The sequence below is a fragment of the Budorcas taxicolor genome, chromosome 3, assembly GCF_023091745.1.
Source record: "Budorcas taxicolor isolate Tak-1 chromosome 3, Takin1.1, whole genome shotgun sequence".
NCBI classification, from domain to species: Eukaryota; Metazoa; Chordata; class Mammalia; order Artiodactyla; family Bovidae; genus Budorcas; species Budorcas taxicolor.
The window spans coordinates 54342179-54403102 of NC_068912.1; the positions used below are offsets into that span (position 1 = coordinate 54342179).

Below are 60924 nucleotides of genomic sequence, written 5' to 3' on the forward strand. Positions count from 1 at the left end.
TTTGCATTTAAATATCTTAATATCCTGAAGTGTCTCTCCTTGGCACTTTTTATCACTTGTTTTTTTTGTCTCCACCCTGAAAAGGTAAAATTCCATTTCTCCTCTCAAAATTACTGTTCACTTCTGGTCACTAGATGTTCAGTTCAGTTCAGTTCAGTTGCTCAGTTGTGTCGACTCTTTGCAACCCCATTAATCGCATCACTCCAGGCCTCCCTGTCCATCACCAACTCCCGGAGTTCACTCAGACTCGTCCATCGAGTCCGTTATGCCATCCAGCCATCTCATCCTCTGTCGTCCCCTTCTCCTCCTGCCCCCAATCCTTCCCAGCATCAGGGTCTTTTCCAATGAGTAACTGTTTGCATGAGGTGGCCAAAATATTGCAGTTTCAGCTTCAGCATCAGTCATTCCGATGAACACCCAGGACTAATCTCCTTTAAGATGGACTAGTTGGATTTCCTTGCAGTCCAAGAGATTTTCAAGAGTCTTCTCCAACACCACAATTCAAAAGCATCAATTCTTCAGTGCTCAGCCTTCTTCACAGTCCAACTCTCACATCCATACATGGCCACTGGAAAAACCATAGCCTTGACTAGAAGGACCTTTGTTGAAAAGTAATGCCTCTGCTTTTGAATATGCTATCTAGGTTGGTCATAACTTTCCTTCCAAGGAGTAAGCGTCTTTTAATTTCATGGCTGTAATCATCACCTGCAGTGATTTTGGAGCCCCCCAAAATAAAGTCTGACACTGTTTCTACTGTTTCCCCATCTATTTCCCATGAAGTGATGGGACCAGATGCCATGACCTTCATTTTCCGAATGTTGAGCTTTAAGCCAACTTTTTCACTCTCCTCTTTCACTTTCATCCAGAGGCTTTTTAGTTCCTCTTCACTTTCTGCCATAAGGGTGGTGTCATCTGCATATCTGAGGTTATTGATATTTCTCCCGGCAATCTTGATTCCAGCTTGTGTTCTTCCAGTTCAGCATTTCTCATGATGTACTCTGCATAGAAGTTAAATAAGCAGGGTGACAATATGCAGCCTTGATGTACTCCTTTTCCTATTTGGAACCAGTCTGTTGTTCCATGTCCAGTTCTAACTGTTGCTTCCTGACCTGCATACAGATTTCTCAAGAGGCAGGTCAGGTGTTCTGGTATTCCTATCTCTTTCAGAATTTTCCACCGTTTATTGTGATCCACACAGTCAAAGGCTTTGGCATAGTCAATAAAGCAGAAAGAGATGTTTTTCTGGAACTCTCTTGCTTTTCCCATGATCCAACGGATGTTGGCAATTTGATCTCTGGTTCCTCTGCCTTTTCTAAAACCAGCTTGAACATCTGGAAGTTCATGGTTCACGTATTGCTGAAGCCTGGCTTGGAGAACTTTAAGCATTACTTTACTAGTGTGTGAGATGAGTGCAATTGTGCGGTAGTTTGAGCATTCTTTGGCATTGCCTTTCTTTGGGATTGGAATGAAAACTGACCTTTTCCAGTCCTGTGGCCACTGCTGAGTTTTCCAAATGTGCTGGCATATTGAGTGCAGCACTTTCACAGTATCATCTTTAAGGATTTGAAATAGCTCAATTGGAATTCCATCACCTCCACTTGCTTTGTTTGGGTAGCATAGTTTAAGGGTAAAAAAGAGTTTCAGATTCACATCCCACCTCTGCGACTGCTTAGTGAACTTGACCAGGCATATTATCTTACCCTTCCTGAAGCCTCCTTGTTTTCATGGAGATAGCACACCACTCATTTTGCATGGTTTTACTCAGAAATGAATTAGACAACTGTAACATATGTGCTTCTTAGAAAGAAATTAAGCAATAAAGCTGTTACTTCTACTACTATTCACCGAGCAAACATGAAAAGACAGTATAGTGAAGTGGCTTAACAAGAAGGTTTGGAATGAAGAATGATTTGGTACAGGTTATTTATAGTTTTGTGATTTGGGATAATACATTTAATTTTTCTTTGCCTCAGTTTGTATAAATGGTGGAGAAATGTCTGTTATGAAATATCAGTTATTTAACCTATGTAGAGTGATCAGCACTGAGCATGGAACACATGCTGTGTGTGCACTGGGTATTAAATTCCAGGTCCTTCATGTTCATGAATCTGTAAGATGAGTCATTTTCTTCACTTACAGCATGCATAAAAGAGGAGCCACGTCCTATGTGTCTGTCCACTATTTACAGAAATTAAACCTAAAAATTAATATGCTTCCTATTCTGCTGCTGCTAAGTCACTTCAGTCGTGTCCGACTCTGTGTGACCCCATAGATGGCAGCCCACCAGGCTCCACTGTCCCTGGGATTCTCCAGGCAAGAACACCGGAATGGGTTGCCATTTCCTTCTCCAATACATGAAAGTGAAAAGTGAAAGTTAAGTCGCTCAGTCATGTTCGACTCTTCGCGACCCCATGGACTGCAGCCCACTAGGCTCCTCCATCCATGGGATTTTCCAGGCAAGAGCACTGGAGTGGGGTGCCTTCCTATTCTAGGTTTCCCAAACTGACACCCAATCCTGAGATACATTCCATTATATTTAAGGATCTAATAGACACCTTTTTCAACACTAAATGGTCTCTAAGATGTCTTTCAAAGCTATTAATGTGAAGGTTCTAGAGAAATTGTGTCAAACCCATCTTCCCCCCTACTAGGATAGCTTCCATAAGTTCTTTTTATGGCTGTTGAGTCATTGCTTTGCTCTCAGTGCTTCAGTTTCATATTATTGTAAACCTATTAGAGAAGTTGCTTTACTTCTATCTGTTTGCTAAAGGAAAGCAGGCAAGACCCAGGATATTGAGCTGGTAAAATAGAAGTCTAACCATCTAGTGAGAGAAAGAGAAATTTGTTACAGAACCATTCCATCTGAGCACAGGAGAAGAAAACAGGTAAGAACTCTAGCTTTTCCTCAAAGCAGATTCTTCTTCAGTGCTAAAGGAGCCCTGCTCTGGGAGCAGAAGCCCATGGTAAGATTAGTGCAGGGGTGGGAAGGGATCTGTAACGGTTAGTTTTCTAATAAATGATCAGCATCAAAACTGTAGGTCATCCTGATTTGGGACATTGGTCCAGGTGTTAGCATGGGCCATCCCATCTCTGGGTCATGACTATGCTTGTGTGGAGTTAAGCACCAAGGACACAGGGCAAAACTGAGTTTGGAATGAATTAGGATTGTCCTTCTCTTTGCTGATGTTGAGTGGGGATAATGATTGTATTATCATTTTCTTTGATACAACTTGCTCAATACTGATTTGACTGCAGCTAAGAAAGTGAAAGGGCGACAGTTATGTTATTGATTTATTCTTTCTCATGAGAAGGAAAGAACAGTAAATGAGGTGCAGTGGACCTGTTAAAGGGAAAAAGCTGAAATCCAGAGAAAGATGTAGATTTATGAAGACATCATACTCTTCAGTCCTACCTTTGCACTTTGTTTTAAAGTCAACATCTTCCTTTAGAAACAGCCCAGGTTCACTAGGTTCAATGTGTTGGTGCCAACTCGAGGATGCCTTACACCTTAGGACAGAATTCAGTCCCACCACTTTATTAAAAGCTTTGTCTTTAAAGAATCTACTCTGGAGCAGTGCTAAAGTCACCACTGTTGTTCACTTTGCCCTCTCTGGGTTCTCAAGCAGTTCTGATCTTGCCTCCTGGAGACTCTTCTCCTGACTTCCTTGGCTTGGAACTAGCCCTATTCATCACCAACTGTCTGACACCTGTCTCTCTCTCTTCAGTTTCCTGCCCTTGGTTCCCTTCCCACTCCTCTCTCCTCACCCCTACCTTTCTTCATCTTCTTCCTGCTTCTACTTCTCCTCTACAAGATGGGAGAAAAGAACAAAACAGAAAACTTAGATTGTATGGCTGGAAATATAGCTATTTTCTTTCAATAACTTTCTTCTCTAGCTCTGTTACTCTCTTCCTGATCTTTTAATCTTTATTTCACTTTTTTCTCCCCTCATATACACACCTGAGTTTTAGCAAAATACAGTCTTCGCAATTGTGTAGTTTATCCCCACTTAGTTGGAGGCTAATTTATTGTGATTTAGGTCATACCTGAATGGACTAGTGGTTTTCCCTACTTTCTTCAATTTAAGTCTGAATTTGGCAATACAGAGTTCATGATCTGAGCCACAGTCAGCTCCTGGTCTTGTTTTTGCTGACTGTATAGAGCTTCTTCAACTTTGGCTGCAAAGAATATAATAATCTGATTTTGGTGTTGACCATGTGGTGATGTCCATGTGTAGAGTCTTCTCTTGTATTGTTGGAAGAGGGTGTTTGCCATGACCAGTATGTTCTCTTGGCAAAATGCTACTAGCCTTTGCCCTGCTTCATTTCGTAATTCAAGGCTAAATATGCCTGTTATTTCAAGTGTTTCTTGACTTCCTACTTTGGCATTCCAGTCCCCTATAATGAAAAGGACATCTTTTTTGGGTGTTAGTTCTAAAAGGTCTTGTAGGTCTTCATAGAACAATTCACCTTAACTTCTTCAGCGTTACTGGTTGGGGCATAGATTTGGATTACCACGATATTGAATGATTAGCCTTGGAGACAAACAGAGATCATTGTATCGTTTTTGAGATTGCATCCAAGTACTGCATTTTGGACTCTTTTGTTTACTATGATGGCTACTTCATTTCTTCTAAGGGACTCTTGCCCACAGTAGTAGATATAATGGTCATCTCATCCCCTGTTTGACCACTTCCAATTTGCCTTGATTCATGGACCTAACATTCCAGGTTCCCATGCAATATTGCTCTATACAGCATCGGACCTTGGCTTCCATCACCAGTTACATCCACAGCTGGGTGTTGTTTTTGCTTGGCTAGTAAGAAAAGACAAAATGATAGGATACTGAAAGAGGAACTCCCCAGGTCAGTAGGTACCCAATATGCTACGGGAGATCAGTGGAGAAATAACTCCAGAAAGAATGAAGGGATGGAGCCAAAGCAAAAACAATACCCAGTTGTCGATGTGACTGGTGATAGAAGCAAGGTCCGATGCTGTAAAGAGCAATATTGCATAGGAACCTGGAATGTCAGGTCCATGAATCAAGGCAAATTGTAAGTGGTCAACTAGGAGATGGCGAGAGTGAATGTCGACATTCTAGGAATCAGCGAACTGAAATGGACTGGAATGGGTGAAATTAACTCAGATGACCTTATATCTACTACTGCGGGCAGTAATCCCTTAAAAGAAATGAAGTAGCCATCATGGTCAACAAAAGAGTCCAAAACGCAGTACTTGGATGCAATCTCAAAAATGACAGAATGATCTCTGTTCGTTTCCAAGGCAAACCATTCAATATCACAGTAATCCAAGTCTATGCCCCAACCAGTAATGCTGAAAAAGTTGAAGTTGAATGGTTCTATGAAGGTCTACAAGACCTTTTAGAACTAACACCCAAAATTGATGTCCTTTTCATTATAGGAGACTGGAATGCAAAAATAGGAAGTCAAGAAACACCTGGAGTAACAGCCAAATTTGGCCTTGGAGTACGGAATGAAGCAGGGTAAAGGCTAATAGAGTTTTGCCAAGAGAACATACTGGTCATGGCAAACACCCTCTTCCAACAACACAAGAGAAGACTCTACACATGGACATCACCAGATGGTCAACATCAAAATCAGATTGATTATATTCTTTGCAGCCAAAGATAGAGAACCTCTATACAGTCAACAAAAAAATGACCAGGAGCTGACTGTGGCTCAGATCATGAACACCTTATTGCCAAATTCAGACTTAAATTGAAGAAAGTAGGGAAAACCACTAGTCCGTTCAGGTATGACCTAAATCAAATCCCTTATGATTATACAGTGGAAGTGAGAAATAGATTTAAGGGTCTAGATCTGATAGATACAGTACCTGATGAACTATGGGTGGAGGTTTGTGACATTGTACAGGAGACAGGGATCAAGACCATCCCCATGGAAAAGAAATGCAAAAAAGAAAAATGGCTGTCTGAGGAGGCCTTACAAATAGCTCTGAAAAGAAGAGAAGCGAAAAGCAAAGGAGAAGAGGAAAGATATAAGCATCTGAATGCAGAGTTCCAAAGAATAGCAAGAAGAGATAAAAAAGCCTTCCTCAGCGATCAATGCAAGAAATAGAGGAAAAACAACAGAATGGGAAAGACTAGAGATCTCTTCAAGAAAATTAGAGATACCAAGAGAACATTTCATGCAAAGATGAGCTCGATAAACGACAGAAATGGTATGGACCTAACAGAAGCAGGAGATATTAATAAGAGGTGGCAAGAATACACAGAAGAACTGTACAAAAAAAAAGATCTTCATGACCTGGATAATCATGAAGGTGTGATCACTCATCTAGAGCCAGATATCCTGGAATGTGAAGTCAAGTGGGCCTTAGAAAACATCGCTACAAACAAAGCTAATGGATGTGATGGAATTCCAGTTGAGCTATTTCAAATCCTTAAAGATGATGCTGTGAAAGTGCTGCACTCAATATGCCAGCAAGTTTGGAAAACTCAGCAGTGGCCACAGGACTGGAAAAGGTCAGTTTTCATTGCAATCCCAAAGAAAGGCAATGCCAAAGAATGCTCAAACTACCACACAATTACACTCATCTCACACGCTAGTAAAGTAATGCTTAAAGTTCTCCAAGCCAGGCTTCAGCAATACGTGCACCATGAACTTCCAGATGTTCAAGCTGGTTTTAGAAAAGGCAGAGGAACCAGAGATCAAATTGCCAACATCCGTTGGATCATGGGAAAAGCAAGAGAGTTCCAGAAAAACATCTCTTTCTGCTTTATTGACTATACCAAAGCCTTTGACTGTGTGGATCACAATAAACGGTGGAAAATTCTGAAAGAGATAGGAATACCAGAACACCTGACCTGCCTCTTGAGAAACCTATATGCAGATCAGGAAGCAACAGTTAGAACTGGACATGGAACAACAGACTGGTTCCAAATAGGAAAAGGAGTACATCAAGGCTGCATATTGTCACCCTGCTTATTTAACTTCTATGCAGAGTACATCATGAGAAATGCTGGGCTGGATGAACACAAGCTGGAATCAAGATTGCGGGGAGAAATATCAATAACCTCAGATATGCAGATGACACCACCCTTATGGCAGAAAGTGAAGAGGAACTAAAAAGCCTCTGGAAGAAAGTGAAAGAGGAGAGTGAAAAAGTTGGCTTAAAGCTCAACATTCAGAAAACTAAGATCATGGTATCTGGTCCCATCACTTCATGGGAAATAGATGGGGAAACAGTGGAAACAGTGTCAGACTTTATTTTTTTGGGCTCCAAAATCACCGCAGAGGGTGACTGAAGCCATGAAATTAAAAGACGCTTACTCTTTGGAAGAAAAGTTATGACCAACCTAGATAGCATATTGAAAAGCAGAGACATTACATTGCCAACAAAGGTCTGTCTAGTCAAGGCTGTGGTTTTTCCTGTGGTCCTCTATGGATGTGAGAGTTGGACTGTGAAGAAAGCAGAGCACTGAAGGATTGATGCTTTTGAAGTGTGGAGTTGGGGAAGACTCTTGAGAGTCCCTTGGACTGCAAGGAGATCCAACCAGTCCATTCTGAAGGAGATCAGCCCTGAGATTTCTTTGGAGGGAATGATGCTGAAGCTGAAACTCCAGTACTTTGCCCACCTCATGCGAAGAGCTGACTCATTGCAAAAGACTTTGATGCTGGGAGGGATTGGGGGCAGGAGAAGAAGGGGACGACAGAGGATGAGATGGCTGGATGGCATCACGGACTCGATGGACGAGAGTCTGAGTGAACTCCGGGAGTTGGTGATGGACAGGGAGGCCTGGCGTGCTGTGATTCATGGGGTCACAAAGAGTCAGACCCGACCTAGTGACTGAACTGAACTGATCAGTCTCTTCATTCTTCCTGGAGTTATTTGTCCACCAATCTTCAGTAGCATATTGGGCACCTGCTGACCTGGAGAGTTCATCTTTCAGTGTCCTATCTTTTTGCCTTTTCATAGTGTTCATGGGGTTTTCAAGGCAAGGATACTGAAGTGATTTGCCATTCCCTTTTCCAGTGGGCCACATTTTGTCAGAACTCTCACCCTGACCCATCCATCTTGGGTGGCCATACACGGCAGGGCTCATAGTTTCATTGAGTTAGACAAGGCTGTGGTCCATGCGATTAGACTGGTTAGTTTTCTGTGACTGTGGTTTTCATTCTGTCTGCCCTCTGATAGAGAAGGATAAGAGGCTTATGAAAGCTTCTTGATGGGAGAGACTGACTCAGGGGGAAACTGGGTCTGGTTCTGATGGGCGGGGCCATGCTCAGTAAATCTTTAATCTAATTTTCTGTTGATGAGTGGACCTGTGTTCCCTCCTTACTATTTACCTGGAGCCAAACTATGGTGGACATAATGAAGATAATGGTGGCCTCCTTCAAAAGGTCCCATGCATGTACTGCTAACTCAGTGCCCCCAACCCTGCAGCAGACCACCACCAACCCACTCCTCCACCGGAGACTCCTGGACACTCACAGGTAAGTCTGGGTCAGTTTCCTGTTTGGTCACTGCTCCCTTCCCCCAGGTCCTGGTGCACGCAAGGTTCTGTCTGTGCCCTAAAAGAGTCTATTTCCCAGAATAGAGTTCCAAAGAATAGCAAGGAGAGATAAGAAAGCCTTCCTCAGTGATCAGTCCAAAGAAATAGAGGAAAACAATACAATGAGAAAGACTAGAGATCTCTTCAAGAAAATTAGAGACACCAAGGGAACATTTCATGCAAAGACAGGCTCAATAAAGGACAGAAATGGTATGGACCTAACAGAAGCAGAAGATATTAAGCAGAGGTAGCAAGAATACACAGAAGAACCATACAAAAAATCTTCACAACCCAGATGATCACAATGGTGTGATCACTCACCTAAAGCCAGACAGCCTGGAATGCAAAGTCAACTGGGCCTTAGGAAGCATCACTATGAACAAAGCTAGTGGAGGTGATGGAATTCCAGCTGAGCTGTTTCAAATCCTAAGAGGTAATGCTGTGAAAGTGCTGCTCTCAATATGCCAGCAAATTTGGAAAACTCAGCAGTTGTCATGGGGCTGGAAAAGGTCAGTTTTCTTTCCAATCCCCAAAAAAGACAATGCCAAAGAAAGCTCAAACGACCGCACAATTGCACTCATCTCACATGCTAGTAAAGTGATGCTCAAAATTCTCCAAGCCAGGCTTCAGTAATACATGAACTGTGAATTTCCAGATGTTCAAGCTGGTTTTAGAAAAAGCAGAGGAACAAGAGATCAAAATGTCAACATTGCTCGATCATTGAAAAAGCAAGAGAGTTCCAGAAAAACATCTATTTCTGCTTTATTGACTATGCCAAAGCCTTTGACTGTGTGGATCACCAAAAACTGTGGGAAATTCTTAAAGAAATGGGAATATCAGACCACCTAACCTGCCTCTTGAGAAATCTGTATGCAGGTCAAGAAGCAACAGTTGGACCTGGACATGGAACAACAGACTGGTTCCAACAGGAAAAGGAGTATGTCAAGGCTGCATATTGTCACCCTGTTTATTTAACTTCTATGCAGAGTACATCATGAGAAATGCTGGGCTGGATGAAGCACAAGCTGGAATCAAGATTGCCGGGAGAAATATCAATAACCTCAGATATATAGATGACACCTCCTTATGGCAGAAAGTTAAGAAGAACTAAAGAGCCTCTTGATGAAAGTGAAAGAGGAGAGTGAAAAATTTGGCTTGAAGCTCAGCATTCGGAAAACTAAGATCATGGCATCTGGTCCTATCACTGTATGGCAAATTGATGGGAAAAGAGTAGAAACAATGGCAGACTTTATTTTCTGGGAGCTCCAAAATCACTGCAGATGGTGATGGCAGCCATGAAATTAAATGATGCTTACTTCTTGGAAGGAAAGTTATGACCAACCTAAATAACGTTAAAAAGCAGAGACATTACTCTGCCAGCAAAGGTTCATCTAGTCAAGGCTATGGTTTCTCCTGTAGTCATGTATGGATGTGAGAGTTGGACTCTAAAGAAAGCTGAATGCCAAAGAATTGATGCTTTTGAACTGTGGTGTTGGAGAAGACCAGTCCATCTTAAAGGAAATCAGTCCTGAATATTCATTGGAAGGACTGATGTTGAGGCTGAAACTCCAATACTTGGCCACCTGATGTGAAGAACTGACTCATTTGAAAAGACCCTGATGCTGGGAAAGATTGAGGGCAGGAGGAGAAGGGGATGACAGAGGATGAGATGGTTGGGTGACATCACCGATTCGATGGACATAAGTTTGAGTAAATAAACTCCGGGAGTTGGTAATGGACAGGGAGGCCTGGCGCATTGCAGTCCATGGGTTACAAAGAGTTGGACGTGACTAAGTGACTGAACTGAACTGAATTTATTGTGAAGCTAATGAATTTTAAGTTTTAGAGCCCCTTGTTTCTACAAGCCCACAGCAAGCTTTTGGAAGAGCTTTAAGCCATGTATTTCACAAGGTTACAGACTTATAAAATTTGCTAAAGTCAGTTCCACTTCTAGGAAAGAAGTTTGAGAAAATCTGTGGACTATTATTTCAGTAGAAATAAGGATAGCTAATGAGAAAATGCATTTTAAATCATTAAAAATTGTTCAGAGACATATATCAATTGATGAACCTTTATTCATGAAATTCTTTATTCATAGTAAGAATTAATGAATAAAAAATAAATAGTCACTCTTCACACAAAGTTAGGAAATGCAACAAATCTCTCTGAATCCTATTCTGTTTTACATTTAATGTCTAGTATAAATTGCACCTCAGTGCAGGAGACCACAGTTTGATTCCTGGGTCAGGAAGATCCACTGGAGAAGGGATAGGCTACCCACTCCAGTATTCTTGGGTTTACCTGGTGGCTCAGCTGGTGAAGAATCTACCTGCTATGTAGGAGACCTGGGTTCGATCCCTGGGTTAGGAAGATTCCCTGGAGAAGGGGAAAGCTATGCACTCCAGCAGTCTGGCCTGGAGAATTCCATGGATTTTATAGTCCATGGGGTCACAAAGAGTCGGACTCAACTGAGCAATTTTCACTTTCATAAATTTTTAAACGCGAATCCAAACAGAAGATTTCAATGGTAAATTAAATGAAAGATTTTGTTCATGAGGGTTATTGTATGTTGACAAGTCACTGTCATATCAATATTTTTAATGAGCTACTTTGATAACACTTCTCCAATTTTCAAAAGGAAACAAATTTTATCTCATATATCTCACTGTTGACATAAATGGCCAGGGTTTTTTGTGACTGGCCAAAAAATCACCAGATGCATTAGGATCATCTTTCTCTTTGCTGATGTTAACTGTGTTAACTAGGCACACAGTTACATTGTGGGGATTTTGACATTCCTCCTTCTGAATGCAAAATAACCTGATGAAAACTCTTCATCTGTTTAGACTGGAAATTCTAATTCATCCCATCTCTTTCCTTGCAGACAAGGCGACATGGCCTCAGAGGCCCACATGCCAGGCCCAGAGTGCCTCATTGAGAACACTAATGGGCAACTGCTGGTTAATCCAGAAGCTCTGAAGATCCTGTCTGCCATCAGGCAGCCTGTTGTGGTGGTGGCTATCGTGGGCCCCTACCGCACAGGCAAGTCCTACCTGATGAACAAGCTGGCCGGGAAGAACAAGGGTGAGTGGCCCCAGCAGAGCCCAGCCAAGTCCCTTCTGTCCACCCACACTCCCAACATGCAGCACAGTGATGTAAGGAGAGAAAGTTAGAGACCTGGGAGGGACATTGAAAGCTAGCTTTCAGTCCACAGCTATGTTCTTATTGTCACTACGACCTGTATCAGATCACAGCTCTTTGCATTTTGTCTTAGTTTCTTTCTCCAAAGCACAATTTTTTCCTTTCCTAGAAAGACAGATGTGGTAATAAAAAATAAGTAATGTATGTAATAATAAACCACAAGACATTTACAGAAATATTCATGTAGTGGGAGCATTTCTATTGATCTTTAAGATGTAAAATGTTTAAATCTGTACCGGTGATTCTTATTTCTTTTCCTGTTTTTAACTGTTGTTAAGTTACACATGGGCTTCCCCAGTGGCTCAGCAGGTAAAGAATCCGGCTGCAATACAGAGATGCCGGAGACCCGGGTCTGATCCTTGGGTAGGGAAGACACCTGGAGGAGGGCCGGGCAAGAATACATGCCAGTATTCTTGCTGGGAAAATCTCATGGTCAGGGGAACCTGGTGGGTTACGGTCCATGGAGTTGCAAAGAGTCAGACACAGCTGAAACGACTGCGCATGCCCTCATGCAGGATACACATACATGAAATTTACCACAAAATTTACCATTGTAACATTTTTAAAAATTCTGTGGTATTAAGTAAATTCACACTGTTGTGTAAACATCACTAACATCCATCTCTGTAAATTTCCCCCAACAGGAATTCTATACCCCAATAAACAAAAATGCCCCAGCCTTTGACAACCACAATTCTATATTATCTATAAATTTGACCAGTCTTGGAATCTCATGTAAAGAATCATATATTATTTGTCCTTTAGTGATAGGTTTATTTCGCTGAGTGTGATGTCTTCAAGGTCCAACAATGTTGTAACATGTATCAAATTCTCTTCAATTTTAAGACTGAGTAATTGTATGTGATACCCATTTGCTTATCCAGTCATCCAATTTATGGACATTTGGACCGTTTCCTCATTTTGGCTACTGTGAATAATGTTACTAAGAACATGGGCGTTCAAATATCTGTTTTGTCCCTGCTTTCACTTCTTTTGGGTATACACCAAGAAGTGGAATTGCTGGATCATATGATCTTCTATGCTAAGCTTTTTAAAGAAATCACCATATTATTTTCCACAGAAACTCTACCATTTTACATTCCCACCAGAAACACACAATGGTTCTAATTTCTCCACATTTCCCCCAACATTTGTTATAGTCTTTTGATAATGGCCATCCTAATGGTTATGAAGCAGTATCTCATTGTGGTTTTTTACAGTAAAAAATTTTTTAATATTATCAAATTCATTCAGTGTCAAATTTTCCAACTTCATTATAAATATCAATTAATTTTCAGGATTCACATAAGCTGTATGCTATGTTTTGTTGCCTTTTTTGAAGTACAGTTGATTTACAATATTGTGTTAGTTTTAAGTGTACAGCAAAGTGATTCAGCTATATAGACATATATATTTTTTCAGGTTATTTTCCATTATAGGTTGTTTTAATACATTGTGGTTTTGCTTAGTACTTCCCTAATGACTAGTAATGTTGAGGATCTTTTCATGTGTTCATTGGTCTTTTGAATAATTTCTCAGGAGAAATGTCTATCAAGTCATTTGCTCATTTTTGAATTGGGTTGATCTTAAATTTATTTGTGTTAAATTGTAAGACATTTATATATTCTGCATATCAATCCTTTATCAGATTTATGACTAGCAAATATTTTCTCCCAATTTGTGTGTTATCTATTGAACTCTCAATAGTGTCCTTTGATTGGAGAAGGCAATGGCACCCCACTCCAGTACTCTTGCCTGGAAAATCCCATGGGTCGAGGAGCCTGGTAGGCTGCAGTCCATGAGGTCGCTAAGAGTCGGACACGACTGAGCTACTTCACTTTCACTTTTCACTTTCATGCATTGGAGAAGGACATGGCAACCCACTCCAGTGCTCTTGCCTGGAGAATCCCAGGGACGGGGGAGCCTGGTGGGCTGCCGTCTATGGGGTTGCAGAGTAGAACACGACTGAAGCGACTTGGCAGCAGCAGCAATGTCCTTTGATACATAAGTGTTTTAATTTGGATGAAGTCCAACTTATATATTTTTATTGCTATTTATATTTTTGGTATTTTTCCAAGAAATCTTTGCTAAATGCAATATTGTGAAGTTTTCTCCTGTATTTTCTTCTATGACCTTCATAGTTTTATTAATAGCTCTTAAGGTCTTTGATCCATTTGGATTAAATCTTGTAGAAGGAAAGCTTTCTCTCTTTCATTGTTGAATATTATGTTGGCTGTGGTTTTTTTTTTTTTATATGACTCCTATTATGTTGAGATTTTCCTTAAATTTCTAGCTAGTTGATTGTTTTCCTCATGAAAAGGTTTTGCATCTTTTTAAGTATTTGATATTCTAATTTCCCTGTTTCTCTGATTGTAAGTAAGATTAATACTTGTTGTGGTTTCAGTTCTCCTAAACTTGATTTTGTTAACTTGCATCCCAACTTCCAGAACCACCTGATATTAGAATTCCACCCTCTCTTTTCCCCATGCCCCCTTGCAGGCTTCTCTCTGGGCTCCACAGTGCAGTCTCACACGAAGGGCATCTGGATGTGGTGTGTGCCTCATCCTAAGAAGCCAGACCGTACTCTAGTTCTGCTTGATACTGAGGGCCTGGGGGATGTGGAGAAGGTAAGGAATGAGGTTCCAGTTTGGACTAAGCCCTCATGTCTGAATGTCCTCTACACTTTTAATTTTCCTTTAAATAAGACCTTTGTTTAACCATGTTTTTTCATTTCTGTTTATATGCTATGAAACCAAGTTAGGAACCAGGGGTTAGGAAAATATTCATAAGGCAGAATCCTAGAAGAAGAGCATAGTGGTCAGTAGACAGTATCCTAATTAACAAAAAGCTATAAGCTAAGCCTGGAGAAGGCAATGGCACCCCATTCCAGTACTCTTGCCTGGAAAATCCCATGGATGGAGGAGCCTGGTAGGCTGCAGTCCATGGGGTCACTAAGAGTCGGACACAACTGAGTGACTTCACTTTCACTTTTCACTTTCATGCATTGGAGAAGGCAATGGCAACCTACGCCAATGTTCTTGCCTGGAGAATCCCAGGGACGGGGGAGCCTGATGGGCTGCCATCTATGGGGTCACACAGAGTCTGACACGACTGAAGTGACTTAGCAGTAGCAGCAGTATAAGCTAAGCCAGATAACACAGGTGCATAAAGGGAGTACAGATAAACTCAAAGTGATAAATTTTATCCTGCAAAGAACTTTAGTTAGGGATTTAGGTTTCAAAGCCCCATACCCTTGGCTTTAACTTTAAAGTCTGTCAGTAACTCAGTGACTTTTTAAAATTATTTGACCTTTTAATCTCAGCTTTCTGATCTGTAAAACACGTGTATTAGATCTACATTTGCCTCATAGTATTGTCTGGAATGTTTATAAGAAATGGGAAGTGTTAGGTGAACAACAATATCCAACTGAGATAGAAACAAGTATTAGTACCCTAATATTAAGACAATTTTTCTGTAAAAATAAAGAGAAAAATTAAATTTAAATTACGTTTAAGACCTTTGACTGCCCACCCACAATGACTATTTGCTTTGCAGTTATCTATCAATTATCATAAGAGGGTCTAATGAGAATCAGGGTAAAACAAAACACATCAGAAAACTATTCAAAGCCATTTTTGCTTGGATTTGGTTTTCTTTGTCATCAGTCTTGAAAGAAAAAAAAAAAAAACTCTAGTTAAATGAGCATCCTTTTACTACTGCTGATCAGGAAAGTGCCATTAAGAATGAAACACAGTTCTGGTAAAATGTGTTCTGATTTCCAGGGTGACAACCAGAATGACTCCTGGATCTTCGCCCTAGCAATACTCTTGAGCAGCACTTTCGTGTACAATAGTATGGGAACTATCAACCAGCAGGCCATGGACCAACTGCAGTATCCTTTTGGGATCCAAAGCACATCAACGTCAGAGGGGAGACCAGAATTTAAAAAACAGCTGACTACCTATGAATCCTGGTGAAACAAACACGAGAAATATAAAAAAGAATTCAATGGCAAGGGGAAAATCCTATAACCTACTGAAGAATTGATACTTGGGATATTTGGGTTAAGAACAAAGGAGAAACAAAGGTTTTGTATGTGGAACTAATATAGGATGGGGGGGGGGTACTCTTCATTCATGCCAGTTTTCCTTATTTTGCTACTCAGCTATGTGACAGAGCTGACAGATAGGATCAGGGTAAGATCCTCACCTGATGTGGATGAGGTTGAGGCTGAGGATTCAGCTGACTTTGTGAGCTTCTTTCCAGACTTCGTATGGACACTGAGGGATTTCTCCTTAGACTTGAAAGCAGATGGAGAGTCCATCACAGCAGATGAGTACCTGGAGAATTCCCTCAAGCTTAAGAAAGGTAAAGGGGACTTAGAATTGGTAAACAGATGACAAAACACTAAAAACTATTGTTCCTTAGTTTTCTGTCAACAGTTGTCTTCTGCTTATAGTTTCTATTTCTTCTCAAGGGGTGATTACTAAGAAGTAATGCTTGTTTACTATCTGAATAATAGATTTGGCTTTAGATTATTTTTCTCCCTGTTCTAAGAATAAACTTCTTTTTCTTTCACCTTGCCCTATGCTGTGATTAGATTGATATAATCCATGCTTAGGGCTTGTGGTGCTGTAATTAGCCAAAGAGTAGGAGTAGAATGGTCATTTATTTGAAGAAAAGAAATACAAGCATGAACCCTGCACCGTTCGGGGCTGGTAAAGGATTGCCACAGGCAAATGTTGTTCAATCTAGCCTGCCAGTTGGTTTTGTAAGTAAGATTTTATTGGAATAATGTCATGCCCATTTATTTATAGTTTCTCTATGACAGATTTTAGGCTACAATAGGAGATTTGAGTACTTAGAAAAGAGACCATCTGGCTGGCAAAGTCTAAAATATTTACTGTTTGACCTTTTATGGGAAATATTTGCAAGATCCTACATTAGGCAAATTCCTTTTTTCTTCCTCCAGGTACCAGCCCGAAAGATAAAACTTTTAATCTGCCTCGACTCTGTATCCGAAAGTTCTTCCCAAAGAAGAAATGCTTCATCTTTGATCGGCCCACTGATAGGAAGAAATTGGGCCAGCTTGAGGAACTGTGTGACGATGAGCTGGATTCCGAATTTGTGCAACAAGCTGCAGCCTTCTGTTCCTACATCTTTAGCAATTCCAAAACTAAAACTCTCTCAGGAGGCATCAAGGTGGTGGCACCAACACTTCTGTTGGGTTTTATTAGTCAGACTTCATAGTTGAGAAAAGACACAAAAGGCAAAGAATAAAAGCTCTGAAAGCGGGCAGTTGTCCTAGTAAACTGGACCTGCCCTGTCCAACATGGCTGTCCATGGACAGGTATGTCTATCTAAATTTAAATGTAGCTAATAAAAAATATAGAAATTTAACATTCTCATCACACAGCTATGTCTCAAGGGCTCACACCTATGTGAGGCTAGTGGCTCCCACCCTGGACAGCACGCACAGAATACTTCCAACATCACAGAAAGGTCTCCTATAACACTCTGCTAGAATAAGCAAAATGGAGGACTCATTTTGATTTGCTCCACAAATATTAATCAAATGTTTCCCATGGACTTACCAGGGTTGATAATACAGACATAAATGAGAGAGAGATGATTTCTGGCCTAACAGTACCTGCAGATGAAGTAAATGTACTCAATAAACACAAAGGGTTCTCAACCGTTGAGGTATGTATACCACCGAGGATCTTGCCAAAGAGAAGGGTCTAAGTCAGTCAAACTGGGGCAGAGGCTGAGAGTCTGCATTTTTAGCAAGTTTTCAGCTGATGCTGTAAAATAAATGGTTGGTAATAAACAATATTAGAATTAGAATAGAGAGTTCCTCACTCTGCCTACAGTAAACATCATCATTGTTCTCTATTGTAGGTCTAGGGACCCTGGTGCAGACCTATGTCAATGCCATCAGCAATGGGAATCTGCCCTGCATGGAGAATGCAGTCCTGGCCTTGGCTGAGATAGAGAACTCGGCCGCAGTACAAAAGGCCATTGCCCACTATGACCAGCAGATGAGCCAGAAGCTCCAGCTGCCCACAGAAACCCTCAAGGAACTGCTGGACCTGCACAGGGCCAGTGAGAAAGAGGCCACTGAAGTCTTCATGAAGAGTTCCTTCAAAGACATAGACCAATTATTTCAAAAAGAATTAGTGGTAATTTTTTTCTCTGGTTTATACATATTAGGCTCTTGTAAAGTATTACTAGAAAATGAAATATGTGTTTATTTTGTAAAAAGCAATTTTGCTAGACAAACATTATTTGTTATCATAAGAGGAACCAGTTTTATATATGATATACTTTATTACAAGGCATTGAAACTTTTTTCTTTCATGAATAAACTAATAATCTTCCCTATAATTTCATTACATGCATACAAGTAATAATCAGAACTTCTAATCAAATCACAGACTCATTTTTATCAGACTGATTGGATATTTTGGCCAAAAGCAAAGAATATTTTATTCTTAGTTATCCATGAGCAGGTTTATATTGAGTTACATTTATTCCACATGTAATCATTTGTCCAGTTGGAAAATTAGGAGTTTTCTCCAAAGGTGAAGGATGTAGCTAGTAATCTCTGCTCCGAAGGTTACCCTCATGGAGAAAGGGGCTTCTGTAGAAAGTCAGGATTAGGAGGAAGGATATGATTTTGTTGCATTTCTGTGAGTTCTTCTAGTGGTCACAGACATTTTTTACTTTTATGTTTTTGAGAAGCTTTTCCAGAAATTTGGAGGTCAAGCTAACCTCTTTTAATTCTTCTGTTTATTAATACTTATATTTTACATTAAAGGCCCAGCTAGATAAAAAGCGAGATGACTTTTGTAACCAGAATCTTAAAGCATCAGAAGATCATTGCTCTGCTTTACTGAAGGATATTTTCAGTCCTCTAGAAGAAGATGTGAAACAGGGGATTTATTTGAAACCAGGGGGCTATCGCCTCTTCATTGAGAAGATGCAAGAGCTGAAGAAGAAGTATGTTCAGGAGCCCAGAAAGGGCATACAGGTAACCAAGTTTGATTCTGGGAAGCTACTGATGCCTCCTTGAGGTGACAGTGCGATGACGTGTGTTGTACACAGGTGCGCAATTACAGGACCAACGTCATTCAGGCTCTCATTCTATAAATACATACAGGGAGCCTGTTACACCAGGTATAACCAATGTGCTCACCCAAGAGCATACACTAAGTTAACAATTCAGTTATCAACTGGGTTACCAGATGTATCCAAAATTTCAAATATGTCATCATGTATCTCTCTGCCTGTGGCTCCCCCAAGCCCTACACTTCCCTCCCTCCCATTCTCCCTCTACCCACTTTATTCAGATCCACTTTCTCCATGATGCTTTCATTCTCCAACAAGCTCACCCCATAAGGGACCACAGCACCAACAGCTCCAAAATCAGAGCCCTCAGTTTACAAGCACAGAGAACCACTATTTACATGTATATCAACCTCTTAAAAAGGATTCTGCTCAGGAGGGCGCCTTGCTTGGCCAGTCTGGAGCATGTGCTCAGTCCAGTGACAGGGAGTCTGATCACCAGGCACACCAGGGCCAAGAGGAGCAGTTCCTAGAGGGAAAGGTGGAAAACATGAATAAGTGTTTATAGTCATTTCCTGCTACTGACCCCATTATGTCCGGGTCCCAGGCTGAGGAGATTCTTCAGGAATACTTGAAGTCCAAGGAGTCTGTGACTGATGTAATTCTACAGACAGACCAGACGCTCTCAGAGAAGGAAAAGTCGATTGAAGGTGAGGAGCAAGTCAAGAGACTAGACAGCCTCGAAAGCTCTTTAAAGCTCTAACTAATTCAGCTAGGTGAACCGAGGAGCCTTAAACTATAGCAACATGAGAAAAGATGTCTCTTATTTGCTGATATCTTTTCTGAGTATGGCGTATGCAGCAGGTAGCAACAGTGATAGGGAATTGTAGATGGAAGAAAGAAGCAACTTGGTCTCCACATACATTTTTATTTTCCCCCTTCCTCCTGACAGTGGAACGTGTGAAAGCTGAATCTGCACGGGCTGCAGCAAAAATGCTGGAGGAAATGCAAATAAAGAACCAGCAGATGATGGAAGAGAAAGAAAAGAGCCATCAGGAACATGTGAAACAACTGACTGAGAAGATGGAGAGGGAGAGGGCCCAGTTACTGGAAGAGCAGGAGAGAACTCTTGCTCTCAAACTGCAGGTATTTAAGTGCAACACCGTGAGGTTCCTGTTATTCTGTTTTCCCTCCACATTCCCTGGTCACAAATGTGGCCCCACAGTGAGAACCTGAAGGCCAGAAGAAGGACCTTGCATGCTTACTTGTCCTTTTCAATCCCTGTTTGTCTGCCTGAACTGGCCCCTGCAGTGTCTTGTTACTAAAAATTTTACTTGCAGTTATGCCGCACCTAGTCTTCTATCACTGTATCTGTCAATCATGGTAGCTGTTACCTGCTAGGCACACACAAAAAAAGGTCTTATCCATATCAAAGCAAGACCTGTCATGTCCCTAATACTTAGGAGATGAAAGAGAGGTTCAGACAAGACTAAATAACTTTTATAGGGTCACAGTGCTTGGGAAGATTTCTGAACTGTCTTCACCACTTAGAGGGATCCATGATTTTTTTTTTTTTCTGTCACAACTGGTATGACCTTTAGCTTTAAGAAATCCTTCATAAGCAGAAGGACTCCTTAACTCACACTGCTGTGTCTATCTGTCACTCCTACTGGTTTCCTATGCCCTGCTCCTAGTATGTGTTGAGCTGTGCAGAAATCCAGTATGATCAAGTCTGCGACCCTGATTCCCTCACCTATATTTTGGTCCTTCTGCCACCAAGTTGTGGAAGCTTAGGCCAAATTTCCTGTTCTAAGATTCAGGCAATGTATCAGATTTTGGAAATCCTTCTATTTCTGTGTTATGTGTGCATGCGTGTGTATTAAAAAATAAGAATGCATAGATAAGACTCAAAGCCAAACATTTCACTAGGTTGTCCACAAAGACTGTATACAAACAATGGGAGAAAAAATTAAGACTGCTAATTGAGATATATCAACATATCAGGATGAGCTTATGTCAGGAGATACAAGTCAAAAATCTTTCTTAACTCAGGGAGACTCAGGAAAAGCAATCACAGAAATAGAAGACTTAAGAGAAAGTATAATGAAAATTAATGACAGAGAAAATTTCAAGAAGAAATTAAATATTTTTGAGTAACATCGAAACTTACATTATCATATGTAAAATAGATAGCCAACGGGAATTTGCTGTATGGCTCAGGAAACTCAAACAGGGGCTCTGTATCAACCTAGAGGGGTGAGACAGGGAGGGAGATGGAAGGGAGTTTCAAAAGGGAAGGGATATATGTATACCTATGGCTGATTCATGTTGAGATTTGACAGAAAACAGCAAAATTCTGTAAAACAATTATCCTTTGATAAAAAATAAATAAATGAAAAATTTAAAAAAAATCCTTAAATGTGGAAACTAGATAGTAGTTAGAGATTTACTTAATGATATACACTATTCAATTTCCATTTGTATTTTTTTAGGAACAGTCCCGACTACTACAGGAAGGATTCCAAGAAGAGACCAGACGACTTTATAATGAAATACAGAATCTCCAGAAGAAGATGAATAAACCAAAGAAGGGGTGTTTCCTAGGCTAAAGAATTAAAGAATAGAGCTTTCCTGGTCACTCTTATCCAAGGCATTACTCAAGAAGTTTAAAACTAAGAAAAGCATCACCATAGTTGATAATATTTAAGTTTCACATTTTCACTACACTAAAATTTGCAAAGACATGCAGTTCTATAATTGAAGTCATGTGCTTCTTCCTCACGATATTGTAAACTGTGTAGCAAGACGCACTTTACCACTCTGCCAGCACAGGAAGTATCGTAAGCTGGTACCACCCAGGAACTTCTTCTTCCAGATGACCACTAGTTAGACAAGTGGATACTGAGCAAAGTCTTAGGTCAAGGTCTTGGGACATAGTTGGTCATGAGTTTGACCAAATGCACAAGAGGTTGGGAAGAACCATTCTAGCTTCTAGTAAAGGCAGTATATGGTGTCCCATTGTTTCAAGACTGCACCGTCTGTCAGTAGTGATGTGACTCCTGGATACCTGGAATGGGCGGTGCTTACTGGTGAATCCCAAGCTGAGGCAAATCACCTTGTATAGTGATCTAGAAGGTCTACAGGATTTCCACAGGAAGATGGAAGGAACCATTAGCATGATTATAACCTGGATCATGAATAAAGGGGCTAAAAAAGGAAACTTCCCTTCTTGTTCATTTCGCCCAGATTTTAATTTTAATTACTTTAATTAATAACTTTAATGGGACACTTTAGAACTTCAAGTGACACTAGACTAAACATAGTGACAGGATGACAATTATACATTGTCTTTGTAGCCGTTTATAACTTGCAAAAATGAGCTTGAAATGATGGCAGATAATGTGTTAGAAAACTGAGCTAAATTAATTATTAAATTGTTCATTACCCTGAAGTTTAGGCTACTGTTTCCCAATTCTTGAGTCACATCCTCCAAGAGAATATGGGTTGTTTTTGACTTTTTTTGATCAGTAAAATAATACTCTTGGTATTACTTAGGACTTTATCACAACTGTCAAAAGCCCTAGGTAAGTGCTTAAAACTTCTTAGAGCAATGAAGAATTATTTCAGTTTGGAAGTAAAAATGTAAAATGTTGAACTTTACATTTCTGATTTTTTATAGTTTTTCACCAAAAAAGTATAATATTTTCGTTTATATAGCCATGATTGGCTAATGTTTTTGGAAAATCTGGGATAGTAACTATTCATGAGTATGTCCTCAACTCTGCCATAAAGCAGCCACAGATGATACACAAATGGATGGTGTGCCTGTTTTCCAAGAAACCATTGTTTTAAAATTCCGCTGGCAACCAGAAGCCATAATTTGCAGACTCTTGCTTTATATAATAGAAACATTCATCAAAGCTTTTCACATCTGCTTTATGTTCCTTGCATTTGTAAGGAATATAGGGATTACATCGCATATGTTAGCACTGTGAAAAAGATTATACAGTGTTTCAAAATATTACGTGATGAGAGAAAAGCAGAGAAGCAGCTAATGCCACTGAATCTTCATTAATAAACCTGCTTGTTCTGGTTGCCTTGGGACCTTTTTTTCCATTGAATCTTCCCTTCATTTCCCATCTGCATGGAGAATGCCTCCTTCCACAGTTAGGCAAGTGCTGATAAGAAGTAGTTTTTTACTCAGACTGCAGCTTCATAGGGGACCGCGTGAGACTCAAGCATATCAAGTGGAGTATTTATGTAAATTCACTCTGTAGTTCCCACACTCACTGCAACAAAGGAGTAAACCAAATACATTTTTATTAGTTAAACTTCATTGTAGAAAAGAGTAGCTCTGCATTCAAAACCTAATAGTGGTTTCTTTGTTAATCATATAAAAATAAGAAAGTTAAAGCTAAACAAAACTAACTCCCTTTCTAGTTTTGTAGCATGAGTTTCTATACCAGATTATAAGCTATATCATTAAATAAACTAAACTCCATAACTGCAGAATTAATGTAACTTCTATAACCTATGCATTTTTATCTGCCTCTAGAAGATCAAGCAGGCATTCATAAGCAGAATTTATGAGAAGACTGAGATGAGAAATTTATATTCCTATTTGCCATCATGCAGCATTTCCTTTTCCTTATTTGTGTCCATGTTAAGAGGAGGCCAATGAAATGGAGAAGCTGGCATCAAAGGAGGGTGAACACTGAGTCATCACCTGAGTCCAGTTCTGAAACAGGTTTTCAGTAGTATAGCAGCGAAGACTATCTTGAAACCTCATTTCAGAACCCATAATGAGGGCATGAATGTCCAGACAAATAGGCAGGATTTGTTAGACAACAGAATTGTTCATGTATTAGCGATGTCCCTGTGGTGCATAAGGGCTTCCTATGTGGTAAACAACCTGATTCCCAATGCAGGAGACAAGAGTTCAATCCCTGGGTCAGGAAGATCCCCTGGGGAGGGGTATGGCAACACTATCCAGTATTCTTGCTGGAAGAATCTCATGGACAGAGGAGCCCGGCAGGCTACACAGTCTACAGGGTCACACAGAGTCGGACACAACTGAAGCGACTTAGAATGCATGCACACACACGTGATGCATCAAATGAAAGACTGAGAAAGTAAAGGACATACGGTGGAGGCATGAGAACACTAACATTTTGGGGGTGAGAAGAGGCAGGATGGGATATGCAGGCATTGGCTCTAGGAGTTCTGAGACAAGGTTATGTCTCATTTTTGTGGAGTACTTATCATGTACTGGGCATTGTTTTAAGTCCTCAGTGGCCAGAAGTGAAAAAAGTGGATAAAATCCGTGCCCCATGCAACTCTAGTCTAAGGTCAGGCAGGTGATTGTGAAACAAAGATAGTCAAAGTCCACATAGGTGTTCAGTTCAGTTCAGTTCAGTTGTTCAGTCGTGTCCGACTCTTTGCGACCCCATGAATCGCAGCACGCCAGGCCTCCCTGTCCATCACCAACTCCCGGAATTCACTCAAACTCATGTCCATCAAGTCAGTGATGCCATTCAGCCGTCTCATCCTCTGTTGTCCCCTTCTCCTCCTGCCCCCAATCCCTCCCAGAATCAGAGTCTTTTCCAATGAGTCAACTCTTCGCATGAGGCAGCCAAAGTACTGGAGTTTCAGCTTTAGCATCATTCCTTCCAAAGAACTCCCAGGGCTGATCTCCTTTAGAATGGACTGGTTGGATCTCCTTGCAGTCCAAGGGACTCTCAAGAGTCTTCCCAACTCCACAGTTCAAAAGCATCAATTCTTTGGCACTCAGCTTTCTTCACAGTCCAACTCTCACATCCATACATGACCACAGGAAAAACCATAGCATTGACTATACGGACATTTGCAGGCAAAGTAATGTCTCTGCTTTTCAATATGCTATCTAGGTTGGTCATAACTTTTCTTCCAGGGTGCAAGCATCTTTTAATTTAATGGCTGCAGTCTCAATCTGCAGTGATTTTGGAGCCCCCCAAAATAAAGTCTGACACTGTTTCCACTGTTTCCCCATCTATTTCCCATGAAGTGATGGGACCGGATGCCATGATCTTCGTTTTCTGAATGTTGAGCTTTAAGACAACTTTTTCACTCTCCTCTTTCACTTTCATCAAGAGACTTTTTAGCTCCTCTTCACTTTCTGCCATAAGGGTGGTGTCACCTGCATATCTGAGGTTATTGATATTTCTCCCAGCAAGCTTGATTCCAGCTTGTGCTTCATCCAGCCCAGCGTTCCTCATGATATACTCTGCATAGAAGTTAAATAAGCAGGGTGACAATATACAGCTTTGACGTACTCCTTTTCCTATTTGAAACCAGTCTGTTGTTCCATGTTCAGTTCTACCTGTTGTTTCCTGACCTGCATACAGATTTCTCCAGAGGCAGGTCAGGTGGTCTGGTATTCCCATCTCTTTCAGAATTTTCCACAGTTTATTATGATCCACAGAAAGGCTTTGGCATAGTCAATAAGGCAGAAATAGATGTTTTTCTGGAACTTTCTTGCTTTTCCCATGATCCAACGGATGTTGGCCATTTGATCTCTGGTTCCTCTGCCTTTTCTAAAACCAGCTTGAACATCATGAAGTTCACGGTTCATGTATTGCTGAAGCCTGGCTTGGAGAATTTTGAGCATTACTTTACTAGCGTGTGAGATGAGTGCAATTGTGTGGTAGTTTGAGCATTCTTTGGCATTGTCTTTCTTTGGGATTGGATGAAAACTGACCTTTTGCTGTCCTGTAGCCACTGCTGAGTTTTCCAAATTTGCTGGCATATTGAGTGCAGCACTTTCACAGCATCATCTTTCATGGTTTGAAATAGCTCTACTGGAATTCCATTATCTCCATTAGCTTTGTTTGTAGTGATGCTTTCTAAGGCCCACTTGACTTCACATTCCAAATGTCTGGCTCTAGGATGTCACTAGATGTATAGGTATTTATTTCACACCAAGCAATTCTTTTTAAATTTTTTAAATTAATTATTTTATTTTAATTGGAGGCTAATTACTTTACAATATTATGGTGGTTTTTGCCATACACTGACATGAATCAGCCACGGGTGTATATGTGTCCCTCTGTCTCGAACCCCTTTCCCATTTCCCTCCCCATTCCATCTCTCTGAGTTGTCCCAGTGCACTGGCTTTGAGTGTCCTGTTTCATGCATTGAACTTGGACTGGTCATCTATTTCACATATGGTAATATATATGTTTCAATGTTATTTTCTCAAATCATCCCACCCTCACCCTCTCCCACAGAGTCCAAAATTCTGTTCTTTATATCTATGTCTCTTTTGCTCCCTTGCATATAGGGTCATCCTTACCATCTTTCTAAATTCCATATATATGCGTTAATGTACTTTATTGGTGTTTTCCTTTCTGACTTACTTTACTCTGTAGAATAGGCTCCAGTTTCATCCATCTCATTAGAACTGACTCAAATGCATTCTTTTTAACACCTGAGTAATATTCCCTTGTGTATATGTACCACAACTTTCTTATCCATTCATATGCCGATGAACATCTAGGTTGCTTCCATGTCCTAGCTATTGTAAATAGCACTGTGATGAACATTGTGGTAGATGTGTTTCTTTCAATTCTGGTTTCCTTGGTCAAACCAAGCAATTCTGACACTAATTACTAAAGTTATTCCATAAGCTTCTGGTTAAGAGTTCAGTCCCACAAGACTATCACTGAGTTCAGATGCCTATTACAAGTTCTGGTTTTTCCTGTGCTTCTGACTAACTGGCTATGAATTGAATTTTCCCATCACCTTTTCCTCAGGCTCAATAATTTCCTAGAATAATAGATGAAACTGAGACCAGTGCCTCAGGTTGCCCATGACAGGTTAAAACATTGTAAATACTGTTCACTCAGTTCTATTTGGTTTGAAGAAGGGAATTGGAAACTAGAAAGCTGCCTTAGATGGGCTTTTTTGTGTCCTAACAGTTATCTCTTGCCCCAATCTTTGTGAATCTGTTTCCTTGTGTTTTTCTTGAGCAATTTTCATTGCTTCTTTCCAACTGATATCCAAGTTATGTTGTTACCTACTCCTCCTCTGTCCCTGCCTGAGATCCATGCGAGGTAGACAAAGATATGAAAATGTAGCCTTCAGGCAGGTTATATTACACAAATCCTTGGTTTGCCTCTTGGTGGGTCTCTAGCCAAAAGACAATGAAGACAAAGATTAGGAGAAGGATTTATTACATGCAACAATAAAGGAGAACACGGAGGATATTTCCCAAAGCAGTGTCTCCTTGAACAGCAAACTTGGAGAAGTTTTAAGCTAAGGGTATATGCATATTCATGAAGGGGCTTGAGTAGAGGAGAATTCAACACAAAATTAGGGCAAGGCTGACAGAGTTCAAGCTTAGTTGATGGAAGTCACAAGGGTCAGAAAAGGTAAAAATCACCTTTCCTTAATTTCTGACCATTCTAGGGTCTCATCATGTAGCTACCATCCTCTACTTGGGTGGAGGTGCTAGTTGCTGTTGGACTCAAAAATATGTATCAGATTGGTAGGTATATTTCTTGAGTAGGATCTAGGACTATGTTTTATTGCTGAACTATTGTTTTTGCAACAGTTTTTACTTTGTTCCTGCATTCTTTCCCTTACCTTAAGATCATTAATTACTGAAATCTATTCAAGAGGAAGCACTGCGGCCAGGTTTATATCACAAAATGACAGATAAAAAATAATTTCTCTTATGTCAGTGTAGCTCTAAGCTCTTGCTTTGAACGATTCTATGAAGACCTACAAGACCTTATAGAATTAATACAAAAAACGGATCTCATTTTCATCATAGAGAATTAGAATGCAAAAGTAGGAAGTCAAGAGATACCTAGAGAAACAGGCAAATTTGGCTCTAGAGTATAAAATGAACCAGTGCAAATGCTAACAGAGTTTTGCCAAGAAAATACACTAGTCATAGCAAACACTCTCTTCCAACAACACAAGAGTTGACTCTACACATGGACTCACCAGATGGTCAGTACTGAAATCAACTGATTATATTCTTTGCAGCTGAAGTTGGAGAAGCTCTACACAGTCAGCAAAATCAAGATTAGGAGCTGGCTGTGGCTCAGATCATTGGATCTTTATTGCAAAATTCAGGCTTAAATGGGAGAAAGTAGGGAAAAACCAATAGGCTTTTAAGGTATAACCTAAATTTATTACAATTATACAGTGGGAGTGAAGAAGAGATTCAAGGGATTAGATCTGGTAGATGGAGTGCCTGAAGAACTATGGACAGAGAGGTTCCCAACATTGTACAGGAAGTGGTAACCAAAGTTCTCCCCAAGAAAAAGAAATGCAAAAAGGCAAACATTGTCTGAGGAGGCTTTAAAAATATCTGAGGAAAGAAGAAAATTAAAAGGCAAAAGAGAGGGAAACATACACCCAACTTAATGCAAAGTTCCAGAGAGTAGCAAGGAGAGATAAGAAAGTCTTCCTTAAGTGAACTATGCAAAAAACAAAGGAAAACAATAGAATGGGAAAGACTAGAGAGCTCTTCAAGAAAATCAGAGATACCAAGGGAACACTTCATGCAAAGATGGGCACAATAAAGGACAGAAATGGCAAGGACCTAAGAGAAGCTGAAGATATTAAGAAGAGGTAGTAAGAATACACTGAAGAACTATACAAAAAAAGGTCTTAATGACTCAGATAACTATGATGGTGCGGTCCTTAACCTAGAGCCAGACATCCTGGAAAGTGAAGTCAAGTGGGCCTTAGGAAACATCACTACAAACAAAGCTAGTGGAGGTGATGGAATTCCAGGTAAGGTGTTTAAAATTCTAAAAGATGATGCTGTTAAAATTCTACACTCAATATGTCAGCAAATTTGTAAGACTCAGCAGTGGCCACAGGACTGGAAAAGGTCAGTTTTCATTCCAATCCCAAAGAAAGGCAGTGCCAAAGAATGTTCAAACTACCATACAGTTGCGCTCATTTCACATGCTAGCAAGATAATGTTCAAAATCCTTCAAGGTAGACTTCAACAGTACATGAAACCACGACTTTCAGATGTACCAGCTGGCATTTAGAAAAGACACAGGAACCAGAGATCAAATTGCCAACATCAGCTGGATCATAGAAAAAGCAAGGGAATTCCAAAGATACATCAATTTCTACTTCATTGACTATGCTAAAGCCTTGACTGTGTGGATCACAACAAACTGGAAAATTCTTAAACAGATGGGAATATTAGATCATCTTACCTGCCTCCTGAGAAACCTGTATGCAGGACAAGAAATACCAGTTACAACCAAACATGGAACAATGCCCTGGTTTCAAATTGGGAAAGAGGTACATCACGGCTGTATATGGTCACCCTGATTATTTAACTTATATGTGGAGTACATCATGCAAAATGCTGGACTGGATGGCTCACAAGCTGGAATCAAAATTGCTGGAAGAAATATCAAAAACCTTAGATATGCAGGTGATACCACTCTAAGGCAGAAATTGAAGAGGAACTATAGAGCCTGAGAATAAAAGAGGAGAGTAAAAACATCCTTAAAACTAGATATTCAAACTAAGATCATGGCATTTGGTACCATCGCTTAATGGCAAATGGAAGGGAAAAAAGTGGAAGTACTGACAGATTTTTTTTTGGGGGGGGGGAGCTCGAAAATCACTGCAGATGGTGACTGCAGCCACAAAATTAAAAGATATTTGCTTCTTGGAAGAAAAGCCATGACAAACCATCAGTTCATTCAGTTGCTCAGTTGTGTCCAACTCTTTGTGATCCCATGGACTGCAGCATGCCAGGATTCCCTGTTCATCACCAACTCTCAGAGCTTGCTCAAACTCATGTCCATTAAGTCAGTGATGCCACCCAACCATTTCATCCTTTGTCATCCCCTTCTCCTCTTGCCTTCAATCTTTCCCAGCATCAGGGTCTTTTACAATGATTCAATTCTTCACATTAGGTGACCAAAGTACTGGATATTTAGCTTCGGCATCAGTCTTTTCGATGAATATTCAGGACTGATTTCCTTTAGACTGGACTGTTTGGATTTCCTTGCAGTCCAAGGAACTCTCAAGAGTCATCCCCAATACCACAGTTCAAAAGCATCAATTCCTTGGCACTCAGCTTTCTTTATAGTCCAACTCTCACATCCATACATGACTACTGGAAAAACCATAGCTTTGACTAGACAGACCTTTGTCAGCAAAGTAATCGTCTCTGTTTTTTAATATGCTGTTTAGTTTTGTCATAGCTTTTCTTCCAAGGAGCAAGTGTGTTTTAATTTCATGGCTGCAGTTACCATTTGCAGTGATTTTGGAGCCCAGAAAAATAAAGTCAGCCACTGTTTCCCCATCTATTTGCCATGAAGTGATGGGACTGGATGCCATAATCTTAGTTTTCTGAATGTTGAGTTTTAAGCCAGGTTTTTCACTCTCCTCTTTCACTTTCATCAAGAGGCTCTTTAGTTCCTCTTCAGTTTCTGCCATAAGGGTGGTGTCATCTGCATATCTGAGGTTATTGATATTTCTCCCGGCAATCTTGATTCCAGCTTGTGCTTCATCCAGTCTGGCATTTCACATGATGTACTCTGCATATAAATAAAAAAAGCAGGGAGACAATATACAGCCTTGATGTACTCCTTTCCCAACTTGGAACCAGTCCTTTGTTCCATGTCTGGTTCTAGCTGTTGCTTCTTGACCTACATACAGATTTCTCAGGAGGCAGGTCTGGTGGTCTGATATTCTTACCTCTTTCAGATTTTTCCACAGTTTGTTGTGATCCACACAGTCAAAGGCTTTAGCATAGTCAATGAAGGACATGTTTTTCTGGAACTCTCTTGATTTTTCTATGATCCAATGGAGATGTTGGCAACTTGCTCTCTGGTTCCTCTGTCTTTTATAAATCCAGCTTGAACATCTGAAAGTTCACAGTTCACTTACTGTTGAGGCTTGACTTGGAGAATTTTGAGCATTACTTTGCTAGCATGTGAGATGAGTGCAATTGTGTGGTAGTTTGAACTTTCTTTGGCACTGCCTTTCTTTGGACTGGAATAAAAACTGACCTTTTCCAGTCCCATGACCCCTACTGAGTTTTCCAAAATTGCCTGCATCTTGAGTGCAGCACTTTCACAGCATCATCTTTTAAGATTTGAAGTAACTCAACTGGAATTCCATCACCTCCACTAGCTCTGTTCGTATTGATGCTTTCCATTTGACTTTGCACTCTAGGATGTTTGGTTCTAGGTGAGTTATCACACCATTGTCATTACCTGGGTCATGAAGGTCTTTTTGTATAGTTTTTTCAGTGTATTTTTGCCACCTCTTCTTAATATCTTCTGCTTTTTTTAGATCCATACCATTTCTTTCCTTTATTGTGCTTATCTTTGCATGAAATGTTCCTTTGGTATCTCTAATTTTCTTGAAGAGGTCTCTAGTCTTTCTCATTCTATTGTTTTCCTCTTTTTCTTTGCATTGATCACTGAGGAAGGCTTTCTATCTCTCCTTGCTACTCTTTGGAACTCTGCTTTCAGATGGATGTATCTTTCCTTTTCCTCTTTGCCTTTCATTTCTCTTGTTTTCTCAGCTATTTGTAAGATCTATTTAGACAACCATTTGCCTTTTTGCATTTCTTTTTCTTACATATGGTTTTGATCACCACCTCCTATACAATGTTAGCAGCCTCTGTCCACAGTTCTTCAAGCACTCTATCTATCAGATCTAATCCCTTGAATCTATTTGTCACTTCCACTGTATAATCATAAAGGATTTGATTTACATCATACCTGCAAAATCTAGTGTTTTTCCCTACTTTCATCAATTTAAGTCTGAGTTTTTCAATAAGGAGTTTGTGAGCTGACCCACAGGCGGCTTCTTCTCTTGTGTTTTGCTGACTGCATAGATCTTCTCCATCTTCAGCTGCAAAGAATATACTCAATCTGATTTTGGTATTGACCATCTGGTGATGTCCATGCTTAGAGTCATGTCTTGTGTTTTGGAAGAGGCTGTTTGCTATGAAAGCAGAGACACCATTTTGGCCACTAAAGTTCATATAGTCAAAGCTATGGTCTTTCCAATAGTTATGTATGGATGTGAGTGTTAGACCATAAAGAAGGCTGAACTCCAATGCATTGATGATTTCAAATTGTGGTGCTGAAGAAGACTCTTGGAGAAGACAGCAAGAAAGTCAAACCAGTCAATCCTAAAGGAAATCAACTCTGAATATTCATTGGAAGAACTGATGCTGAAGCTTAAGCTCCAATATTTGGCTACCTGATGCAAAGAACTGACTCATTGGAAATGACCCTGATGGAGGGAAAGACTGAGGGCAAGAGAAGATGGGTGCGGCAGAGGATAAGACAGTCAGATGGCATCACTGACTCAATGGACATGTATTGGAGCAAACTCTGGGAGATCATGAAAGACAGGGAAGCCTGGCCTCTTGCAGTCCATGGGGTCGCAAAGAGTCAGACAAGACTTAGCAATTGAACAACAGCACAAAACTCTTGCGTCCCCAAGGAGACAGCAAAACAACCAAGTTGTTGGCTGGAATAACATCTGGTAGTTTCTATGAAACAGTTGAAAGTCTAAAATAAGTTCCTCTTTTTCTGAGAACCCTATAACCATGCACTTACAGTTATAATGTTTTAAATAAGATCTGCTCCATTTCTTCTGGATAAAGAGATGAAACTGGAGAATGGGTTATCTCCTCCTTCTGACAAAGACTGCACCACCCTGGAGTTGCTGGGCTAAAGGCAAGCAAAAACCACTAATTTTTGTACCATTTTAAATGTGGCTTCTTGACTGGGTATCTATTTGATTGTTTTAGACTCTCAACTGTTTCATAGAACTACCAGAAAGTCATTCTAGCCAACAGTTTGGTTGTTTTTGACGTCCGCTTGGAGAAGCAAGAGTTTAGAGCTTTCCAGTCTGCCATTTGCTCAGTTGTCTAGAATATAATCCTGGTTCTATTACTTATTCACTCAGATTAGTGAGGCCCATTGATCTCCTTGGCAAAGGTATATAATAATTTCTAATTTGTAGATTCCCATAAGTACCAGTGTATTAATAGCTGGCTATTGAGTCAGACACGACTGAGCAACTTCACTTTCACTTTTCACTTTCATGCATTGGAGAAGGAAATGGCAACCCACTCCAGTGTTCTTGCCTGGAGAATACCAGGGATGGGGGAGCCTGGTGGGTTGTTGTCTATGGGGTCGCACAGAGTCAGACACGACTGAAGCAACTTAGCAGCAGCAGCAGCATTGTCAGGTATGTATCACAGGATTTGGCATATTGGAGGCCTTCAGTGCATGGTAATAACTGTGTGAATTATATTCTTGCTATTGAAGTGAAATTATGGAGAGTAATGTTGCTTTTTGTTTTATTAATGACATCATCAGTGGTTTGGGAGAATGATATAAGATTCCCTCTGCGGTATGCTATTTCTAGGTTACATTCTGTCTCATGGAAATTAAGGAAGTCTCACTCAGTCCTAAGCGGGTGTGTGCTTTGAATAACTTGGAATTGGGGAATAATTTTGTAATTTTATTTCTACAGGGAGACTCTTTTAAGTTGGCAGGTAGCCATGGCATCTGGGCGGGACATGATGGCCCCTGTTTCTCTGGTAGAAAATGACAATGTGCAACTGTCAGTGAACCAGGAAGCTACAGAGACTATTGAGAAAATTTCTCAACCAGTGGTGGTAGTAGCCATTGTAGGACTGTATCATACGGGTAAATCCTACTTGATGAACCGTCTTGCAGGACAGAAACATGTTGAGTGTTGCACTTGGGCAGAGGTCATTGCACGACTACAACTATATCTCATATTCTTAGTTTTTTCCCTGTGCAAGTGAATGGAGAATCAGATTCCTCTCAATAAACCAACCTTAAACTTAACCTTAAAATTCTTACCACTAAATCACTACCTTACCATCATTTGTTACCATATTTGTTGTTTTACTCCTGTTAACAAAATTCTCTCCTACTAATGCCCTGCTAAGTCACTTCAGTCGTGTCCGACTCTGTGCGACCCCATAGATGGCAGCCCACCAGGCTCCCCCATCCCTGAGATTCTCCAAGAACACTGGAGTGGGTTGCCATACTAATGCCCTAAATTCTACCTTATTTCACTTGCTGAAGCACTGGGTTCTTGCCTTGTAGTCTGCTTAATCTTGAAACACATTTTACTTTTTTATGAAATATTCCCGATAATATATAACTGTGTTTGAATATCTATCATGTTCCTTGTTGAATTTTATATCTTTTTAGGTAACTTCCTTTTTAAAAGTACTATTTTGTCTGGCAAAAATTTTTTTAATTTTCCCCACTTTTCTTGTCTCTCATCAATCCAGTTCTCTCTGGCTTTGAAACTCACCATTTGTTCAAAATGCTCTTATAATGGTTCTCAATTACCTCCTTTTTGTCTGCTTCATGGATACCTTTTCATCTTCATGTTGAACCCATGCTTGGCATCATTTTCACAATTAATATTCCTCCTCCCTGAAATAGATGAAACACAAAGTAGGGCATTCTTGAGGGACTAGAGAAAGCACAATAGTGCATCCTGGGGTACTTGCATTCCAGTAAGTCTGACTTTATAGCCCTGGGCTGTTTAGATTATCCTCTGTTACTGAATGTTGCTCTCTCTTTTCACTTGCAGGTTTCCCTCTGGGCTCCACAGTGCAGTCTAAAACCAAGGGCATCTGGATGTGGTGTGTACCCCACCCTTCCAAATCAGACCACACTCTGGTCCTTCTGGACACTGAGGGCCTGGGAGATGTTGAAAAGGTAAGACAGGGAGTCACAGAAAAATCCTTTTTATTCTGTATTTTCTCCTTATGTTTTTAGTAATTTAGTTACTGAGATGTATTTGTAAAATTTAGAAATTCAGGCATAGTAAATGATGTAAATCTTGGTTTGTTTGAACCTCTAGGTAAAAACTTTTTTGTAAAGATGTTAGGTAAATGATGTTAGATAAAACTTTTTATTTATTGGCACTTGGTGGATGATTAGATTAAATTTAGTAAATAAGTACAATACAGCTTAGTTCCAAGCCTTTGGGCTCAGTGCTGTAGACATCAGTGACCAAATTAATGGTCATGATTTCAAAATGTCTTTAGTCTAGTTGACAAGACCACATGTGTGCTGTCAGATTTACTAAAGTGTGATTGAAAAAGAAACAGGTTGGAGAGAGGAAGAAGATGCACTTAAATGTAATGCCTGACAAAAAGTCAGCGTTTGTCCTACTAGAAATATTTTAAGATGAAGTTTTGTTATTTTAGCTTTATGCTAGTGGATGAAATAAATTATGTTTTCTATTTGCCTTACTTTGATAATTATTTGAATATGATATCTAAATTTATGTAGTTTTCCATTTCTGCCCAAAGAGGAGTTGGAAATCGTGTGTTTACTTTTTATTAAACTTTTAATTTTGTAATGGGGTATAGCCAGTTAACAAACAATGTGGTGATAGTTTCAGATGAACAACAAAGGAATCCCCCAACTGACCTCCCATCCAAGCTGCCACATAACATTGAGCAGAGTTCCATGTGCTATACAGTAGGTCCTTGTTGGTTATCAATTTTAAATATGTGTTTATCCCATCCAAACTTTTTAACTATCTCTTCCATCTGTTCTTCCACCTGGCAACCATAAGTTTGTTCTCTAAGTCTGTGAGTCTCTTTCTCTTTTGTGAGTTAGTTTGTATAATTTCCTTTTAGATTCCACATATCAGAGATATCATATGATATTTTTCCTTCTCTGTCTGACTTACTTCACTCAGTATGACAATCTATAGGGCCATCCATATTGCTACAAATAGCATTGTTTCATTCTTTTAATAGCTGGGTAATATTTGTGACATTGTACAAGAGAGAGGGATCAAGACCATCCCCATGGAAAAGAAATACAAAAAAGCAAAATGGCTGTCTGGGGAGGCCTTACAAATAGCTGTGAAAAGAAGAGAGGTGAAAAGCAAAGGAGAAAAGGAAAGACATAAGCATCTGAATGCAGAGTTCCAAAGAATAGCAAGAAGAGATAAGAAAGCCTTCCTCAGTGATCAATGCAAAGAAATAGAGGAAAACAACAGAATGGGAAAGACTAGAGATCTCTTCAAGAAAATTAGAGATACCAAGGGAACATTTCATGCAAAGATGGGCTCGATCAAGGACAGAAATGGTATGGACCTAACAGAAGCAGAAGATATTAAGAAGAGGTGGCAAGAATACACAGAAGAACTACACAAAAAAGATCTTCATGACCCGGATAATCACGATGGTATGATCACTCACCTAGAGCCAGACATCCTGGAATGTGAAGTCAAGTGGGCCTTAGAAAGCATCACTATGAACAAAGCTAGTGGAGGTGATGGAATTCCAGTTGAGCTATTTCAAATCCAGAAAGATGATTCTGTGAAAGTGCTGCACTCAATATGCCAGCAAATTTGGAAAACTCAGCAGTGGCTACAGGACAGCAAAAGGTCAGTTTTCATTCCAATCCCAAAGAAAGGCAATGCCAAAGAATGCTCAAACTATTGCACAATTGCACTCATCTCACATGCTAGTAAAGTAATGCTCAAAATTCTCCAAGCCAGGCTCCAGCAATACATGAACCGTGAACTTCCTGATGTTCAAGCTGGTTTTAGAAAAAGCAGAGGAACCAGAAGTCAAATTGCCAACATCTGCTGGATCATGGAAAAAGCAAGAGAGTTGCAGAAAAACATCTATTTCTGCTTTATTGACTATGCCAAAGCCTTTGACTGTGTGGATCACAATAATAAACTGTGGAAGATTCTGAAAGAGATGGGAATACCAGACCACCTGACCTGCCTCTTGAAAAATCTGTATGCAGGTCAGGAAGCAACAGTTAAAACTGGACATGGAACAACAGACTGGTTCCAAATAGGAAAAGGAGTACGTCAAGGCTGTATACTGTCACCCTGCTTATTTAACTTATATGCAGAGTACATCATGAGAAACGCTGGACTGGAAGAACCACAAGCTGGAATCAAGATTGCGGGGAGAAATATCAATAACCTCAGATATGCAGATGACACCACCGTTATGGCAGAAAGTGAAGAGGAGCTAAAAAGCCTCATGAAGAAAGTGAAAGAGGAGAGTGAAAAAGTTGGCTTAAAGCTCAACATTCAGAATACGAAGATCATGGCGTCCTGTCCCATCACTTCATGGCAAATAGATGGGGAAACAGTGGAAACAGTGTCAAACTTTATTTTTGGGGGCTCCAAAATCACTGCAGATGGTGACTGCAGCTATGAAATTAAAAGAAGCTTACTCCTTGGAAGGAAAGTTACGACCAACCTAGATAGCATATTCAAAAGCAGAGACATTACTTTGCCGACTAAGGTCCGTCTAGTCAAGGCTATGGTTTTTCCAGTAGTCATTTATGGATGTGAGAGTTGGACTGTGAAGAAAGCAGAGTGTGGAAGAATTGATGCTTTTGAACTGTGGAGTTGGGGAAGACTCTTGAGAGTCCCTTGAACTGCAAGGAAATCCAACCAGTCCATTCTGAAGGAGATCAACCCTGGGATTTCTTTGGAAGGAATGATGCTAAACCTGAAGCTCCAGTACTTTGGCCACCTCAGGTGAAGAGTTGACTCATTGGAAAAGACTTTGATGCTCGGAGGGATTGAGGGCAGGAGGAGAAGGAGACAACAGGGAATGAGATGGCTGGATGGCATCACTGACTCAATGGACATGAATCTGAGTGAACTCTGGGAGTTGGTGATGGACAGGGAGGCCTGGCATGCTGCGATTCATGGGGTCGCAAAGAGTTGGACACGACTGAGCAACTGAACTGACTGAATATTCCATTGTACATGTGTACCACATCTTCTTTATCCAGTCCTCTGTTGATGGACATTTAGGTTGTTTCCATGTCTTGGCCATTGTAAACACACTACAATGAACATTGGGGAGTATGTGTCCTTTCAGATCGTATTTTTCTCCAGGTATATGCCCAAGAGTGGGATTGCAGGGTCATATGGTAGCTCTATGTTTAGCTTTATAAGCAACCTCCACACAGTTGGAGTGGCTGTACAAATTTATCTTCCCACCAACTGTGTAAGAGGGTTCTCTTCTCTCCACACCCTCTTTAGCATTTATAATTTGAGGATTTCTTGATGATAGCCACTCTGACTGGTATGACACGATATCTCTTTGTATTTTTGATTTGCATTTCTCTAATAACTAGCAATGTTGAATACCTCTTCTTGTGCCTCTTGGCCATTTGTGTGTCTTCTTTGGAGAAATGTTTATGTAGGTCTTCTGCTCATTTTTGATTGGGTTGTTTGTTTTGATGCTGTTAAGTGTTATGAGCTGATTATAAATTTTGGAGACTGATACCATGTTGGTCACATCATTTGCAAATATTTTCTCTGAATCTATGGGTGGTCTTTTCATCTTTTTATGGTTTACTTTGCTGTGCCAAATATTTTGAGCTTAAGTAGGTCCCATTTGTTTATTTTTGTTTTTATTTCCACTATTCTTGGAGATGGATCAACAAAGATATTGTTGCAATTTATCTCAGAGATTGTTCTGCCTATGTTTCCCTCTAGGTGTTTTGTAGTGTCCTGCTCATATTTAGGTGTTTAATCCATTTGGGGGTTTGTGTGTGTGTGTATGGTGTTGAAAAATAATCTAATTTCATTTTTTCCATGTAGCTCTCCAGTTTTCCCTGCACCATTTGTTGAAGAAATTGTCTTTCCATCATTGTGCAGTGTTGCCTCCTTTGTCATAGATAAATTGATCATAGGCGCATGGCTTTATTTCTGGGTTTTCCGTCCTGTTCCACTGATCTATATTTCTATTTTTGTGCCAGTATCACACTGTTTTGATGATTGTAGCTTGATAGTATAGTCTGAAGCCAGGAAACCTGATTTCTCCAGCTCCATTTTTTTTTCTCAAGATTGCTCTGGCTGTTCAGGGTCTGTGTTTCCACACAAATTTGAACATTTTTGTTGTTGTTGTTGTTGTTGTGATTCTGTGACAAATGCCATTGGTAATTTGATAAAAATTATATTGAATTTGTAGATTGTGTCAGGTATTATGCTCATTTTAACAATATTCATTCTTCCAATCCAAGAACACATTATACCAATCCATCTGTGTCATGTTTTATTTCTTTCATTTGTATCTTATAGTTTTATGAGTACAGATGTTTTGCCTCATTGGATAGGTTTATTCCTAGCTGTTTTATGTTTTTGATGCAATGGGAAATGGGATTGTTCCCATAATTACACTAGGTGATTTTTCATTCTAAGTGTGTAGGAGTAGGTACACAGGAGATATCTGTGTATTAATTTTGTATTCTGGAATTTTCCAGGGAAAAAATTGATGACCTAAAGGAGTTTTCTGGGAGTATCTTTAGGGGTTTCCATGTGTAGTATCATATTATCTGCAAACAGTGACAATTTTACTTCTTTCCAGTTTGGATTCCTTTTCTTTCTTTTCCTTCTCTGAATGCTGTGGCTAAGCCTTCCAAAACTGTGTTGCATAACAGTGGCAATAGTCGACATCTTTGCCTTGCTCCTAATCTTAGAGGAAATGATTTCAGTCTTTCACCATTGAGAATGATATTTGCTTTGGGTTTGTCATAAATGGCCATTATTATAGTGAGGTAGGTTTCCTCTATTGTCCACTTTCTATCTTTTTTATCATAAATTGTTGGTGAATTTTGTCAGAAGCTTTGTTTTTTTGCATCTATTGAGATGATCATATGGTTTTTATTCTTCAGTTTGTTGATGTGGTGTAACACATTGATTTGCAAATATTGAAAAATCCTTGAATTCTTGGATTAAGAATTCAAAACCGCTTAATCATGGTGTATGATCTTTTAATGTGTTGTTGGATTCAGTATACTAGTACTTTATTGAGGATTTTGCATTTATGTTCATCAGTGATGTTTGTATGTGTTTTTCTTTTATGTGATATCTTTGTTTGGTTTTGGAATCAGGGTGGTGATGGCTCATAGAATGAGCTTGGGAGTGTTCCTCCTGTGCAGTTTTTTGAAAGAGTTTCAGAAGAGTAGATGTTAACTCTTTTCTAAATGTTTGATAGAATTCACCTGTGAAGCCATCTGGTCTTGGACTTTAGCTTATTTAAAGATATTTAATAAAAATTTCCATTTCAGTACTTGTGCTTGGTCTATTAATATTCTCTGTTTCTTCCTGGTTCAGTCTTAGAAAGTTGTGGCTTTCTTAGACTTTGTCCTTTTCTTTTAGATTATCCATTTTATTGGCATATAGTTGCTTGTAGTAATCTTTTGTGATCCTTTGTGTTTCTGTAGTGTCCATTGGAATGGTTTTTTTTCTTTTTCTTTCTAGTTTTATTGATATGGATCTTCTCCCTTTTTTCCTGAGGAGTCTTGCTAAAGGTTTATCAATTTTGTTTATCTTCTCAGAGAGCCAGCTTTTAGTTTCATTGATCTTTGCCATTGTATTTTTGTCTTTATTTCTGCTCTGATCTTTGTGATTTATTTCCTTCTAACTTTGGGGTTTTTTTTTTTTTTTCTCTAGTTATTTTAGGTGTTATGACAGGCTGTTTACTTTAGATTTTTCTTGTTTCTCAAGGTAAGATTGTATTGGTAAAACCTCCCTTAGAACTGCTTTCACTGCACTCCAAAACTTTTGGATCATCATGATTTTGTCATTGTCTCTAAGCACTTTTTTGGCTTCCTGTTTGGTTTCTTCAGTGATCCATTGATTATTTAGTAATGCATTATTAAGTATTTAGCCACCATGCATTTGTGTTCTTTACAGTTTCTTTCCCTCTGATTATTGATAATTACTGATCTCTTAGTGTTGTGATTGGACAAAATGCAGGATATGATTTCACCTTTCTTAAATTTACTGAGGTTTGATTTGTGATGCAACATTTGATCTATAATATGGAGAATGTTGTACATGTACTTGAGAAGAGAGTGTATCCTGGTCCTTTGGACTGAATGGTCTATAAATATAATCTTAGGCTTGCATTTCCCTCTTAATTTTTTGTTTGGATGATTTTTCCATTGGTGTATGTGGAGTATTTAAGCCCCCCACTATTATTATGTTACTGTTGATTTCCCCTTTTTAGGATTTTAGCCTTTGCCTTATGTATTGAGGTACTCCTGTGTTGGTGTTTATATATTTACAATTGTTCTATCTTTTTCTTGGATTGAATCCCTTTATCATTATGTAGTATCCTTCATTATTTTGCATAACAGTCTTTATTTTAAAGTCTACTTTGTTGGATATGCATATTCAGCTTTCTTTTGATCTCTATTTACAAGAAATGTCTTTTTACATCCCCTCACTTTCAGTCTGTATGTTTCTCTAGGTCTGAAGTGGGTCTCGTAGATGGTATTTATACAGGCCTTGTGTGTATGCAGTCATCCAGTCTATATCATTTGGTTGGAGCATTTAATGCATTTCTAATTAATGTAATTATCAATATATATGTTTTTGTTAATATTTTCTTAATTGTATTGGGTTTGTTTTGGGTTGGTCTTTTTTCTTTCCTTCCTTTTTTCCCTTTTCTCTTGTGTTTCCCACATAGAGAAGTTCCTTTAGCATTTGCTGCAAAGCTGGTTTGGTGGCACTGAATTCTCTTAGCTTTGCTTGTCTGTAAAGCTTTTGATTTCCTCATTAAATCTGAATGAGAGCCTAGTTAGGTATAATATTCTTATAAGTTGTATGTTTTTCCCTTTCATCACTTTAAATATATCATGCCATTTCCTTCTTGCTTTCTGAGTCTCTGCTGAAAAATCTGTTGATAACATTATGGAGATTCCCTTGTGTGTTATTTGTTGCTTTCCCCTTGGTGCTTTTAATATTTTTATTTGTATTTAATTTTTGTTAGTTTGTTTAATATATGTCTCAGCATGTCTCTTGTTGAGCTTATCTGATATGGAACTTTATGCATTTCCAGGACTTGGGTGACCATTCCTTTCTCTTATTAGAGAATTCAACTAAAATCTCTTTGAATATTTTCTCATACCTTTTCTCTTTTTTCTGAGATCCCTATTGTTAGAATCTTCATACATTTAGTGTTGCCCCAGAGATCCCTGAGACTTTCCTCATTTCTTTTCATTTCTTTTCTTTATCTTGTTTTAACAGCAGAGATTTCCACCATTTGTCTTCCAGGTCACTTATTTATTCTTTTGCTCTAGTTATTCTGTTATTGATTCCTACTAGTATATATTTTTAAATTTCAGTTATTTTATTATTCATCACTGTTTGTTCTTTAGTTCTTCTACATCTTTATTAAAAATTTCTTTTATCTTCTCAATTAATGCCTCCTTTCTTTTTCTTGAATCATCTTTTCTGTCTTTGAAAGTGAAAGTGTTAGTTGCTCAGTCTGGTTCAACTTTGTGACCCCATGGACAGTAGCCCACCAGGCTCCTCTGTCCATGTGATTCTCCAAGCAAGAATACTGGAGTGGGTAGCCATTCCCTTCTCCAGGGGACCTTCCTAACCTAGGGATTGAAAGGGGGCCTCCTGCATTGCAGGCAGATTTTTTGACTGTCTGAGCTTCCAGGGAAGTCATTCTTTTGGAAGTAGATTGCCAGTCTCTTCTTCATTTATTTGGTCTTGTAGGTTTTTACCTTGCTCCTTTGTCTGCATTGGGCTTCCCTGGTGGCTCAGATGGTGAAGTGTCTGCCTGCAATGTGGGAAACCTGGGTTTGATCCCTGGGTCAGGAAGATCTCCTGGAGGAGGAAATGGCAACACACTCCAGTACTCTTGCCTGGAGAATTCCATGTTAGGCTATAGTCCATGGGGTCGCAAAGAGTCGGACATGACTGAGTGACTTCACTTTCACTTTCTTTCTTTATTTGGTCTGCATGGTATTTTTCTGTAATCTCTGTAATCTAATCTCTGTAACTCTGTTTTGTCTCACTTAATCTGCTTGTGGTCTTATTTTGCAGGGTGCAGGGTCATAGTTCTTCTTGCTTCTGGTATCTGTCCCTTGGTGGGTGAGTTTAATCCAGGGGCTTATGTAATCTTCCTGTTGAGAGGGACTGGGGTCTGCCCCTCTGGTGGGAGGAGCTGGGTCTTATCCCCTTGGAAGACAGGGTCATGTTGAAGGGTACACAGTCCACAGTCACTAAAGCGAGACCCATCTCAGTTGTGGGAGCACTCACTGTCCATTCAGATGTTCTATAGGCACTTTTTCCAAGCCATTCATGGGGGTTTAACCCTTGGCTTCTGCAGCTATAAAAAGAAGTTTCAGTTCTTCTTCCTTAGCCCCACAGCCCCTGGGGCTCAGCTTTGATTTCAACCCTACCCAGGAGAGAGGAGGGTGAAGGCAGCTACTGACTAGACCACATTTGTTCACTAAGGAGGGAGGGGCAATAGGTTGCTACTGACCAGGCACACATGCTCACTCAGTTGTAAGTAGGACAAGGCAGCAATGATTGGGGCACACACACTTGCTCTGACAGGAGTCCTCCAAGTGCCCACAGAGTCAGGGGCTGGAGTCTGGGGAGAGAGGCCATGATGGTGGCCCTGCCCTCTGTGTGCTACTCAACAGTGGCACCTTGCTTCCATGGCAGTCTGTGCTTCCTCTAAGAGCATTTAGAGGAAGAGTATTCCTGCCTGTGGAGCTCCTCACTCCCATCCCCTCAGGCTGTCTCCATGCAGCCTGCAGCAGTCCTTTTCCCAGGTTCGTGCTCCAAACCCCACGCTTCAACACCCAGTCCACCCCACCATTGGCAGAAACACGTCTCAGGCTGGAGCACACACAGCTGTGGCATGGACTATCTGTATAACTCTCTCTCTGTTCTGCCTGCCACAGACCACCATCTGCACTTTACTCAATAGCCCCCAAACTCCCCTACTTTTTCAACTGATCTCGTCACTGGTGAGGAAGCTTCCTTGGGTGTGGTAACTTCTCTTTTCCATCAGCTCCCCATCAGGATGTTGGTCCCCTCCCATTTCTTTCTTTTCTTCCTTTTCTTAAGGATCCTACCCAGTTATGTGGAGAACTTTTCTTGTTCTTTTAGGTGTATGAGGTCCTCCACTAGTGTTCAGCACGTGCTCTGTGTGAATGGGTCCACTTGTAGATTTATTCTTAATGTGCATGTTGGAGGAAGTAAACCCAAGGTCCTACTATTTCAATTCTATCATCTTAACTCAAACGTGCTGCATTTTTAAATCTAAGAATATTGGGAAATGTACAGTAGCTTATTTATTGTTTGGATATAATTTAAATACCCAGTTATGCCAACTATGTTTATTTTATATCACTTATGATTAATACATGTGTGCATAATGAATATGTTCTAACATTCATCAAAGAATAACTAATTATACACCAGTACTGTTATTTTATTTCCTCTAATTGAGGACCAAAAAATCCCTATGAAGAATCCTCTTTTATTTGAAAACATGGTGACTCAAAGGGTAACACATCTACCTACAATGCAGGAGAGCTGGATTCAATCCCTGGGTCAGGAAGATCTCCTGGAGAAAGAAATGGCAACTCACTCCAGTATTCTTGCCTGGAAAATCCCAAGGATGGAGGAGCCTGGTAGGCTACAGTTCATGGGGTCACAGAGTCAGACACGACTGAGCAACTTCACTTCACTCACTATTGTAATCACAAGAAATGCCTTTGTAATTGTCAAAGCTAATATGTCTGTCTTCAAACAATTTCTTTGCATGGTGATTAGGCTAGCTGAAATAATAAATAAGGACATGATAGAATAAGTCTATGAATAAATTTCTAATTTACAAGTAAACTCTTAAATCTATCGTTTTAATGTGCTCTCTAGGGTGATTCCAAGAATGACTCATGGATCTTTGCTTTGGCTGTGCTTCTGTGCAGCACCTTTATCTATAACAGTATGAGCACCATCAACAACCAGGCCCTGGAGCACCTGCAGTATCCTAGGAACTGAACTATCAAGCTTCACTGAGTTTATGGGGATGGAGATGGAATCACATTTCCTTCCCTGTCACAAAGTTGCCTTTAATGGTGCAAAGGGGACTCAGAACTAAAGAGAAAGTTTTTAATTTTTTATTAGGAAAGTGGGAATTGTGAGTAAGGAACTTCTTTTCCTTAATCAAGTCCTAGTTATGTGACAGAGCTCACACAACTAATCAAAGCCAAGTCCTCTCCCAGCCCTGATGGAGAAGAAGATTGTGCAGAATTTGTGGCTTTCTTTCCAGACTTTATATGGGCTGTACGGGATTTCACCCTGGAGCTAAAATTAAATGGTCATCCTATCACAGAAGATCAATACCTGGACAATGCCTTGAAGCTGACTAAAGGTTACAGGGCATGGCCTGGGCAGTGGGTGTTTGAATAGAGTGTGGGATCTACTAAATACTGTCCATCATCTATAGAGTTGCATTTATATTTGAGATTAACATCTGTAGAAATGGTGATTAGAAAGTGGGTTGCAAAGCTCTAGGAACTGAATTTTAAGTTTACTTAAGAAAAGTATGAGTGAAATTATTCAAAGCCAATTTTTTCTTTATACAATTTTTAATTTATCACCGAGATTACATTCAGTGCTAAATCCGTCTGAAGTCAGACAGTCGTGCTCCTATTTTAGTTTCTGCTTTTCTCTAGTAGGGAAAACAATATACTAGATAATTGCAATATGAGAAATTACAAAGAAAAGTCTGTGTAATGAAAAAAAAATCACACTGTTACATGTTATTCTTCTAAAAAAGGGATAAATTGTTCTAATTCTTGTATAGTTATATCATCTACAAAATGACTTTATGTTCTAAATAAACCTGGAGTGTGATTTTTAATCTATGACTTATCAATATTTCTGATAATTATCAGAATGTTCACTTCATTTTCAAATCACAGCTTCTTTTAATTTCCACTTACCTTTTCATTATATGATTTGCAAATAGTATGTCAGTTTAAGGGCTTCCTTCATAGCTCAGTTGCTAAAGAATCTGTCTGCAAAGCAGGAGACCCAGGTTCAATTCCTGGGTCGGAAAGATCCCCTGGAGAAGGAAATGGCAACCCATTCCAGTATTCTTGCCCGGAGAATCCCATGGACAGAGGAGCCTCGTGAGCTACAGTTCATGGGGCTGTATGAGTTGGGCATAACTTAGTGACTAAACGACCGTCACCAACTTGTTAGTGTAAAGGGTTACATTCATAGTGATGTGCACCTTGTGAAACCTGAGAGGAATATTAATTCTAATCTACTTATTTCTTGCTTTCATATTTCTATTTATAGTTTTTCAAAAAATTATTGAGAAATTGACTAGACATAAGAGGACCACTGTCAAATCAAACATAATCCGTTATCACAAAGAGTTTATAGATTAATGGTGAGATCTTAAAATATCAGTTTAGTTACACTTACCTTTCAGAGGTTTTGCTAAAAATATGTGGCTTTGTACAAATAATTTTAACATCAAAATAATTCTCCTTCAATAATCAAATGTCATTCCTAACATTTCTGATATTGTCCACTATCCTGTTTGTGGCTCTTCTTTTTGGTCCCACAGATCAATTCTCACATAAGACTAAGCAGAGCAAACATTTATATTTGACCTTTTATTCTTTTAACCATTAGTACAGCAAACATCTAATAAAGAAACATTCTACCATTTTCAGTTCTGGAGATGCTAGCCATAGGTTTCTTTTACTGGATTAGACATCTCTCCAAATTTCTCTCCGGTTATATCATTGGCGTAAGTCTGATGAGCAAAGAAGTACTGCATGTCTGTTTTAAAGGAGTTATTATCATAAAAGTCAACAAGAATACACAAATCTGTCATGAACAATTTTGCCTCTCTTGCTGCAAGACTGTTTCTGCTTTAATCTCTGTTTCTCTGTCCCTTAGGCAAGAATATGAACGTATAAATATCAAATTTATGCAGAGAGTGCATCAGGGAATTCTTTCCAACAAGGAAGTGTTTTGTCTTTGACTGACCAACAAATGACAAAAAACTCCTAGCTGATATTGAGAATGCATCTGAAAACCAACTGAATCCTAAATTCCAGGAACAGACAAAAAAATTCTGTTCTTACATCTTCACCAATGCAAAAACCAAGACACTCAGAGAGGGAGTCCCAGTCGCTGGAAATTGTAAGCCTTTTTTTCCTATTATTATGAGTAACAATATACTGCAGATGTTTTATATAATGTGTTTTTCAGTATTTCTGTTGGATTTTATATGGAATTTTGGCACTCCATAAAAAAATTATCTTATTTGGGGGATTATAAATCTCTCCCATAAACTGCATATTTTGTCACTGATATCTGTGATTTCCATTTATCTGAAAAATTTCTTGATTCAGAATAAAAATCACTATCTCAGTATAAAAACAGAATATGCAATTATCTCAGGGGAAGCCTTAAAAAACAAAAGTTCTTTGCAAGGTGAAAACAAAAAATATTTTGAGAGTTTTGTGTGGTTCAAAAATCAGTACCAGGCTATAAATCTCTGAAAGTACCTTTAAAGCCTCAGAATTAGGAATAAATAAAATCTGATATACCCTGTCTTATCTGAATACCTATGTAAGCTACTTTGCTTTTAAGGTTTTAGTAGGATACTATACTTTTCAGATACTCCTTAATATGTTGGATACAGGTAGATTTTCAATTATTTTTTTAGCCCCAAGGCCTGAAGAGCCATAAAAGTGAAGAGTCAGTAGGAAAACAAAGGTGATGATAATAAAAAGAGATATGGCTCTGTGTGTTCGTGTGTGTGTGTGTGTGTGTGTGTGTGAGAGAGAGAGAGAGAGAGAGAGAGAGAGAGACTTTAGAACTGTAATCCCATAATCTTGTATTTTATGGACCAATGACTTGATATTTATCCCTTAAATTTGATGACCTATTTAGGGCTGGGAAATTTGGTTGTGACCTACGTGAATACCATCAATAGTGGAGCTGTACTTAGTTTGGAGAATGCAGTGATGACTCTGGTTCATCTGGAGAACTCAGCAGCTGTGCAGAAGACAGCTGGCCACTACAGTGAGAAGATGACCTAGAGACTGAGCCTCCCACAGACACAGAAAATATAAGCAGTGTACTCTTTGGAATAAATGACAACAAGATTCTCTATGACCCACCTCCCAGAGTAATGGAAATAAAAACAAAGATAGGATGTGGATCAAAGAAAAAAAAGATAAATAGAACCTAATTAAAGTTAAAAACATTTGCACAAAAAAGGAAACTATAAGTAAGGTGAAAAGACAGCTTTCAGAATGAAAGAAAATAATAACAAATGAAACAACTGACAAAAAATTAATCTCCAAAACACACAAGCTACTCATGTAGCTCAATACCAGAAAAATGAACGACCCAATAAAAACCTGAGCAAAAAACCTAAACAGACATTTCTCCAAAGAAAACATAGACATGGCTAATAAAAACATGAAAAGATGCTCTCAACATCTCTCATTAGAGAAATGCAAATCAAAACCACTTTGATGTATCATCTCACACTGGTCAGAATGGCCATCATGAAAAAGTCTACCAACAATAACTGCTGCAGAGGATGTGGAGAAAAGGGAACCCCCTTACACTGTTGGTGGGAATGCAAACTGGAACAACCACTATGGAGAACAGTGTGGAGATTACTTAGAAAACTGTGAATAGATCTGCCACATGACCCAGAAATCCCACTGCTAGGCATACACATTGAATAAACCAGAATTGAAAGAGATGCATGTACTCCAGTGTTCATTGCAGCACTGCTTACAATAGCTAGGACATGGAAGCAACCTAGATGTCCATTGGGAGATGAATTGACAAGGAAATTGTGGTACATATACACAATGGAATATTCAGTTTGGTTCAGTTCAGTCACTTAGTTGTGTCCAACTCTTTACAACCCCATGATCTACAGCATGCCAGGACTCCCTGTCCATCACCAACTCCCAGAGTTTACTCAAACTCATGTCCATTGAGTTGGTGATGCCATTCAACCATCTCATCCTCTGTTTTCCCCTTCTCCTCCTGCCCTCAATCCTTCCCAGCATCAGGGTCTTTTCCAATGAGTCAACTCTTTGCATGAGGTGGCCAAAGTATTGGAGTTTCAGCTTCAACATCAGTCCTTCCAATGAACATTCAGGACTGATCTCCTTGAGGATGGACTGGTTGGATCTCCTTGCAGTCCAAGGGACTCTCAAGAGTCTTCTCAAACACCACAGTTCAAAAGCATCAATTCTTTGGTGCGCAGCTTTCTTTATAGTCCAACTCTCACATTCATACATAACTACCGGAAAAACCATAGCCTTGACTAGACAGACCTTTGTTGGCAAAGTAATGTCTCTGGTTTTTAATATGCTATCTAGGTTGGTCATAATTTTCCTTCAAAGGAGTAAGCGTCTTTTAATTTCATGGCTGCAATCACCATCTGCAGGGATTTTGAAGCCCCAAAAAATAAAGTTTGACACTGTTTCCCCTGTATCCCCATCTATTTGCCATGAAGTGATGGGACTGGATACCATGTTCTTAGTTTTCTGAATGTTGAGCTTTAAGCCAATCTTTTCACTTTCCTCTTTCACTTTCATCAAGAGGTTCTTTAGTTCTTCACTTTCTGCCATAAGGGTGGTGTCATCTGCATATACGAGGTTATTGATATTTCTCCCAGCAATCTTGATTCCAGCTTGTGCTTCATCCAGCCCAGCATTTCTCATGTTGTACTCTGCACAGAAGTTAACTAAGCAGGGTGACAATATACAGCCTTGATGTACTCCTTTTCCTGTTTGGAACCAGTGTGTTGTTCCATGTCCAGTTCTAACTGTTGCTTCCTGACCTGCATATAGGTTTCTCAAGAGGCAGGTCAGGTGGTCTGGTATTCCCATCTCTTTCAGAATTTTCCACAGTTTATTGTGATCCACACAGTCAAAGGCTTGAGCATAGTAAATAAAGTAGAAATAGATGTTTTTCTGGAACTCTCTTGCTTTTTCCATGATCCAGCAGATGTTGGCAATTTGATCTCTGGTTCCTTTGCCTTTCCTAAAACCAGCTTGAACATGTGGAAGTTCACGGTTCACGTATTGCTGAAGCCTGGGTTGTAGAATTTTGAGCATTACTTTACTAGTGTGTGAGATGAGTGCAATTGTGCAGTAGTTTGAGCATTCTTTGGCATTACCTTTCTTTGGGATTGGAATGAAAAACTCAGCTATAAAAAGGAATGCATTCGAATCAGTTGTAATGCGGTGGATGAAACTGTAACCCATTATACAGTGTGCAGTAAGTCAGAAAGAGAAAGACAAATGTTATATATTAATGCATATTTGCAAAATTTAGAAAGACAGTAATGACCGTCCTACATGTAGGGCAGCAGAGGGTACACAGATGTAAACAACTTCTGGACTCAGTGGGAGAAGGTGAGGGTTGGATGATTTGAGAGAGTAGCATTGAAATGTGTACATTACCGTTTTTAAAACAGATGACCAGTGGAAGTTTGATGCATAAAGCAGAGCACCTCAAGCCGGTGCTGTGAGACAACTCAGAGGGATAGGGTGGGGAGGGGGGTGGGGAGGGAAGTGGGAAGGGAGTTAGGATTGGAGGAGACATGTATACTCATGGCCAATTCATGTTGATATATGGTAAAAACCATCACAATATTGTTAAGTAATTATCCTTCAATTAAAATAAATAAACAATTTTTTTAAAATGAGAATTTTTAAAGAGATGGAAATACCAGACCACCTTCTTGCCTTCTGAGAAATCTGTATGCAGCTCAAGAAGCAACAGTTAGAACTGGACATGGAACAATGGACTGGTTCCAAATTGGGAAAAGACTACATCAAGGCTGTATATTGTCACCTTGCTTATTTAACTTATTTACAGAGTACATCATGCGAAATGCCAGGCTGGATGATGCACAAGCTGGAATCAACATTGCTGGGAGAAATATTAATAACCTCAGATATGCAGATGACACCACCATTATGGTAGGAAGTGAAGAGGAACTAAAGAGCCTCTTGATGAAAGTGAAAGAAGAGAATGAAAAAGCTCACTTAAAACTCAGCATTCAAAAGATGAAGATCAAGGCATCTGGTCCCATCACTGCATGGCAAATAGACGGTGAAACAATGAAAACATTGAGAGACTTTATTTTCTTGGGCTCCAAAATCACTGCAGATGGTGACTGCAGCCATGAAATTAAAAGATGCTTGCTCCTTGGAAGGAAAGCTGTGACAAACATAGGCAGCATATTAAAAAACAGACTTTACTTTGCTGACAGAGGTCTATATAGTCAAAGCCATGGATTTTCCAATAGTCATGTATGGATGTGAGAGCTGGATCATATAAAGAAGGCTGAGCGCCAAGGAATAAATGCTTTTGAACTGTGATGCTGGAGAAGACTCTTGAGAATCCCTTGGACTGCAAGGAGATTCAACCAGTTAATGCTAAAGGAAAGCAGTCCTGAATATTCATTGGAAGGACTGATGCTGAAGCTGAAGTTCCTATACTTTGGCCACCTGATGGAAAGAACTGACTCATTGAAAAAGACCCTGATGCTGGGAAAGATTGAGGGCAGGAGGAGAAGGGGACGGTAGAGGATGAGATGGTTGGATGGCATCACTGACTCAATGGACTTGAGTTTGAGCTCTAGGAGATGGTGAAGGACAGAGAAGCCTGGCATGCTGCAGTCCATGGGGTCATGAAGAGTTTGACAGGACTGAGCAACTGAACAATATCTGGAGGATTATAAATCTCTCCCATAAACTGCAAATTTTGTCACTGATATCTGTGACTTCCATTTATCTGAAAAATTTCTCTATTCAGAATAAAAATCAATATCTCAGTATAAAAATAGAATATACCATTTTCTCAGGAGAAACCTTATACAATAAAAGTTCTTTGCAAGGAGAAACAAAAAATATTTTGAGAGTTTTGTGTGGTTCAAAAATCGGTACCAGCCTATAAATCTTTGAAAGTACCTTTGAAGCCTCAGAATTAGGAATAAATAAAATCCGATATACCCTGTCTTATCTGAATACCTATGTAAGCTATTTTGTTTTTAAGTTTTTAGTAGGATACTATATTTTTCAGATACTCCTTAATATGTTGGATACAGGTAGATTTTCAATTTTTTGTAGCTCCAAGAACCATAAAAGTGAAGAGCCAGTAGGAAAACAAAGGTGATGATAGTAAAAGGAGATATGGCTCTGTGTGTGTGTGTGTGTGTGTGTGTGTGTGTGTGTGTGTATGTGAGAGAGAGAGAGAGAGAGAGAGAGAGAGAGAGAGAGAGAGAGAGAGAGAGAGACTTTAGAAATGTAATCTCATAATCTTGTATTTTATGGACCAACGGCTTGATGTTTATTCCTTAAATTTGATGGCCTTTTCAGGGCTGGGAAAGTTGGTTGTGACCTACGTGGATACCATCAACAGTGGAGCTGTACCTTGTTTGGAGAATGCAGTCACATGTCTGGCCCAGCTGGAGAACTCAGCAGCTGTGCAGAAGGCAGCTGACCACTACAGTGAGCAGATGGCCCAGCAACTGAGACTCCCCACAGACACGCTCCAGGAGCTGCTGGAGGTGCATGCAGCCTGTGAGAAGGAAGCCATTGCTGTCTTCATGGAGCACTCCTTCAAGGATGAAAATCAGGAATTCCAGAAGAATCTTGTGGTAACTTGATTCAGGAGATGGAGGCACAACAGAAGAGTTTCCAGGAAAACATAGCGCAGCTGACAGAGAAGCTGGAGAATGAAAGAGAAAACCTACTGAGAGAGATGAATATGATGTTGGAGCATAAGCTGAAGGTAAGTCAGGCTGTGGCCTTAGTTGTGCTTGATGGTCATTACCCTGGGACCTCAGGAAGGGATGGGCGAAGTTTACAACCAGACCATGGGGGAAGCATCATTGCCATTTACTGCTTCTGATTCATTAAAACCCTTAGAATTATTCCTTTTTTAGAAAAGAAGGCTTTAATTTCTACTATATATGTAGACTTTGGAGAGTTCAGGATGAGTATTGATACCTTGAACCCTTGGAAATTATAAATAGGGTTTAAGTAGCTATTTGGGGAAATTTTAAATGATCCCGTGAAGCTCAATAAGACAGATATTGCAACAGCATATATTTAATATGAGCAGCAACTGGTTTGCTTTCAGGATCCCTGCCAATTACCAGGAACTCTGTTCTCAGCCATAGGCCCAGAGACAGATCTATGCTGAGATAAAACTATAAAAAATGTCCACACTTAAAAACACTGGGATGTGGCAGCTTCTAAACTTGCTGCATTGTCTCCAGGGGTGGATAGATACCTAAGATACCGTGTGGCATAGACAGAATTCTCTCATAGTCAACATGGATGTCCTTATAACAGATTTCTATAATTCTCACCATCTTGAGAATTATTGCAGTTTGATCCAAGGTTACCTCTGAAATGCATAACATTTATCTGAAATGCATAACTTTTGTCCTCATGTGAGGGTTAGCCTCCTGGCAAAACCCGATAGTGTGTGAATATTAGCAAGGCTGTAAACTACACTTTCTCTTAATGTTCCTGTCAAAACCAGGAAATAGTCCCTGTTACAAAACTCTTCTTTCATGATTGAGTAAGAGAGAACAATTTTATGAGTAAAACAAAAATAGTTTGACAAAGTTCTTAAATGCAAAATGTAGTCTTTGAAAAAAATGAGAATTTAAAACATATTACTTCCCTCTCTGCTTTATTTCTAGGCCCAAGAAACTCTGCTTAATGAAGGTTTTAGAGAGAAATCTGAGTTGATGAGTGAAGAAATAAATCAGTTAAAAAATATGATTGATGATGCTAAAGAAGAGGATACTCTCTGGGTTACCAAAGCCTTGGACAAATTTGGTGATGAGCTCACTTCAATATTGAGTTCTCCAGCTAAACTTCTTGGGCAGATTGTGAAAGGGGTAGGCTCTTTATTTAAAAAGTAGCTCTCCTTTCAAAGAAATTATAGAGCATGGATATATGTTCTGGCCTCTTTTTGATATGCATGCTTTTCACTCTTGTTCAGCAAAGCTTCAAATATAAAAAGTGGCTACTAAAGGATATCAATGTCTGGACCATATTAGATAAAGTAAATGTATGGACATTTTGAAATAGCAGGTTCACTTTTAGTATATGTATCTATATGTGGAAAATCATGTATTATATATGTGAGCACCCACACACACATATATATACATACATACATGAAAGAGGTTCATCAAAGTACTGCTTTTAAAGGCAAAAGATTGGAGTCTAGTTAAATGTCCATCAGGAATCTAGTTAAATGTCCACCTATAAAAATTGGTAATATACTTTATGTATGTGCAATACTGAAATACCTTGTATTTAGCCAATAAATGGACACTGCAGCTCTATTTGTATGAATATAGAACAAACTTGAAGATATACTATAGAGTGAAAAAATAAGGTACAAATATTATGGATAATATTTTCACGGCAAAAAAGGTATGTGCACCCATATGTATGTCGAGATAAAACATCTCTGGAAAGATTCATTAGAAATTGGAATCATTGGTTCTTTCCGAGGAGAACAGCATGTGGAAGGGGCACATGATTTTCATTATATACTCCATATTTCGGAAAGATTGTATTACCATTTTGCAAATAAGTTACTAGAAAAACATAAAATGTAATACAATTATAATACTAACAAACAAATGTGAAATTTGCTAGTAGATGAAATTGCTCATTGCCTCTAGAAATGACATTAGCCTACTCAATGAATTAGATCAGAATACTAAAAAGTATAAATTTGCATCCCAACCTAGCTTTCGTTTTGTCCTTGGTTTTAAATTCCTTGTATTTGCTTCCATATAAGGTATAAACTTTCCTGTTACCCTTTGAAATCACAGCTAGAGTAGTATTTACTTCCTATGTTTGAATTATACTTTTCAGAGAGCAGAAGCAGATCACTAAACATTAAGAATATGCCCTGGTGAGAGGAATCCCATCACAGTTGAATGTTCAGTGGTGGCCTGGCTGCAGTAGGCACGTGCAGAAGGGGGGATGTACCACTGCAGACCTGGGTGCCTTGATGTTATTGGGGATGATATGCCCTGATGATGGAGGCCAGGTGTTGGCATTTAAATAATCAGAAGTCAAGTACATACAATGATAGTAATGAGCATCATAGTTTGTCTTATCTTAGGTTGCTATAACAAATTACCATAGATTGTGTGGCTAGCAAAACAAATGTTTATTCCTCCCATTCTGGAGGCTGTAAGTCCAAAAGCAGTGTGCCAGCACTGTTGGATTCTTGGTAAGTGTCCTACTCCAGCTTTACAGATGGTAGCTTTCTTGCTATGTCCTCATATTTTGGGAAAAGAAAGAAAACTCTTATGATATGTTTTTGTTTTAAGGGCACTAATCAGATTCATGAAGGTCTCAACCTCATGCCTAATTTCCTCCTAAAAGCCTCAGTTCCAGAGGGAAAATTTGGCATTTAGGGTTTCATTAGATGAATTTTGAAGAACACAAGCATTCAATTGATAACATGATTGGACATGGCAGCCAGTTGGATGTGACCAGGTGTAACTAACTCTGGTACTTATTTTCAAATAAAAGTAAAGTTCCTCTGAGTACAGGAACAATTATATATATTTTCTGTATATCTCCATAGGGTATGTTTAGACAAACAATGTACAGAATAAGTATCTGCTTGAAAAACAAAAAAATGGATACATGTGTGACTCTTTTCAATTGCCAGAAAGACATGAATACTCAAAAGGTCTGTGGTAATACTTTGGATTTTAGACAGCAGATAAATGTCTCCAAGGTGATTTAAGGCTAACAGAATGAAAGAAACTTTTCTGGCATAACACCTTCCTCTGAGCCCTCATGTATCACAGTCTGTGCCTCTGCAAAAATGTTAACACTTCTTTACTGATGAGTTTAATGGCTCCATCCAGTTGTGGCCTCAAGTGTTCAAAAGGAAGAATGGCTTTGCCCTTTTAAAGGAAGAAACTTTATATCAATGAATATGTGACCAATAAATTGAAAAGTTTAATGTAAAGGCAAACTGTACTATATAAATATTTGTTTCCACTGACAACTCAAATCAAATATGTGTTCTAATTCCTTAGAGATGCTCTGAATTGAAGAGCAAGAAGAAAAAACTGACATTTTCAAATTGGATGCATATGGGATCTCATCCAGTACTTGTATTTCTCTGTCTGACTTATTTCACTTAGGTGTTCTAGAAGTCCATCCATGTTGTCTCCAATGACAGGATATCCTCCTTTTTTTGTGGCCAAATAGTATTCCATTGTGTATATGTGTCAAGTCTTTTTTTATTCTTTCAAGCATTAGTGAGCACTCAGGTTGTTTCCCTATGGTGTCAACTGTGAGGAATGCATCAATAAACATGAGAGTGCATACATTTCTTTGAAATACTGTTTTTATTTCCTTTCAATAAAAATAATAGAACCAACATGTAGTGATCATTTAAAGAAAGAAAAAGTCTTTTAGAGGTTGTTAATTGCCTCGTTGCTGTTCAATAGCTAAGTCATCTCCGACTCTGCAATCCCATAGACAGTAGCACGCCAGGCTCTTCTGTCCTCCACTATCTCCTGGAGTTTGCTCAAACTCATGTCCATTGAGTCAGTGATGCTATTTAATTATCTCATCATCTGCCGCCTCTTCTCCTTGTGTGGTCAGTCTTTTTCTATTAGCAGCGTCTTTTCCAATGAACTGGCTCTTTGCATCAGGTGGCCAAAGTATTGGAGCTTCAGCTTCAGCATCAGTCCTTCCAATGAATATTCAGGGTTGATTTCCATTAGGATTAACTGGTTTGATCTCTTTGCAGTACAAGGGACTCTCAAGAGTCTTCTCCAGCACCACAGTTTAAAGGTATCAATACTTCAGTGCTCAGTCTTCTTTATGGTCCAACTCTCACACTTGTACATGACTACTAGAAAAACCTAGCTTTGACTATACTGACTTTTGTCAGAAAAGTGATGTCTCTACTTTTTAATATGCTATCTAGGTTTGTCATAGCCTTTCTTCCAAGGAGCAAGTGTCTTTTAATTTCATGGCTGCGGTCACTGCTAACACTGATTAATTCACACACCCACTAAGGAATAGTAGTTCAAGGGTTTGTTTATTGATTATTTCAAAGAACTAACTATTTAAAAAAATTTTATTGTGTTATTTCTTTGTCATTTATTTTCTTTATCTCCACAATAATTTGTATCATTTACTCTGCTAGTCCTGGATTCTGCTTATTTTCCTATTTATTTAAATAGTAAGGTCAGGTTGCTGATTTCAGGGTTCTTCACATTTGGGGTTTTTTTTTTTTGGTAATTATTTACAAGTATAATTTTCCAACTTAGCTCTGATTTTGCTACATATTACAAGTTTTTTGTGTGTGCTTTTATTTTCATTTTTCAATAAGAATTATATAATATTTCTTGTGATTTTATCTTTGACCCATTTGTCAAAATGGTGTTATCTAGTTTACACATATTTGTGAACTTCCTGGCTCTATTCCTGTTATTTATTTCTAGTTTTATTCCATTGTGATCAGAAAAGAAACTTTGTATCATTTCAAGCATTTAAAAAATTATGAAGATTTGTTTTTTTTTCATAGCATGTATTCTATCCTTGAAAATATTCAATGTGCATCTGGGAAAATCTGTATTCTTTTCTCATTTGATGAAGTTTTGTTAGATTGAATTAATCTAGTGTTGTTCAAGGCCTCTACTTTGTTATTAACCTTCAGCCTGATTTTTCTATCCATTATTGATTGTAGGATATTAAAGTCTCCTGCTATTGTTTGTGAATGTCTTCTTTCCTCTCTTCAATTTCAATCTCTGTGTACTTAGACCTAAAGTAAGATTTTTATACATAGCATATAGTTGAACTACTAAAATTTAATCCATTCTGCCAACCTACTGGTTTGATTGGAGAGTTAATGCATTTACATTTGACAGGGAAGAGTTTAATCAATTTGCATTTAAATAAATTATTCATAAGATAGAACTGTTTCATTATTAGTTTGTTATTTCTTTTCTTTTTGTTATTTCTTTTTCTTTTTGGCTTTTTTTGTGCTTCATTTGTTTTATTTATGCCTTCTTTTATGTTTAGTTCTTTTTGTAGTAGACATATTTTGATTCCCTTCACATTCCTTTTGCATATATCCTAAAGATATTTTCTTTGTGATAGCCATGGAATTACATATGATACTTTTATGTTATAAAATCTACTTTAAATAGATAAAAACTTGACTTCAAATGCATACAAAAATCCTACTAAATTATTTCTCTGTCTCTGCTGCCACTTTATGTTCTTGACAAAAAAAAAATACATCTTTAAATATTGTCCATTCATTAACATAGATTTATAATTTTTATGTATTTGTTTTCTAAATACTGTAGAAAAGAAAAGGTGGAGTTATAACCCAAAATTACAATAATACCAGTTTTTATGTTTACTTATAAATTTCCTTTGCCAGACATCTTTATATCTTCATATGCATTCCAGTTACTGTCTAATGTTTTTTATTTAAACCTGCAAGGCTCATATTATAATTTCTTGTAAAGCAGGTCCAATAGTAACAAAGCTCTCAGCTTTTGTTTTCTGGGAATGCCTTAATTTCTACCTCGTTTTTGGAGGAGAATTGTATTAGAATTCTTATCTGACAAGGACTCCCCCCCCCCCACCCCCCCCGCAACTTTCAGTACTTTAAATATATCATTCCACTGCCTTCTGGCCTCCGAGGTTTTTGCTGAGAAAGTTGGTTGATTGTCCTATTAGATGTGATGTGTAGCTTCTTTCTTGGTTTCAAGATTCTCTTTTTCCCTTTTGACAGTTGATTATGTCTCAGCTTGAGTCTCAATGGATTTATGGTTTTTTGAGTTGAACTTTCTGCATTTGTAGACTCAGGTTTTTCATCACATTGGCATTTTTTTTCCCTGCCTTTATTTTCTCAAATAATCTCTTCACCTTTCCTCTTGCCTTCTTCTTCACTGACTTCCTTAATGTAAATATCGGTATCCCACAAATCTCTTAAAAATTTTTTCTTCCTTCTGTTCCTGAGTCTTGATAATTTCAAATGTTTTATCTTCAAGTTTGTTGATTCTTTCTTCTGCCTGCTAAAGGCTGATTCTCTCTAGAAAATTTCTATATTCAGTTATTTTCTAGCCTCAGAATTTTTGTTTGGTTACTTTTTATAATTTCTATTTTTGTTGATCTACTGATTTTGCTCACATATTGCTTATTTGATTTTCTTTATTTTTTTCCTTAATTTTAAGGGTAATTAGAAAATAATTTTAAAGTCTTTGCCTAGAACATCTAGTGTATATGTTTCTCCAGGGATGTTTTTTGCCATTTATTTCATTCCTTTATAGGCCATGATTTCCTATTTCTTGGTATGCCTTACTATTTTTGTTGTTATTGAAAATTGGGCGTTTATAACACTATCCAACTTTCCCATTGTATTAATTCTGGCTTGTGCCAAGGAAGTCTTTCACTGAACTTGCCCTTGGTTTTGAGACTTGGGATTAATCTAAGGAAAAATTTTAGTCATTTTAGGTCATTTCTAGGCATCCATATTCCTTGGACCTGTGTATGGCATTTTCCAATTCTTTCATGGATGTGCTGCTTTAAGTGTGTTAATTTTTAAAGTGTCTTTTTGGATCTTTAGATGTTCTGCTGTTTGTCTCCATTCTGAAAAGGAAATATTCTATTTCTCCTCTCAACACTCCATTCTTTACACTTTACTTCTGGTCACCACAGCATTTTCTTCACACTAAGCAGTGCTGATATTAGCTGTCAAGAGTCACTCTATAACCCAGAGGTTAAGGGCCCCGTCCCTCAACACTTCCCTTGCCTCATCTGTCAATTGCAAGTCTAGATTGTTACCCGTGCTTCTGACTAGCCAGCTATAGATTGGAGGCTCAAACATCTCCTCTTCAGAATCAGTAATTTGCTAGAATGGTTTACAGAACACAGAGAAAACGGTTTACTTGCTATCTTATTGATCTACTAAAAGAGGATACAAGCCCTGAAACAACAAGATAGAAGAGATTCATAGGGCCAGGTATTTAAAAAGTATCGAGCTTCTGCGCCCCTTCTAGACATGCCACTCTTTGACACCTAACCGTCTTCACCAAAACTGAAGCTCCCCTACCTTCTTTAGTTAAAATGTTTTATGAAGGCTTTACAAAATAGGAATGATTAAGTCATTGGTAACTGGTGATTAAACCTTCAGTCCTTCCCTGCTCCCTAGAGGCTGGGGGATAAAGCTGAAAGTTTTAACTCTCCAATAAGAAGGGCAGCTCCCCTGGCAACCAGCCTCCTTTCTCTGATTATATAGGGGATTTCCACAATCATTTCACTAATATAAACTGTTGTGGTTGAAAGAAGCTTCTGATCAATAACAAAACTCTTCTTTCCTCTTTATCCCTCTATAGCTATTTCAGGTACTGGGGAAAAAGGCCAAAAGATATAACAAAGATACTTCCACCACTCCCATCACTTGGGAAATTGCAAGGGATTTAGGAGCTATCTGTCAGGAACAGGGATAAAGGCCAAATAAATATTTCTTATTATAAATCACAATGTCACATACCAATATTTTCTGGTCACAAAGGTCTGCAGGTTAGCCTTTCTTCAACTTTCTCAATCAATTCTCTCTGCTGCTCCCTACCTGAGATCCAAATTAGTAGAAGGAGACACCAGTCCTTTAGGAAGCTCATCATGGATTAGAAGATTGTTAATAGTCTGCTCTGCTCCATTTAATTTGAAGAAGGAAATTGGAAACTGGAATGCTTTCTTAGATGGTCTCTTTGATATCCTATTGTTAATCTCTGGCCCCAGGCTTTTGTCTCTCTGAATTTTCTACTGCTTCTTTCCAACTGAAAATTAAGCTATGCTTCTACATATTCCTTCCCAACCCTTGGCCGAGATCCATGTGAAGTAGTACAGAGACTAGGATTGGTAGCTCTCAGATAGGTTAGAATACTATAAATAAATTCTGTTCTCTTCTTTCTGGATAAAAGTTGTAAATGGGTTACTACCTCTCCCAGACAAAGGTTACACCTCATTGAGTAGTGTGTGGACCAAGGACAAAAGAAAATACCGCATATTTTCCTACCATTTTAACATGGCTTTTTAAATTCAGGTACTTGTTTGGTTGCTTCAAACCTTTGACTATTTAACAGAATAATTATATGGTTGTTCTAGGTGACATTTTTGTTGTTTATGATGTCTCTTTTGGGA

At 39.0% G+C, this 60924-nt stretch overlaps 1 protein-coding gene and 1 pseudogene across 1 annotated transcript; both read left to right on the forward strand.

The window, feature by feature from the left end:
- The first annotated feature begins 8406 nt into the window (after positions 1–8406).
- On the forward strand, positions 8407–21411 carry LOC128044489 (guanylate-binding protein 1-like). Its single transcript, XM_052636735.1, has 11 exons — positions 8407–8474; positions 11418–11617; positions 14234–14361; positions 15517–15626; positions 15900–16102; positions 16707–16961; positions 17642–17916; positions 18555–18767; positions 19410–19512; positions 19755–19948; positions 21295–21411. Exons 2-11 carry the CDS (start codon positions 11428–11430, stop codon positions 21409–21411), a joined length of 1788 nt encoding a protein of 595 aa, XP_052492695.1. The 5' UTR covers positions 8407–8474; positions 11418–11427.
- An 11954-nt stretch (positions 21412–33365) lies between these two features.
- Positions 33366–53630, forward strand: LOC128045566 (guanylate-binding protein 6-like; annotated as a pseudogene).
- Positions 53631–60924: the final 7294 nt, after the last annotated feature.

Bases quoted from the DNA above. Each gene is read 5' to 3' on its own strand.
- LOC128044489 (XM_052636735.1), top strand. From the start codon at position 11,428: ATGGCCTCAGAGGCCCACATGCCAGGCCCAGAGTGCCTCATTGAGAAC. The intron at 17,917-18,554 runs GTAATTTTTTTC...TTTACATTAAAG, and splicing joins TATTTCAAAAAGAATTAGTG to GCCCAGCTAGATAAAAAGCG. The intron at 19,949-21,294 runs GTATTTAAGTGC...GTATTTTTTTAG, and splicing joins CTCTTGCTCTCAAACTGCAG to GAACAGTCCCGACTACTACA.